Genomic DNA, 72,089 nt, shown 5'->3' on the forward strand with positions numbered 1-72,089 from the left:
CGATGAACTGGTCGTGCCAAAGAGATACTGGTATGAAATTGACTTGTCTTGTTCGTGTAAATATGTTTAACCTAGCGTCCATGATTCAGCTCGTTATGATTAAACATGTTTGCAATGACAATTAGAGATTATAGTTTCTCATGCCATGCATAAGTAGCTGGGAGTTAATAATGATTTAGCTTGGATATCAACATAGTGTTAAAATAATTGTGATGTAGTACGATGATATGATATCCTGAATGTTCAAGTGGCTTGACTTGGTACATGTTCATGCATGTAGTTGAATCAAAACCAACATAGCCTCCATAATGTTTATGTTCATGGTGTTCATATCCTACTCATGCTAGTGTCCAATGTTATTTACACATAATGCATGGTTATGATCGTTGTTGCTCTCTAGCTGGCCGCTTCTCAATCTTAATTGCTAGCCTTCGCCTGTACTAAGTGGGGATTCTGCTTGTACATCAAAAACCTTCAACCCAAAGTTATTCCAGATGAGTCCACCATACCTACCTATATACTGTATTACCCTGCCATCCTAAGTAAATTTGCATGTGCCACCTCTAAAAACTTCTAAAAATGTATCCGTTTTGTGTGTCTGGATCGTTCATGGAATGACAGGAGGTGGTCGGTATCTTCCATGCTAAGCAGGTTATTCTCAGGTCGAGTGTTTATTCACTCGCCATCGCACGAGAAAATAGGCGGTAATACGGATGCCCAGTCCCAAACTGCAAAATACAAAGAGAGTTCATCTCTTAAATAATCAAACAAAAACTCCCAATGAAGTCAAAACCTTTACTTTTACCGCTTAGGAACCGCCACTAGCGTGCTTAGCATGGAAGATGTTGATAACTGATGGTCATGAAGTGAATAAGAATGGTGCATGTCTCAAAATATCATTTATCTCTGTTTTAAAAACTAAGCTCTGGCACCTCCGCAAATCACTGCTTCCCTCTGCGAAGGGACTTTCTATTTACTTTTATGTTGTGTCACCACCTTCTAAAACAAGCGCCAGAAACTGAGTAGAGCACATCAGTCATGATTTATGCATTGTGTGTAGCTAATATTGGGTGCATCATGACTGGATCTTTTCTACCATGAATTACAATGTTTAGTCGCTGCTTGAACTTTGGAGGTGCTCTGCATTTACGTTTTGCGGTCTCAAAAAGGGCTAGCAAGATACCATTATTTTCATATTATATCATGGTTATTTTGACAATGTGTTGCCATTTGAGATATCTTATTATTGCTCGCTAGCTGATTATGTCATTGATATGAACCATTATAAGCTTTAAGTGTTATTTTTGACATGGTTAGCTATAGTGTTGGCTGAAAACCTGGGTGTTGTTTAAGCTTATTTATGCAAACAAGAGCAAAAGAGTTCATAAAAGTTTTTCTTCTTCACTTACAATTTATCAACTGAATTGCTTGAGGACAAGCAAAGGTTTAAGCTTGCGGGAGTTGATACGTCTCCAACATATCTACTTTTCCTAATGCTTTTCCTCTTGATTTGGACTCTCATTTGCATGATTTGAATGAAACTAACCCCGGACTGACGCTATTTTCAGCAGAACTACCATGGTGTTGTTTTTGTGCAGAAATAAAAGTTCTCAGAATGGAACGGAACTTTTGCGAGGATTTTTTATCTCAATAATATGAATTTCTGGAGCCAAGACCTGTCGGAGAGGGGCACCTAGGTGGGCACAATCCACCATGGCGCGCCCCCTCTCCTGGCGCGCCCAGGTGGGTTGTCCCCACCTGGTGGCCCCGCTGACCCTTAAACCAACGCTATAAAATCCTATTTTTGGAGAAAAAATGAGAGAGAAAGAATTATTGCGATCCACGAGACGGAACCGCCGCCAAGCCATGTTCTTCCTCGGGAGGGCATATCTAGAGTCCGTTTGGGGCTCCGGAGAGGGGGATCTTTGTTCTTCATCATCACCAACCCTTCTCCATCGTCAATTCCATGATGCTCCCCACTGGGAGTGAGTAATTCCTTCGTAGGCTCACTAGTCGGTGAGGAGTTGGATGAGATTCATCATGTAATCGATTTAGTTTTGTTAGGGCTTGATCCCTAGTATCCACTATGTTCTTAGATTGATGTTGCTATGACTTTGCCATGCTTAATGCTTGTCACTTTGGGCCCGGGTGCCATGATTTCAGATCTAAACCGTTTATGTTATCATCATTATATCCATGTTCTAGATCTGATCTTGCAAGTTATAGTCACCTACTATGTGTTATGATCCGGTAACCCCGGAGTGACAATAACCGGGACTTCTTTCGGTGATTACCATAATTTGAGGAGTTCATGTATTCACTATGTGTTAATGCTTTGTTCCGGTTCTCTATTGAAAGGAGGCCTTAATATTCCTTAGTTTCAAATATGTACCCCGCTGCCACGGGAGGGCAGGACAAAAGATGTCATGCAAGTTCTTTTAATAAAGCACGTATGACTATTTACGGAATACATGCCTACATTATATCAATGAACTGGAGCTAGTGCCGAATAGCCCTACGTTATAACTGTCATATGATGAATATCATCCGACAAGTCACCGATCCAATGCCTACAAATTTATCTTATATTGTTTCTGCTAAGTTACTACCGCTATCATCACTGTTACGCTTGCTACAAAATTACTGCTATCACTGTTATTGTTACTATTGCTGTTGTAACTACTATCAAACTACTTTGTTGCCGATCACTTTGCTGCAGATAATTAATCTCCAGGTGTGGTTGAATTGAAAAATCAGCTCCAAATACCTTCAAATATTCTTTGGCTCCCCTTGTGTCGAATCTATAAATTTGGGTTGAATGCTCTACCCTCGAAAACTGTTGCGATCCCCTATACTTGTGGGTTATCAGAATCTTACTTTAACACTTCTAGTGATGACGACTCTAAGTGTGAGGCTAAGCCCAATTATAAGAAACTTGCTAAAATTGCAACTGAACAACACATTGCTATGGAAAAGATGCAAAAATTGCGAGATAAAAGCGATGATCTGTTAGATGAGGAAATGGATCGTAGTCATGTGGCCCTCTCAGCGGATCACGAGAAGTTGTCCTATGAATTTCTTCAAAGGAAGTAAGAACTCAGGAAGCTGATTATGCCATTGATATGAGTCATTATAATCTTTAAGAGTTATTGTCGACATGGTTAGTTATAATGTTGGCTGAAAACCTGGGTGCTGTTTAAGCTTAATTACGTAAACAAGACCATAAGAGTTTGTAAAAGTTTTTCTTTTTCACTTTCAGTTTATCAATTGAATTACTTGAGGACAAGCAAATGTTTAAGCTTGGGGGAGTTGATACGTCTCCAACGTATCTACTTTTTCTCATGCTTTTTCTCTTGTTTTGGACTCTATTTTGCATGATTTGAATGAAACTAACCCCGGAGTGACGCTATTTTCAGCAGAACTACCATGGTGTTGTTTTTGTGCAGAAATAAAAGTTCTCAGAATGGAACATAACTTTTTGAGGATTTTTTATATCAATAGTATGAATTACTAGAGCCAAGACCCACCAGAGAGGCGCCCCTGGGTGGGCACAACCCACCAGGGCGCGCCCCCTCTCCTGGCGCGCCCAGGTGGGTTGTACCCACCTGGTGGCCCCGCTGACGACCCTCCTGATACTATAAGTTCACATATTTCCAGAAAAAAATCAGGAAGAAAGAATTATTGCGATCCACGAGAGGAGCCACCGCCAAGCCCCGTTCTTCCTCGGGAGGGCAGATCTAGAGTCCATTTGGGGCTCCAGAGAGGGGGATCTTCATTCTTCGTCATCACCAACCCTTCTCCATCGCCAATTCCATGATGCTCCCCACCGGGAGTGAGTAATTCCTTTGTAGGCTCGCTGGTCGGTGAGGAGTTGGATGAGATTCATCATGTAGTCGAGTTAGTATTGTTAGGGCCTGATCCCTAGTATCCACCATGTTCTTAGATTGATGTTGCTATGACGTTGCCATGCTTAATGCTTGTCACTTTGGCCCCGGGTGCCATGATTTCAGATCTGAACCGTTTATGTTATCATCATTATATTCATGTTCTAAATCCGATCTTGCAAGTTATAGTCACCTACTACGGCTATGATCCGGCAATCCCGGAGTGACAACAACCGGGCCCACTCCCGGTGATGACCGTAGTTTGACGAGTTCATGTATTCACTATGTGTTAATGATTTGTTCCTGTTCTCTATTAAAAGGATGCCTTAATATCCCTTAGTTTCCAATATGGACCCCGCTGCCACGGGAGGGTAGGACAAAAGATGTCATGCAAGTTCTTTTAATAAAGCATGTATGACTATTTACGGAATACATGCCTACATTATATCGATGAACTGGAGCTATTGCCATATCGTCCTAGGTTATAACTATCTCATGATGAATATCATCCAACAATTCACCGATCCAATGCCTACGAATTTATCCTTATTGATCTTTGTCGGAGTAAATGACCACGGGTAGCCTAGCCGGCTTCCCCTGGTTCTTCAGAAAAATTATAGGCCGATTGAGCCTCCAAGCGTCCAAGACGTGGGGTCGCCTTCCCCCTGCTGGCTACCTCTCAGGCCGGCTGCGCAAAGGCGGCCCTGCCCTAAAATCCTTGAGAAACAAAACCACGAGAAGGCCGACTCCAAGAAGCCGGCCATGGGAAGGCCGACTCCAAGGACCCGGCCCCTCAGCAGGCGGCCAAGATCGTGCTCTCAGAGTCTGCGCCCACCTAACGGTGACGAGATGGGGCGTGGCTATAGTGAAGCCTGCCACCCCGAATCCCGGGGCGCGCACGGCCACAGTACCTCATGCAGGGTGGCCATCACCCGTCCGGCGCGGCACTGTTGCCATGTTGATCAAGACGTCACCCACGGCGAGCAGTTAGTACGACCTATGGGTGGCGGGCCCCCTCAGTCAGGGAGACACCCGAAGGCGGCCAGGCTTCCTGCAGTCGGCCTGGGGTACGGCCGGCTCCCAATAGCCGGCCAGCTCTCTCCCTCGAAGGAGGTGCCTCATTAAGGAGATAAGACGAGGTAAGGCTACAGTGATGAGCCGCCCAGCAGCGGCATTGTAGCCACGCTTACCACAACAAGCCCTCGTCACCAGAGGCGAGGCAATAGTAACCAGCCTCCGACAAGACCCCAGAGCGGTGGGACCGGCTTGTCGACTAGAAGGCCGACAGTCGGCGGGGCCCACCAGTCGGCAGGCCCATCGGTCGGCGTAGAAGCTGGTCAGCCTAGACATAGATGGCTGGGGCCCACGCCCAGTCGGATTACCATTGTACCCCCGGGGGTAGGCCTATATAAACCCCCCGGGGCACCCATGCAGGGGGATCCCTCTTTGATAGTTTCAGACACCTCATCGATAGGAGAGACGGGCTAGCCTTGCCCTTCCTCATCCTTTCACCAAATAGCTCAAGGAGCCTCTTGTAGCTACTTGTCAATCTAGTGACCATGCGGAGACCCTGCAGAGCAGTAGTAGGGGTGTTATCTCCACGGAGAGCCCTGAAGCTGGGTAAGATCCGCCGGCGTGCATGTCTTCGCCTTATCCCGTTTCCAGGCACCGGCGATGTTTTATTGGCCCCCACAATGATAAGCCACCCGTTGGCATATGTCGCACCAACCACCCGACATTTGGCGCCCACCGTGGGGCCAGGTGCACCGTCGTCCGAAGACCTGCTCTGGACGGGAACCCTCTTCCTCCCTAGCGTGCGTAGCCAGCCCGGCTCGCCCGATGGCGCTTGCCCCGACGCGCTGCAAGGCGTCGCTGACGCATGCACGGCGAGCTGCCTCACCGATCTTCTTGGCGAGACTCGCATCTCTGACGAGCCCGCATCCGACGCGGGCACCGGCTGCCTCGAAAGCCACCTCGTCAGCCTCCTCGACCAACTCCATGTCTCTGGCGAGCTGGCTGCGGACTTGGAGTTGGTTGGCTCCACCGGCCCGATGCTTGTCGATTCCGACATGGCATCGCTTGACGCTTTCCCCTCCAACGTGGTAATCATCAATGACCCTCTTCCTCGAGCCGACAGCAGCGGCAGCGCCATCACCGAGGTACTGGTCATCAGCCATGGCACCGCCTCTGGCGAAAACGCCCATGACGCCCTACAGGCGGCACTGCACGACTTATCCGCCCCCTTCCCGGCTGACACCGACGCCCAGACATTGGAGGCGCGCCGCCTCGCCCTCGTTGCGAAGGGCCAGAAGCTAGCCTCCATGAGACGCCTTACCGAGGCTCACCAGCGCGAAGTCGACCGCGCCGCCTTCGGCACGCCGCCTCCCAACGGGCCGAGCCGCGTCGGTATCATCAAGAAACGTGGTGCAGCTATCGCTGGCGCGCTGGGAGCAGATCGCCCAGTCTATGCCATGCCTCTCGAGAACCTACGCGCCGCCTAGGCGTCCCTAGACGAGCTGGACGGACTAAGGGACGACGAGCTCCCCTACATGACCAGACGCATCCAGCAGCTTATCGACGCGTCCATAGAGTGGCATGAAGCCAGTGTCCGTGCCGAAAGTCCTCCCCCGAGCCGAGAGCATGGTGTGACGTCCCGAACGCCGACGGCGGGCAACAGCCACGCAAGGAAAGAAAAGGAGCCGGCTGCCAGCCGCAGCCGGACTTGAATCTCCATCGAGCATGATGCAGAAAGCCATCCCCGAGCTGTGGAATGGCGGGGCGATCCGCCTCCTCCTCCGCCTCATGGGGAGAGATATCCTACTCCACCGCCTGTCACGCATCCGACTCTCAGCGGCCGATTGGGTCGCCGCGAAGGAGTCGGCGAGAATGACACCCGCCATCGGATCGACCGCCTAGCATGATCCCTGGCTCTGGAAGAAGAAGATGATGTCGGCCCGCCCTGCTTCGGGCCCCGCATCCGCGACAAACCCTTCCCTAAAGGGTTCTCGCTCCCAAGAGACACGCCCAAGTACAACGGCTCCGTGAAGCCGGAAGACTGGTTGATCGACTACTCCACTGCGGTTAGCATCGCGAACGGCAATAGGCACGTTGCCGTGAAGTATGTTCCCTCATGCTCCAAGGCACGACGCGCACCTGGCTCAACAGCCTCAAGCCTTACAGCATCAACAGCTGGCTGGACTTCATAGAAGCCTTCATCCGCAACTTCAACAACACCTACAAGCGAGCTCCTAAGCCCCAACAGCTCTCCTTGTGTGTGCAAGGGCCCGGTGAATCAACTCGCGACTACCTCACGCGTTGGGCCGAGGTCCGCAACTCCTGCGAAGGGTTGCACGAGGTTCAAGCTATAGAGTACTTCACCGCCGGGTGCCGAGAAGGCACCCTCCTCAAGCACCGACTCCTCTGCGACGAGCTGACTACCCTCGACGAGCTACTAATCATAGCTGATAAATACGCCACGGCCAATTCCTCAATGAAGACCGAGCTTCGAGTAGACGCCTCCAGGAAGGTACTCGCTCCGAGTCCCAAGACACCGGTAGGAGACTCCAGCCGACGCCCGTACCAGAACGACCACAAGCGCAAGGCTCCCCCGCCGCCTTCCACCAGTCGGCAGGTGGCCACAGTCGAAGACGAACAACCCGAAGGGCGGCCCACACCCAAGAAGCAGAAGGGTAGCAGGCCGGCTTGGCAGCCGGCTTTCTCCTACGAGCAAGCACTTGATGCCCCTGCAAGTTTCACAGTGGTGCGAAGCCTTCAAACCACACAACCCGAAAATGCCACTGGCTCACGCGGATCTCGAAGGGCGAGGGTATAGCGCCGCCTCCGCCTGCTGGTCAGCCGCCTCCGGCCCCTCTGCGGCCTTCTGCTCGACCAGCAGTTGGGGCTGTTCAAGACGAGTTCCCCGACGAGCATGCCGCCTACGTCGTCTTTACGAGCCTACCGGAAGATCGGCGTAGCCGGTGCCGACAACACCAAGAAGTCAATGCAGTTGCCTCCAACAACCCCGAGTTCATGCACTGGTCAGAAAGGCCTATCAGCTGGAGCCGGACTGATCACTCAGAGGTGATGCCATCTCCCGGCTCTTACGCATTGGTTTTGGATGCCACCCTCACAACAGAAAGGCGAGCCACCCGTTTCTCCCGCGTGCTGACACCATGGAGAAGCTGAGCATCAAGACGAAGTAGCTCATGCCTAGTCGGACTGTGTTCCATGGCATCGTGCCCGGCCTGTCCTGCTCCCCAATCGGCAAGATCAAGATAGATGTCCTCTTCAGGGACAAGGATCATTTCCGCCGAGAGGCGGTGTGGTTTGAGGTAGTGGATCTGGAGAGCCCTTACCACGCGTTGCTTGGCCGACCCGCCCTGGCCAAGTTCATGGCTGTACCCCACTATGCCTACCTCAAGATGAAGATACCGAGTTCCAAGGGCATCATCACCATAGCCGGAGACTACAAGAAAGCCTCCGAGTGTGCGGCAGCCAGCAGCCGGCTGGCCGAGTCCCTCGTGATTGCTGAAGAGAAGAAGATACTGGACCGAGTCGTGGCCATGGCCGGCAAACAGCCGGCCCTGTCCCCCAACCCCAAGGAGTGTGATGCCCAAGGTTCTTTCCAGCCGGCCAAAGAAACAAAGAAGGTACCTCTGGACCCGGAGCACCCAGAAAGGTTTGCCACCATCGGGGCAAACCTGGACAGCAAATAGGAAGGCGAGCTCGCCGATTTCCTCCGTGAGAATCGGGACATCTTCGCATGGTACCCCAAGGACATGTCGGGTGTTCCGAAGGAATTCGCCGAGCACACGCTACATGTCCGAGAAGGTGCAAAACCAGTCAAACAGCCCCTCCGCCGACTATTAGAAGAGAAGAGAAGGATTGTAGGAGAAGAGATAGCCCGGGTTCTGGCAGCCGGCTTCATTATGGAAGTTTTCTTTCCAGAGTGGCTTGCCAACCCGGTCGTCGTGCTGAAGAAAAATAACAAATGGCGCATGTGTATAGACTACACCAGCCTCAACAAGGCCTGCCCCAAAGATCCCTTCGCCTTGCCAAGGATTGATCAAGTGATAGAATCCATAGCCGGATGCGAGCTGTTGAGCTTCTTGGATGCTTACTCAGGCTACCACCAGATAAAGTTGGACCCAGCTGACCGCCTGAAGACCGCCTTCATCACACCATTCGGAGCCTTCTGCTGCCTGACTATGACATTCGGCTTGAGAGACGCTGGTGCCACTTTTCAGCATTGCATGCAGAAATGCCTCCTCAAGTAGCTCGGCAGAAATGCCCACGTCTATGTAGACGATATTGTGGTGAAGACGGAGAAGCGCGGCACCTTGCTGGAAGACCTCAGAGAGACATTTGAAAACTTGCGCTGATTTCAAATCAAGCTCAACCCCGAGAAACGCGTGTTTGGAGTACCAGCCGGCCAGCTTCTAGGCTTTCTGGTCTTTGAACGCGGCATCGAGTGCAACCCGATGAAGATCAAAGCTATAGAGAGAATGGTGATTCCCACCAAGCTACGAGACATCCAGAAGTTCACCGGATGCTTGGCTTCCCTGAACCGCTTCATCAGCCGGCTCGGGGAGAAAGCTCTCCCCCTCTACCGACTCATGAAGAAGTCCACTCATTTCGAGTGGAATGCCCAGGCGGACCAAGCCTTCCATGAGCTAAAGAAGATGCTGACCACGCCGCCTGTCTTGGCGGCACCGACTGAAAAAGAACCCATGCTCCTTTACATTGCTGCTACTAGCCGGGTGGTCAGCACAGTCATCGTCAGTCATCGTGGTCCAGCACCCAGAAGAAGGCCGAGCTCAGCTGGTCCAGAGGTCGGTGTATTATTTAAGCGAAGTGTTATCCACCTCGAAGAAGAACTACCCACACTACCAGAAGATGTGCTACGGTGTGTACTTCGCTGCCAAGAAGCTCAAGCCCTACTTTCAAGAGCACCCCATCACGGTCGTATGTACTGCCCCGCTCGCCGAGATCATAGGCAGCCGGGATGCATCTGGCCGAGTGGCAAAATGGGCCATTGAGTTGGCTCCTTACATGATCTTCTACCAGCCCCGCACCGCCATTAAATCCCAAGCACTGGCCGACTTCCTCGCCGACTGGGCCGAAACACAGTACCTGCCACCGGCCCCCGACTCCACTCATTGGCAGATGCACTTCGATGGGTTCAAGATGCACACCAGCTTGGGAGCCGGTATCATCCTCACCTCTCCCAAGGGCGACAAGCTCAAGTACACATTGCAAATTCATTTTGCCGCCTCCAACAATGTGGCCGAGTACGAGGCGCTCATACACAGGCTCCGGCTAGCCAAGGAGCTCGGCATCTGCCGGATCCTGTGCTATGGCGACTCGGATTTGGTGGTCCAGCAGTCATCTGGTGACTGGGACGCCAAGGAGGCGAACGCGGCGAGCTACCGCTTCCTCGTTCAGCAAATCAGTGGATATTTTGAAGGATGCGAGTTCCTTCATGTACCACGTGCCGACAACATGCAAGCAGATGCCCTGGCACGAGTAGGCTCCACCCGGCAAGCTATACCAGCCGGCGTTTCTCTCCATCGCCTCCTCAAGCCATCTATCAAGCCGTCTCCAGAATCTGATTCCATCTTCGTGCCGCCTGACCCCGACGCAGTCGGATCCGACTTGGGGAACCAAGCAGGCGGCTCGGGGACTTCGACAGGCGGCCCGAGAACTGCATCGACACAACAGGCGGTGGCCGACTCCAACTCTTCACCACCCAGCCCACCCGCCCTGGTCACAGTAGCAGTTCTGACAATATAAGAAGTCAGAGCTCCATCATGGGTCCAGCCCATCCTCAACTTCTTAGTAAACAGAGAGTTGCCAACCGACGAAATCTCGGCAAGACAAGTTCAACGCCGAGCCGGAGCATACACAATAGTAAATCGAGAGCTTGTTAGGCGCAGTGTCACTGGAGTCTTCTAGCGCTGCGTCGAGCCAGAGAAGGGCATAGCAATCCTCAAGGACATCCACCAAGGCGAATGCGGCCACCACGCGGCCTCACGATCACTCGTCGCTAAAGCTTTCCGCCATGGATTCTTCTGGCCGACTGCTTTGGATGACGCCAAGGAGCTAGTCAAACACTGCAAAGGGTGCCAAGTTTTCAGTTCCAAGCAACATCTGCCGGCTTCTGCACTCAAGACGATCCCCCTCACCTGGCCTTTTGCCGTCTGGGGGCTAGACATGGTGGGCCCATTCAAGATGGCATGCAGCGGCATGACACATCTGCTCGTCGCTGTGGAAAAATTTAGCAAGTGGATTGAAGCAAAGCCGATCAAGAAGCTGAATGGGCCGACTGCCGTGACGTTCAACGCAGATATCACAACCCGGTACGGCATACCGCATAGCATCATCACCGACAATGGTACAAATTTTGCAAAGGGAGCACTGGCACGTTTCTGCGCAACACACGGCATCCGACTGGACCTAGCGTCCGTTGCCCACCCGCAGTAAAACGGCCAGGTCGAGCGAGCAAACGGCCTCATCCTCTCCGGCATCAAGCCCCGACTGGTCGTGCCACTGGAGCGTTCGGCCGGCTATTGGCTCGACGAGCTGCCGGCCGTCCTCTGGAGCTCGCGCACTACCCCAAACAAGTCAATCGGCTTCACACCTTTTTCCTTGTATATGGCGCCAAGGCTGTCATCCCAACTGACATCGAGTTTGACTCGCCTCGGGTCACCATGTACACGGAGGCAGAGGCCAAGGAAGCACGTGGAGATGGCGTCGACCTGCTGGAAGAGGGCCGACTGTTAGCCCTCAGCCGGTCCGCCGTCTATCAGCAGGGTCTGCGCTGCTACCACAGCCGGAAGGTCAAGCCAAGATCCTTCCAAGAGGGCGATCTTGTGCTCCGGCTGATCTAGCAAACAACTGGCCAGCACAAGCTCTCGGCCCCTTGGGAGGGCCCCTTCGTCATCAGCAGAGCTTTAGGCAACGACTCCTACTACCTAATCGACGCGCAGAAGCCGAAGGCACGCAAGAGAGATGATTCCGGCAAGGAGTCAGAACGACCATGGAACGCCAATCTCCTCCGAAGATTTTACAGTTAAAAAGCAGTATGTATCATGCTAACTTCTGTACTAAGTACGAGACAAAGGGTCCCCTGAGGAGCACTCGGGGACTACCCTCTTTTATCTATGAATGATGGGTATCATGCCTATGAATATGTTACTACATTTGTTTTTTCGTCCGGCACCGGACCTGACCAGTCGGCCCGGGGACTCGCCGCCTTAAGTTATATATAAAGTTCTGCCTGCAGTCAGACAAGTAGTGTGCCGACACCCAAGCCCCCTCTTGCCAAAAGTCGCAACTCGAAGAATTGACTATCCGACTGGCAAGAGTCAAGGGCAGGAAAGGATGCCCACACAAAAAACGGCTAAGGACCAACGAACTTATATAACGCGAGCCGACCTCTCGCCCCGCCAGCCGGCTACCAGAGTAGCCGGCTGGCTGGCTTCCCGTTCACCTTGCTGCAATCTAAGAAAGCTCGAGTACTTGCCTTCCCAAAACAACCAAGTCCTTCTCCGGCCACAGGCTGCAGAGCAGCTGTCCGGCTGGGAAGGTGGCGGCCAAGGAAAGGCGGCAAAGGAAAAAGCTAAAAGGATGAAAAGCAAACATGAACGGAAGCCAAACACATGCATAATATTTACACAAAAGACCTTTGAAAGGCCAGCATTCAACATAGTTTGAATACACCCCCAGTGGGTGGAACTGCGCAAATTTAAAGATTGTTCAAAAGAGTAACAAGTAGGAAAGCAAGGACGGCGGATCAAGCCAAGGGAACAACGGGCGAGTTGGGCAGGTTGGTGGAGTCAGCAGTACCGGCTGGAGGAGTGACCGGCTGGCGAGTCTCGGCATCGTTGCTGGAGGCACGATCAGGCTGAGGCAGGCTGGTCGCTTCGCCGTCTGGCGCAACGTCTTCACCATCCTCTCCCTCTTCCCCTTCGCCCTCATCGCTGGAAGCAATATCCTCCGCCGAGTCCTCACCTTCTGCCGGGTTCAGCCCGAACCACTCCTCCGGCTGAGCGCGCCGGCGTCATCCACCTCAGGGGCAAAGGCGCTAGTGTCGGTGTGCTCGGCGATCGTCGAGGCGCGCTGGATGATAGCCGGCCGCACCGCCTCTAGCTCCTCATCAGCCTCTTGCCGCCAGGTGCTCACCTGGTCCAAGTTCAGCCTAGGATACCTAGCTCGGACGAACTCCAATGCCCGCCCAGCGCCGGACCGGGCCGCTAACGCCTTCCGAGCCTCGAAGCGGCCGACTGCGACCTCCAGCCAGTCGGCAGTCCGATTTGGGGTGCATGGGATCACCTCGCCGGGCCAGAGGGCGGCCAGCACTTGCGCCTCGGCGTGCTGAAGACGGCGGAGCATGCGGTGGGCCGGCTGCAGGCGGGCTTGAAGCGCCAGAAGTTGCTCCTCAAGCGACCGGCTGGCTCCCGGTGCGATCTCGGCCCCACCTGCCATCACGTGTCGCGGTAGGCCTCGATGGCTTGGGTGGCGGCAGTAGAGTAACCGGGAAAGTAATCTGCACAAAGAAGAAAGTAGTAACACAAAGTCAAAAGACGAACCAGATAGTCGGAAGCAGGCAAAGAAACAATGAAGAAGGCGGCCCACCGTCGATTAAGTCTTCTACCCAGCTGTAGCCTTGACTCAGCGCCTGCCTTGCCTTAGCCCAGTTTGCCGCCTCGGTCTCGTATTCGGCTTTGAGGGCGGCCTCGCTGTCCAGCGCCGCCTTCAGGGCCGCCTTGTGGCTCTCCTCCTAGTCAGCCAGCTTCTTGGCCAGGCAGTCACGCTCTTGAGCCAGGGCGGCGCACTCGGCCTCCTTGGCGCGAAGGGCGGTCTGGGCTCCTCTTAGTTGGCTCCTCAAGTCAGCATTGGCCCTGCAGATATGAAGAAAGAAGTCGTCAGGAAAAGATCCGACCCGACTTCTTAACAGTCGGCCCGAATCTCGGGGACTACACCCAGTGGGTGCGCTGACGCGCCCCCACTTGAGACAAAAGATGAAGCACTTACTCCGGCTCTCGGTCAGATCGGTGGTTTTCTGATTCAACTCCTGGTCCTGGGAGTTGAAGGCAGCCGCACGGATGTTATGATAGTCCTGCAGATAAGATAAGTGATACAAGTAAGAACAAGACGGCAATCAGAGTCTACCAAGAAGTTCCAAGCCGCCTGCTCAGCAGCCGACTCGGAACTCGGGGACTACACCCAGTGGGTGCGCTGACGCGCCCCCACGGAAGAAATCAGGAGCAATCAACGAAAAGCGGAAGGACTCACCCGGATCACCGTTCGCGTCGTGAGAAATTCTTGAGTGTACTGCTTCAGCGCGGTAGCTTGGGCCTGAAGCCGGTTCCGGACGTCCTGCGCCGCCATGTTCAGCACGGCCGTTTCGCCGCCCGGCGTCCACCTGGACGAGCTATCGCTAGCTGCTTCCAGGTCCTGGGCCGACGGGCCGGCGCCAGCAGCGCTTTGCGGATCTGGCGCTGAAGTCGCCTTCTCCGCGCGCCGACGAGACGGCGACATGACCACAAGGTCCGCCCCGACAGTCGGCTCACCTCCGGCCGGCTGCACGGGCGGCGCGTCGGGCCGGCTACCTTGGCCCTTTCCAGTCGGTGGCATCGGTTCCATCTCCTTCCCCTTCACCGGCTGGCCGCGGCTGGTCTCCTCCGTCGGGGGCACTGGAATGTCGGGAGCCGCGGCGCGAAGGGGGACGACGAGCATCGGAGGCTGGTCCCGCTGGGCCTCCACCTCCTCCTCTGTGGCTGCGGCCTCCGCCTGGGCCTTGGCAGCCGCGTCGGCCCGCGCCTCCACCGACTTCTCCCTCGCCTCCCGAGCCGCCCTCCGCTCCTCCGCCTCCCACTCCTCCCGCGCTTCCCACGCGTTTTGCTCCGTCGCCTCTAGGATATCGGCGCGGGGATCCACACGGCAAGAGCTCGAGGACCCTCCCGCGGGTCCGACTACGGAGGCGGCAGGGGCCCGTTCAAGAGAAAGTGGGGCCCTGTTTGATAAGTCAAGAAGAAGGCTCAGAAGAATATCAACCGAAGAAGAAAAAGAAAGGCGTAAGAAAAATAACACTTAGGCTGAAACCGACTGCGGCGGCTTCACCACCTTGCGGAAGCGGGCTGCCTTCGCGTCCGCCTCATCCTGCTTGGTCGTCGCCGTGGTACTCTTGGGCTTCTTTGGCCGACTGCCAAAGTGGGTCGACGTGGCCCGGCATTTCTGCGCGCCACCACGGGCAGCCGGCGCGGCGGATGGGCCCGTGCCTTGATGATCGGGCGCCGGCTGATGGCGCGGAACAACTTCGGCCTCATCATCATCTGGCCAATCCTCGAAGGAGGCCTGGAGCCTAGTGCCGCCTGCCTCGCCGCCTTCCCCTGCGACGTCGTCTTCCATGGCGGCCGCCCCCAGGTCCGGATCGTCTACGTCGTCCATCGTGCGGTCGGGGAGGAACTGGTGTTCCACCCCCGCAGCCCCGGTTGCTGGTGGAAGCATGGGGTTCTGCCGGAAATAATCCGACTGGTCAAGAGTCGGCCATCATGAACCCGGCAACAAGGAAAGAAGAAAAGAAGAGAAACTTACCACGGGCGGAGGATTGGCGTGAGAGTACGGCTCCTTGCCGTACTGCCACTCCTCGGTGAGCTTGTAGTTGGAAATATAGTTCACCATGTAAGACACCTCGGCGTGAGGCATATCCTTGGTGCTTAGCCGGCACGGGTCGAAGCAGCCACTCATCTGGCAGATCATGTGAGGTCGGCCCTGGAGCGGGAGCACCCGGCGCTCCACGAAGACGGCCACCAGGTCGGCCCCAGTCAGACCCTCCGATTGGATCATCACCCGGAGCCGTGCAACGGAGGCGGCCCCACCCTGAGACAGAGACCTGGCCCGGAAGGACCATGAGGGCTGCCTCCTAGCCGGCGGGCCAGCTACATAAGCCGGCAGATTGACGAAGTCGCCTTGCGGAGCGATGTTCTTCACGTAGAAGTAGGATTTCTGCCAGAGCTTCACCGACTGGATCAGCGGGATGGGCGGAAACGGGTTGTTGCCGCTCGTCCTCCGCATGACGATGAAGGCGCCGCATGGGGCGGGCACGCCCGGGACGACAGTGCCAAGCTTGCACTGGAAGAATTCTCCCCACAGTTCGAGGTGGGGAGGACACCAAGAAAACCCTTGCACAGGGCGACGAAGGCCGACAGCAGCATCACCGCATTTGGAGTGAGGTGATGCAGCATCACCGCGCATAAAATTCGAGGAAGGAAGGGAGGAACCCGCTCGCCCTCAGGTCGAAGCCGCGCAGGCAGTGCGAGCGGAAGATCTCCCTCTCCGGAGCAAGGCGGACCCACACAAAGTCCGCGCCTGGCAGCCGCCGCGTCTGGCGGAGGAAGTCGACGTGGTCGTTGTGGACGTTGGAGCCGTCCCAGGAGCTCGACGACGCCATGGGGACGGTGCGGCGATGAGAAAGGTGCGGCGAAAGAAAGGCGTGCGACCCTGCTATGACGAAGCAACAGCAAGCCAAGAAGATTGGCGGGAAGGCCGAGCGACAGCGGGTAGCTGTGGCGACAGAGAGGAGGAAGAAGAAGGAAGGGGCGGAGCGAGGGTGAGCATGCGAGCGTCTGGCGCTCCCCTCCTCTCCCCCTACTTATAGCCTCGTGCGGTGAAGCCGAGGAGGCAGGGCGTGGGGGACATGGGATTAACTGCGCCCACTCCCCCACGACCCATGATTATTGCGCCTTCACGGCGTGCGGAAACCGCTGCTGGGGTGTGCGCGGTCCATCCAGGCCGCAGAAGATCCGCGCGTGGGCCGAGGCCCTGTAGTGGCAGGCCCCGGACTGCAGCGGCGTCCCGTCACGCGCATGGGCTGGCAGGCCCCTCTAGCCGTAGGGTGCCATGTGGCGCAGGCGACGCGCAGTCAGCTTGCAGCCTAACTCACACGCCGACTGGTTCCTGCCTTCAAGCTTCGAAACCTCCAGAAGACGGCATGCCTAGTCAAAGCCGGCTCCCAGTTTCCGGCTCCTCAAGATACGAAGCTGACTGAGCTCCTTGTCTTTTTTCTGCCTCGGAGCCCAACCAGCTTCGAGGACTACTGTCGGAGTAAATGACCACGGGTAGCCTAGCCGGCTTCCCCTGGTTCTTCAGAAAAATTATAGGCCGATTGAGCCTCCAAGCGTCCAAGACGTGGGGCCGCCTTCCCCCAGCTGGCTACCTCTCAGGCCGGCTGCGCAAAGGCGGCCCTGCCCTAAAATCCTTGAGAAACAAAACCACGAGAAGGCCGACTCCATGAAGCCGACCATGGGAAGGCCGACTCCAAGGAGCCGGCCCCTGAGCAGGCGGCCAAGATCATGCCCTCAGAGTCTGCGCCCACCTAACGGCGACGAGATGGGGCGTGTCTACAGTGAAGCTTGCCACCCCCGAATCCCGGGGCACGCACGACCACAGTACGTCATGCATGGCGGCCATCACCCGTCCGGCGCGACACTGTTGCCATGTTGATCAAGACGTCACCCACGGCGAGCAGTCAGTACGACCCGTGGGTGGCAGGCCCCCTCAGTTAGGGAGACACCCAAAGGCGGTCAGGCCTCCTGCAGTCGGCCTGGGGTATGGCCGGCTCCCAATAGCCGGCCAGCTCTCTCCCTCGAAGGAGGTGCCTCATTAAGGAGATCAGACGAGGTAAGGCTACAGTGATGAGCCGCCCAGCGGCAACACTATAGCCACGCTTACCATGGCAAGCCCTCGTCACCAGAGGCGAGGCAACAGTAACCAGCCTCCGATAAGACCCCCGAGAGGTGGGACCGGCCTGTCGACCAGAAGGCTGGCAATCGGCGGGGCCCACCAGTCAGCGGGCCCATCGGTCGGCGGAGAAGCTGGTCAGCCTAGACACAGACGGCTGGGGCCCGCGCCCAGTCGCATTACCATTGTACTCCCGAGGGGTAGGCCTATATAACCCCCCCGGGGCACCCATGCAGGGGGATCCCCCTTCTGATAGTTCCAGACACCTCATCGATAGGAGAGACGGGCTAGCCTTGCCCTTCCTTATCCTTTCACCAAACAGCTCAAGGAGCCTCTTGTAGCTACTTGTCAATGTAGTGACCATGCGGTGACCCTGCAGTGCAGCAGTAGGGGTGTTATCTCCACGGAGAGCAATGAAGCTGGGTAAGATCCGCCGGCATGCATGTCTTCGCCTTATCCCGTTTGCAGACACCGGTGATGTTTTATTGGCTCCCACAATGATAAGCCACCCGTTGGCATATGTCGCACCAACCACCCGACAATCTTGTTGTGTTACTATTGCTATCATCATTGTTACACTTGCTACAAATTACTGCTATCACTATTACTGTTACTGTTGCTGCTGTCACTACTATCAAAACTATCATATTACTGTGCTACTGATCACTTTGCTGCAGATAATTAATCTTCAGGTGTGGTTGAATTGACAACTCAACTGCTAATTGCGACTCTCGGGTAATTAAGCTACAGTAACCCTCTGCTAATGATGCCACGTCACCTCGGTTACTATTGATAATCTCGTGTTAGTTCAAAACAATTCAAATTTGAGTTAAAGGCAAACCACAAAAGTTTTCAAATATTAAAACAGAAGTGTTCAAGATGCGGCAAATAAATCATAGGTAATTGTGGTGGAGAAATCATCTTTTTATAAAATATTTAGATGGACTAAATTAATTAACACATCGGTACAACAAATAACTAAATGCCCTTTTTAGTAATAAACAAATACAACATACTTATTTAACAGAGCCAAATTATTTATGACAGAGATATAGTTAATAGTATTAATTTAGTTTTAACTTCTGTTTTTCATAACACTTGAATAAACATAAAACAAAAAAGAGAAGATAAATAAAAACAAAAACAAAAACAAAATAAAAGGGAAGATCCCCACTGGACCAACTGGCCTAGCTGGCCAGCCGGCCCAACTGGCCACCCACCGGCCCACCCATGTTGCCCCGCTGGCCTATTAGGCCACCCCACTCCCCGAACCCTAACCCCTACCGATCCCCACTCCCCTCACTCACTCCCTCCCGCACGCTTCTCTCCCCTTCCCCATATGGATCGGGGCAGAGGGCCCCGACCACCTTCGCCACGCCACCACCGCCCCGCGCCTTCGGCCACCCCTCGCCGGCGCCCGCCTCTCCATCTCCTCCCGCATGGCGCCCGCCCCCACCTCGACCGGACCTAGATCGGGATCGATCCCGCTGTGCCCCGACGACCGCGCCCCGCCGCCCGGTTCTACTCAATGCCATCTTCCACGTGGCCGCCGTCGTCCTCGTCTCCTCCTCGCCAGACGCCGGACGCGACCTCGACTCCTCCCCAAGCCCACTGCCAGTTCCCTACGACCTCCCCGTGAGCTCCCCTCTCCTCGTGTGCCTCCGGCCTCCACTTGCTCGCCCCCGCGCGCGCCACACGCCCCATGCCACTCGCAGCACCCCTGACCACCTGCGCGTGCACCCGCCGCCTCCTTCCTTGCTGCTACTATTGCGCTAGCCACCGCTGCTCGCTGTCGGCCGCTGTCCGCATCCCGTCTGCGCTGCTACCGCCCCACACCGCCTCCGCCTCAGCCCCATGGCCATTGTGGCCTGCCCCGTGCGACCCGCTGCTGCCCGGATCGCCTGCCGCGACCGCTTGGCCTGCTGCTGCCCCGCTGGCGTCCGCCGCTCCCGACGTCCGCCTCCAACCGCCGGCGTGCCGCCCATCCGTGTTGTCGCGATTGCTGCTGCCATTCTACCATGCGCCGCTGTTCCCGCCTGCACGTCACCGCCCGCGCGCCCGTTGTTGTGCCTCGCCTGCGCCACCAAACCACGCCGCCTGCGCACCGCCTCGTCCCTGCTCGTCGGCGCCCTACTGCAGCCGCGACCACGCCTCTGTGCGTGTGGTCGCATGCCCATCCCCGAGTGGCTCGGTTCAGCCACTGACCGCTGGGGCCCGCCCCGGGATAAGAACGAAAATAAATGTGAAAAAAAGAATAATGATAATAATCAATTTTTAACTAAAATTAATTAATGTAGCTTAAATAGCTAATTAACCTGCAATTAGCTTGATGTGTCCATGACAGTAGGACCCCACCTCTAATTGCACTGATTTAGACAATTTGTTAAAATACATGTGACACTAACAGATGGGCCCCGTAAACTAATTATCCCATTAAAAAACAATCTGGTAAAATGTCAGCCAATGGCAGGTGGACCCCCTGTCTAGTTTGACCAAGTCAAACTTCTGACTGGACTAGCCTAGTCATTGACAGGAGGGTCCCACTAGACCCCTTTGTCCAGTCAACGGTCCCAGTTGACTGTTGACTGGGCAGTCAACTCGACCCCACCTGTCAGCCCCTTTAGTACATTGTTGTGTACAAGCTATGGGTACACTTAGCATTTTCACCTTAAATTTTGAAATAGTAAATAAATCCAGAAAATTTTAGAAATCGTTTAAAACTTTGAAAAATCATGTAAAATAAACCGTAGCTCGGATGAAAATACTTTGTGCATGAAAGTTGCACAGAACGACAAGAAAAATCCGAATACGCAATCCATTCGTCCACCACACATCCCTAGAATACCGAACACGCAACTTTCCCCCTCCGGTTCGTCTGTCCGAAAACGCGAAACACCAGGGATATTTTCTCGGATGTTTCCCCCCTTCACCGGTACCACCTCATACCATGTTAGGGCACCCCTAGCACCGATACTTGTCATGTCATGCATCTCTATGCATCTGTTTGCTTAAATATTTATTGTTTTCTTCCCCCTCTTCTCTCGCTAGACACCGAGACTGGCGCCGCTACTACCCAGTATGACTACGGTGTTGACGACCCCTCTCTCTTGCCAGAGCAACCAGGCAAGCCCCTCCTTTGATCACCAGATATCACCTACTCTCCTCTATACTGCTTGCATTAGAGTAGTGTAGCATGTTACTACTTTCCGTTAATCCTATCCTGATGCATAGCCTGTCCTTGCTACTACTATTGTTACCTTTACCTGCAATCCTAATGCTTAGTATAGGATGCTAGATTTATCATTAGTGGCCCTACATTCTTGTCCGTCTCCCTTGCTATACTATCGGGCCGTGATCACTCGGGAGTTGATCACGGGTATATACTATACACTTTATACATGATGCATGTGGTGACTTAAGTCGGGTCAGCTCGTGGAGTACCCGTGAGTGATTCACGGATTGGGGGCTGAAAGGACCTTTGTCCCAATGGCCCTCTGTGTGGATCTTTGTGGCGAAGCGACAGGGCAGGTTGAGACCACCTAGGAGAGAGGTGGGCCTGGCCCTGGTCGGCGCTCGCGGTTATTTCAAGATAACACGTTTAACAAGATCTTGGTATTTGATCTGAGTCTGGCCACTGGCCTATACACACTAACTATCTACGCGAGGACAGTTATGGGCACTCGACGTCGTGGTATCAGCTGAAGCCTTCGTGACGTCAGCGACTGAGCGGCGCACGCCGGGTTGGACCGTGTGACGCAACTTCCTTTGGAATGGAGGTTGCTAGGTCTGCTCACTGGTCGCGTTCGCAACATGCAGGTGTGCAAAGGGCGAGGGGCCTAGACCCCTGTGCCATAGGATTTAGACCGGCGTGCTGACCTCTCTGTTGTGCCTAGGTAGGGCTGCGACATGTTGATCTTCCGAGGCCGGGCATGACCCTGGAAAGTGTGTCCGGCCAAATGGGATTGAGCGTGTTGGGAAATGTGGTGCACCCCTGCAGGGAAGTTGATCTATTCGAATAGTTGTGTCCCTCGGTAAAAGGACGACCCAGAGTTGTACCTTGATCTTATGACCACTAGAACCAGATACTTAATAAAACACACCGTTCCAAGTGCCAGATACAATCGGTGATCGCTCTCTCACAGGGCGACGAGGGGAGGATCATCAGTTAGGATTATGCTACACGATGCTACTTGGTGAACTTACCATCTACTCTCTTCTCCTGCTGCAAGATGGAGGTTACCAGAAGCGTAGTCTTCGATAGGACTAGCTATCCCCCTCTTATTCCGGCATTCTGCAGTTCAGTCCACATATGATACCCTTACTCCATTTGATACCAATGCATACATATGTAGTGTAGCTCCTTGCTTGCGAGTACTTTGGATGAGTACTCACGGTTGCTTTGCTCCCTCTTTTCCCCCTTTCTGTACCCGATTGCTGCGACCAGACGTTGGAGCCCAGGAGCCAGATGCCACCGTCGATGACGACTACTACTACTCAGGAGGTGCCTACTACTACGTGTAGCCCGCTGACAACGGCCAGGTGTAGTTTAGGAGGATCCCAGGCAGGAGGCATGCGCCTCTTTCGATCTGTATCCCAGTTTGTGCTAGCCTTCTTAAGGCAAACTTGTTTAACTTATGTCTGTACTTAGATATTGTTGTTTCCGCTGACTTGTCTATGATCGAGCTCTTGTATTCGAGCCTTCGAGGCCCTTGGCTTGTAATATGATGCTTGTATGACTTATTTTATTTGTAGAGTTGTGTTGTGATATCTTCCCGTGAGTCCCTGATCTTGATCGTACACGTTTGCGTGTATGATTAGTGTACGGTCAAATCGGGGGCGTCACAAGTTGGTATCAGAGCCGACTGCCTGTAGGAATCCCCTTTCCACACTCCTTGGCCAAAGTTGAGTCTAGTCATTACAAATATTTTACTAACATGGCTGTGTGGCTTACAGGCCCACGTCGCCATTTGGGTTGTACTAGGATCTTTTACTCCTCGATCCTTACTCTGGGACTCTGATCTCTATTCTATTCGGGTTAAATGAATTTACTAACTCTAATATTAGGATCACGTGATCACTTTCACCCGGAGAGCACCTTATTACCGATGATCGTCTACTACACTAGAAGATTTTGAAGATACTCTTCGATCATTCCCGAGACCCTTGTGCCCTCTGCCTTTTCAGTTCCCTACTACCGATATATCCATATGGATAACGGCATACACTTGTTTTTCATACCATTACTCCGAATTTCTCTTGTTGTTACAAGATGCATCGAATTGCTCTCCGACTTTTAAGAATCCCTTGTACCACTGCCTTGTAGCTCCTTGCCGTAGAAATACCCCTACGGATAATTCCTCGCACTTATCGAGTATCCACTCATTCCTAGTTGTTCTTGTGTTCCGCAAAAGACTTTGAAATAATATTTGATCTTTCGAAAATCCTCAACAGCCTGTTGTTCCTGCAATTCTTGCATACTTGCATTCCGGTTAATTTCATTGGTCTAGCAATTTAATTTCAAAACCTTTGTGATTGTCATTCTGATCCTTTTGATTCAACATGTGTGTGAATGCACACAATCATTCGTTGTTCCCTGTAATTTATCCTTCCGATTCAGACGTCATTCCGGACATGAGCTGGATCTCGACCACTCAAATTGCCATTGATTGTACCCCTAAGGCTATTCAACTTATCCATCCCTAATCAGATCATTGCTTCTAATCCCTTGTCTTGGAATTCATAATTCATTTGCATTTGAGTTTGAGTTAGTCAGTTGTTTCTATAATCCGATGCACATGCATTCCTTCTTAGTTTGATAGAGTACCGGTACTCACATTGGCTCCTTTGTAGACCACTAGACCTCTTGTTGGATTATTATCCGACAGTGTCCTTCATATTCAAGTAACCTTGTGAGCCTTTCCACGGATATATAAAGCCTTTGGTAAATTGTATCCTCTGCTTTCTCAGCGATGCTCTGTTTTCGAGCTGGTGGTATTTACTATTGAAGCTTGTGGTATATGTTTCCACAATACCCTGACGGGTTGAACCTATGCCTTCCTTATTATGTGTGAACTCGAAGGTTTTCACGAGTCATACTCTTCTGGTATTTTGCTAGATAAAATTTCTACACTACAGCTTCATCAAAAGCGAGAAGTAAAATGAAAGTTTATGCATGGAAGAAGTGGGAGTTGACCTTGAGCCTTTGCGTTCATGCCCATGGACCCAATGTGAAACTTATCATCGAAGCTTCTTGTAAATGATAATAATCCCCTTGTTATAAGTTTGTCCTGTATCTATGTTTGGTCATTTGCAATCATGGTTCCGACCATATTTTCTCATTAATACCATTTATCGAACAAGTTGAAGTACTTGTCTTGTGTAGACCATTGCACCTGTCCAACCTTTACTTTGATCTACCGTCGAGTATTACACTATGATATCTTGATAATGTCATGGAACTGCATAACTTCCTATGGGTTCTTCATCAACTGTTATTTCTCGCTGATTCCAATTTTTCTGGGTTCTGGGTTGTCGTCAACCGAGAACACCGATATGTGAACTGATTCCGCATTCCAGTTCGATAACCCTAATTAATTTGCGTTGCTTATAAGTTTAATAATCCTCCACGTCATTCATAGCCTGATCGGCCATACCATTATTGGGCTCATTTTTAACTATGCTACCTGGTCCTTATCCCCGGAGTACCACTTCCGATGATGAGCTAAGCTTACGTCAATTTTCCTTGTCATATCATTTCGCCTTGAACAACAAGCTTGATTTCGAGTTTGTGTCGTACTCGTGGTTCCAATAATTTTTCGCTTCATCATTCCGTTGATTTGATGTCATCGCCGATCGGTTACATCTTCTTGAAACCTCTCGACAACTATGTTGTGATCATCATCAACATTCTGAGTTCTTCTAGGATATCAGTTGAATTCATGTTGAGAAATACCATCCTTGCCCCTCGATGATTCGTGGTATTATCAACCACTTTATCGCCTTCCGTTCAACACAAACTTGTTCGTGTTTTGTGTTATACCTTGAGATCATGCTACCTAAGCCCATATTTCGGGTCCACCTTTTAATCAATGATTAGATGTGTATGTTTCCTTCGAGCATACCTCATTATATCATTTGATTTGACAATTTTTATCACCTTGTTTGAATATTGGTGGGAATCCATCTTTTGGAAATCTCGATTTGTTGTCGCTGATTTCATCAGCCACCTTCCCCCTCTCCTAGATTTATTGATGAACTCTTGTTTCGGAACTCGCTTCCATAGTTCCTTTCCCGAGGATCTTACAATGTCATCTCGTCAATTTGTATTACACCTTTTTCTTTTCAAGCATCCCGAGTCTGGGGTATCCTGACACCAATCCGACCTGAATCTCAGTCAGATACGATGGTTGGAACATATTCCCAAGAGTTATAACATTGGTCTTTATAAGACCCGGTAAAGTGATGTCATGTCTAGCACACCTGGTCGGAGGGACCATGGTTATAGTTTCCTTTTTAGCAAGGTTATCCACTCTTTGATGTGGAAATTGTAATACTTATTCTATGAGTGGTTCCTGATGGATCCTTTCGGTTTCCAAAGTTTGACCTTTGCTTAAAGACCATGTCAATGCTATCTCGAAGCATGTATGTGGTACTCCGATTTTCAATAAGAACATCTAAAGCACAATGCTAAAATTTCTTCATTAGTTACCCAAACACTGTTGTATGGGTAATGTCATGATATTTCTCTCCCCTTTCCTAAAGCGTTTTCTATGTTATATCCTGTCATGGATATCATGCTCTGCTTGTCCTTGCGAAGGATACCCCCCCCCCGAAATAGGTGTTTAAACACATTTTCCTTTCCATTGTTCTGTTTAACCGGATGATCACATTTTCCTTTCCATTGGTTTGATTGACCTTTCTTGTGATCTATATAATCTAAGCGGTAGTAATTCACTACTTATGTAAACACCAGGTATACAACTTTGTCAGTGAGACCTTGTTTGTACTGTTCATGACATTTCGGTAACCGCCAATGGACGAGAACCTTGCCTATTGGTCTGCCTCGTTCGACGAGCAGGAAAATGGTTCTCTTTGTCCCTCACCCTTGGTCCGGACGTTGTTGCCAACATAACTGATAGACTACCCTCTGACTCGCCTTGCTATCATGGTCGTGCAAGATGTCACCGCTCCTTCTACTTTAAAACCACATGGCGGGCCCATAACCCACAGTTCCACAGGATCAAAATCTGACTCTCTTGTACACCTTGTTGCCAAAGTTATTCCTTGAGCTTGACTTCGTATGTGATTCACGGGCCACCTGCCTAGTGATATAATCTGGTATCAGACGCAATACTTATTCCCATTGTTCTGAACCCCTTTCACACTTTGTTTCAGGCAACAAACGATTGCCTATGTGCTTGAAACTTCTATTTAGCATCTCCTCACTTTGCTCTCGATACTTTCTTCAGTTTTAATTCAGGAGTTACTTTTCGCCACCATCCCGGATATTATCTACCAGATAAGCAACCTTGTAGATGTCCGTCCTTCCGAAGCTACCCCTTTTTCCTTTTCGTATGTACGATGAAGATCTCAAAGAAATGATGCCTACTTCATCATGATGACCTGAAGTAGACAAATGAAGACATCTACGTAGTGGATCGACCGCTTCGAGAAGAGTAACAAAGACCGAGAAGAATCATTAGAATTTCGTAACCTATTCTTCCCCCTTACTCCCCTCTTAAATCTCGGGACGAGATTTCTTGTAGTGGAGGAGAATTGTGACGCCCGGGTAATTAAGCTACAGTAACCCTCTGCTAATGATGCCACGTCACCTCGGTTACTGTTGATAATCTCGCGTTAGTTCAAAACAATTCAAATTTGAGTTAAAGGCAAACCACAAAAGTTTTCAAATATTAAAACAGAAGTGTTCGAGATGCGACAAATAAATCATAGGTAATTGTGGTGTAGAAATCATCTTTTTATAAAATATTTAGATGGACTAAATTAATTAACACATCGGTACAACAAATAATTAAATTCCCTCTTTAGTAATAAACAAATACAACATACTTATTTAAAAGAGCCAAATTATTTATGACAGAGATATAGTTAATAGCATTAATTTAGTTTTAACTTCTGTTTTTCATAACACTTGAATAAACATAAAACAGAATAAGAGAATATAAATAAAAACAAAAACAAAAACCAAAAGAAAAGGGAAGATCCCCACTGGACCAACTAGCCTAGCTGGCCAGCCGGCCCAACTGGCCACCCACCGGCCCACCCATGTTACCCCGCTGGCCTATTAGGCCACCCCACTCCCCGAACCCTAACCCCTACCGATCCCCACTCCCCCCACTCGCTCCCTCCCGCACGCCTCTCTCCCCTTCCCCGTCTGGATCGGGGCAGAGGGCCCCGACCCCCTTCGCCACGCCTCCGGCCTCCACTTGCTCGCCCCCGCGCGCGCCACACGCCCCCTGCCGCTCGCAGCACCTCCGACCACCTGCGCGTGCACCCGCCGCCTCCTTCCTTGCTGCTACTGCTGCGCTAGCCACCGCTGCTCGCTGTCGTCCGCTGTCCGCATCCCGCCTGCGCTGCTACCGCCCACACCACCTCCGCCTCACCTCCATGGCCATTGTGCCCTGCCCCGCACGACCCGCTGCTGCCCGGCTCGCCTGCCGCGACCGCTTGGCCTGCTGCTGCCCCGCTGGCGTCCGCCGCTCCCGACGTCTGCCTCCAACCGCCAGCGCGCCGCCCATCCGTGCTACCGTGGTTGCTGCTGCCATTCTGCCACACGCCGCTGTTCCCGCCTGCACGTCACCGCCCGCGCACCCATCACCGTGCCTCGCCTGCGCCACCAAACCACGCCGCCTGCGCCCCGCCTCGTCCCTGCTCGTCGGCGCCCTACTGCGGCCGCGGCCACGCCTCTGTGCGTGTGGTCGCATGCCCATCCCCGAGTGGCTCGGTTGAGCCACTGACTGCTGGGGCCCGCCCCGGGATAAGAACGAAAATAAATGTGAAAAAAAAGAATAATGATAATAATCAATTTTTAATTAAAATTAATTAATGTAGCTTAAATAGCTAATTAACCTGCAATTAGCTTGATGTGTCCATGACAGTAGGACCCCACCTCTAATTGCACTGATTTAGACAATTTGTTAAAATACATGTGACACTAACAGATGGGCCCCGTCAACTAATTATCCCATTAAAAAAACAATCTGTTAAAATGTCAGCCAATGGCAGGTGGACCCCCTGTCTAGTTTGACCAAGTCAAACTGCTGACTGGACTAGCCTAGTCATTGATAGGAGGGTCCCACTAGACCCCTTTGTCCAGTCAACGGTCCCAGTTGACTACTGACTGGGCAGTCAACTGGACCCCACCTATCAGCCCCTTTAGTACATTGTTGTGTACAAGCTGTGGGTACACTTAGCATTTTCACCTTTAATTTTGAAGTAGTAAATAAATCCAGAAAATTTTAGAAATCGTTTAAAACTTTGAAAAATCATATAAAATAAACCGTAGCTCGGATGAAAATACTTTGTACATGAAAGTTGCACAGAACGACGAGACGTCCCGAATACGCAACCCATTCGTCCGCCACACATCCCTAGAATACCGGACACGCAACTTTCCCCCTCCGGTTCGTTTGTGCGAAAACGCGAAATACCGGGGATATTTTCCCGGATGTTTTCCCCCTTCACCGGTACCACCTCATACCATGTTAGGGCACCCCTAGCACCGATACTTGTCATGTCATGCATCTCTATGCATCTATTTGCTTAAATATTTATTGTTTTCTTCCCCCTCTTCTCTCGCTAGACACCGAGACTGACGCCGCTACTACCCAGTACGACTACAGTGTTGACGACCCCTCTTTCTTGCTAGAGCAACCAGGCAAGCCCCCCTTTGATCACCAGATATCGCCTACTCTCCTCTATACTGCATGCATTAGAGTAGTGTAGCATGTTACTGCTTTTCGTTAATCCTATCCTGATGCATAGCATGTCCTTGCTACTACTGTTGTTACCTTTACCTGCAATCCTAATGCTTAGTATAGGATGCTAGATTTATCATCAGTGGCCCTACATTCTTGTCCATCTGCCTTGCTATACTACCGGCCCGTGATCACTCGGGAGTTGATCACGGGTATATACTATATACTTTATACATGATTCATGTGGTGACTAAAGTCGGGTCGGCTCGTGGAGCACCCGCGAGTGATTTACGGATTGGGGCTGAAAGGACCTTTGTCCCAACGACCCTCTGTGTGGATCTTTGTGGCGAAGCGATAGGGCAGGTTGAGACCACCTAGGAGAGAGGTGGGCCTGGCCCTGGTCGACGTTCGCGGTTATTTCAAGATAACACGTTTAACGAGATCTTGGTATTTGATCTGAGTCTGGCCACTGGCGTATACACACTAACCATCTACGCGGGGACAGTTATGGGCACTCGACGTCGTTGTATCAGCCGAAACCTTCGTGACATCAGCAACTGAGCGGCGCGCGCCGGGTTGGACCGCGTAACGCAACTTCCTTTGTAATGGAGGTTGCTAGGTCTGCTCACCGGCTGCGTTCGCAACATGCAGGTGTGCAAAGGGCGATGGGCCCAGACCCCTGCGCCATAGGATTTAGACCGGCATGCTGACCTCTCTGTTGTGCCTAGGTAGGGCTGCGACGTGTTGATCTTTCGAGGCCGGGCATGACCCAGGAAAGTGAGTCCAGCCAAATGGGATCGAGCGTGTTGGGAAATGTGGTGCACCCCTGCAGGGAAGTTGATCTATTCGAATAGCCGTGTCCCTCGGTAAAAGGACGACCCGGAGTTGTACCTTGACCTTATGACAACTAGAACCGGATACTTAATAAAACACACCCTTCCAAGTGCCAGATACAACCGGTGATCGCTCTCTCATAGGGCGACGAGGGGAGGATCATCGGTTAGGATTATGCTACACGATTCTACTTGGTGAACTTACCATCTACTCTCTTCTCCTGCTGCAAGATGGAGGTTACCATAAGCATAGTCTTCGATAGGACTAGCTATCCCCCTCTTATTCTGGCATTCTGAAGTTCAGTCCACATATGATACCCTTACTCCATTTGATACCAATGCATACATATGTAGTGTAGCTCGTTGCTTGTGAGTACTTTGGATGAGTACTCACGGTTGCTTTGCTCCCTCTTTTCCCCCTTTCTGTACTCGTTTGCTGCGACCAGACGTTGGAGCCCAGGAGCCAGACGCCACCATCGATGACGACTACTACTACTTGGGAGGTGCCTACTACTACGTGTAGCCCGCTGACGACGGCCTGGTGTAGTTTAGGAGGATCCCAGGCAAGAGGCCTACGCCTCTTTCGATCTGTATCCCAGTTTATGCTAGCCTTCTTAAGGCAAACTTGTTTAACTTATGTCCGTACTCAGATATTGTTGTTTCCGCTGACTCGTCTATGATTGAGCTCTTGTATTCGAGCCTTTGAGGCCCCTGGCTTGTAATATGATGCTTGTATGACTTATTTTATTTGTAGAGTTGTATTGTGATATCTTCACGTGAGTCCCTGATCTTGATCGTACATGTTTGCGTCTATGATTAGCGTGCGGTCAAATCGGGGGCGTCACACTAATACCTTCAAATATTCTTTGGCTCCCCTTTTGTAGAATCTATAAATTTGGGTTGAATACTCTACCCATGAAAATTGTTGCGATCCCTATACTTGTGGGTTATCACAGATGAAGGAACGTGTCCAGCGGCGTACCTCTGACCGGGTGCTCGAGCGAGGTTGGATCTAGCGGCAGCACTCCCAAGGACTCCAGATGTTGTGTAGGAAAAATTAGGTACAGGCTCCCGTGGTGTGGTGCCACAAACGGCCTGAGGTGGAGCTCGTCGCCGTCACGAGAGAAGATAGGAAAAGGAGAGGGCGGCCGAGGACCGAGGCACGAGGAGCTGCGAGCCAAGGGAAAGGACAGCGGTGGCGGCGGAATGTGTGTCATGGGCGAGAGAGGAGAGATCGGTAGTGGGATTCGAATGAGAGAGGCGAGAGGTCGAGGTCGAGGTCGTTGTAAAGAAACAAGAGGGCTTTGATTTTGTGTTGGGATTGCGGCCCATGCATATTAAGCCCAGGAGCAACCCACATGCGAGAGGAGGGGAGGGGGATTGGACGGCCACCAATTTTGTTTCGGGAGCATCTGTCCATCCAGTGTAGCGCTCTCAGTGGGATTGAAGTTGCATCCAATGGCTAGAAATGCTGAGAATTGTAGATCCGACGGTCAGAACGCCGATGGCTGATACGTCTCCATCGTATCTACTTTTCCAAACACTTTCGCCCTTATTTGGACTCTAACTTGCATGATTTGAATGGAACTAACCCAGACTGACGCTGTTTTCAGCAGAATTGCCATGGTGTTATTTTTGTGCAGAAATAAAAGTTCTCGAAATGACCTAAAAATCAACGGAGATTATTTTTGGAATATATAAAAAATACTGGAAGAAGAATCCACTTCAGGGGGCCCACACCCTGTCCACGAGGGTGGGGGCGCGCCCCCTGCCTCGTGGGCCCCCTGATGCTCCACCGACGTCCATCTTGACTCCATATATTCACTTTCGGAGAGAAAAATCAGGGAGAAGGATTCATCGCGTTTTACAATACGGAGCCGCCGCCAAGCCCTAAACTCTCTCGGGAGGGCTGATCTGGAGTCCGTTCGGGGCTCCGGAGAGGGGAATCTGTCGCCATTGTCATCATCAACCTTCCTCCATCACCAATTTCATGATGCTCACTTCCGTGCATGAGTAATTCCATCGTAGTCTTGCTGGACGGTGATGGGTTGGATGAGATTTATCATGTAATCAAGTTAGTTTTGTTAGGGTTTGATCCCTAGTATCCACTATGTTCTGAGATTGATGTTGCTATGACTTTGCTATGCTTAATGCTTGTCACTAGGGCCCGAGTGCCATGATTTCAGATCTGAACCTATTAAGTTTTCATGAATATATGTGAGTTCTTGATCCTACCTTGCAAGTCTATAGTCACCTATTATGTGTTATGATCCATTAACCCCGAAGTGAAAATAATCAGGATACTTACCGGTGATGACCGTAGTTTGAAGAGTTCATGTATTCACTATGTGTTAATGCTTTGGTCCGGTACACTATTAAAAGGAGGCGTTAATATCCCTTAGTTTCCAATAGGACCCCGCTGCCACGGGAGGGTAGGACAAAAGATGTCATGCAAGTTCTTTTCCATAAGCACGTATGACTATATTCGGAATACATGCCTACATTACATTGATGAACTGGAGCTAGTTCTGTGTCACCCTATGATATAACTGTTGCATGATTGACCGCATCCGACATAATTATCCATCACCGATCCAATTCCTACGAGCTTTTCATATATTGTTCTGCACTTATTTACTTTTCCGTTGCTACTGTTACAATCACTATAAAACCCAAAAATATTATTTTTGCTACCGTTACCACCATTATCATATTACTTTGCTACTAAACACTTTGATGCAGATATTAATTTTCCAGGTGTGGTTGAATTGACTACTCAGCTACTAATACTTGAGAATATTCTTTGGCTCCCCTTGTGTCGAATCAATAAATTTGGGTTGAATACTCTACCCTCGAAAACTGTTGTGATCCCCTATACTTATGGGTTATCAATGGCCTGAGAGGGCTCGAGTAGTGTTCAGTTTTAATGTATTGAAATTACCAGAGAAATGAGAAATGAGTTAAAAGAGCACCAAAAGAGTTTTGGGTGGTTTCAAAAGTGTTTCGGATGGTTCTACATGGATTATGGGAATTTTGAAAAGGTATAACATGATTTTGAAAAGTCTGGATCTATATATGGTAAGTTTTTAGGGGCCTTTGAATGGGTTCCAGAGACATCCGTAAAATCTGGGATTTTACTTATCGAATAAAGTTGTGAAGGACCATCATGAGATGACCACCCCTAGTGGTCCCACAAGGCCCACATGGGGTGCCACCTCGCTATGGCAAGCCTAGGCCAAATTGGAATAGGGAGGGAGTCCTTCCCTCCTTCCATCAAGTGGAAGAGGAGAAAGACTCCCCCTCTTGGGACGCCCCCTCCTCCTTCCTATATATGTGTGGAGGGATCCCTCTAGACACACACAAATCAAAGGAGCCTATCTCCTGCATAGCTCCCCACTCTCCTGGTCTAGTTGACCTAAGTGTTTAGACTCCTAATTAGACGGTCTCTAATCTCGGTCTAATTGGTCTAATAGAATTAGACTCCTAATTAGACGAGAAGCGCCGCTAGGCTTTTTGTCTCTCTAGTTTTCTCGTAGTTCTTCTTCTTAGACGCGGAAGGTCTGTTGGAGTACTACTTCGGAAGCATGGATATATCGGGGGGGGGGGGGGGTCATCTACTTTGACTCTCATCTCGGAGAACTTTTGTTCGGCTGGGAGGTGTAATTAACCTAGCTGCAGAAAATGTCTCTCTGCACCGCTCTTCATTGCGTCTGCTACTATGCTTGTCGGTGAGTTTTGTCGTTACCACCATCTTCATAGTGTTCCTGGTGTGATTGTGTATCATAAAATTTTGTTGTGCAACACATACTTGACAAACTGGGAAAGTTCACCTTAGTTTGCCCATTATTTTTGAACTTTGGGCATATTTCGACAACCTAGGCCAAAATTGGACCATAGACATTCTTCTGGAAATTCATATAATTATAGATAAATGCAGAGCTCAATCATTCACCCCTTTGGACTACATTATTTATCAAAAGTAAACACAATACATCTGGTTCATCACATTGCCCAAATAATATTACATGACCACAACAAGAAATTCATATATTTCTTACTTATTTTTGGTCCTCCTATTTCTCGGGATTGTAAAAGAATATGATAGAGGCAAAGGTGTCCCGTCTTTCGATGAGATTGTGGCTATCGTTTTGGAGGAAGTCGACTTTGATGATCCGACTACGAACGTGCGAGGACGTCGCGCCTTAGCAATCGCTAAACCAACTCCGAGAGGTTATTGACCACGCTGGAGCACGATCAACCTGACCACGAAGGTCCGTTTCCTGCAGGCAAACGAAGAATAAGCAAGAAACTGAGATTGCAATCTGGATACTGCGAATATAAGAGGAAAGCTTTATTGATCAAGGTGGGGTTCTGTGACGCCTTTGTCTGGTTGTTGAACACAAACGAAGTACGCGAAGTTGCAGCTATGGCGAACTTTAATCTAAACAAAACCTAAAGTCTAAACGACGCCCTAAGGGCTGTATATATGGAGGAAGAGGGGGGATTTAGTGGCCCTTGGAGGAGGGGTCCGAAACCAACCCTAACTCTTGTTGCCCCACACATACGGACTCTGAAAACAGCCTATACTTAAGTATTTCGAAAATACATGGGCCTGGCCCAATAATAAGGTGACGCAGTACCTAGAATATCCTCTGGACAAAATTTATGAAGTGGCATCTTGTATATTTCTTCCAAGGCTTCATGCACTCCTAATGGTGGCTTCAAAGTCCTAAAATCATCACGTGTAACTCCGTTCTTGATCCCCTTACGCATGCCATCATCTCCATGCTTGGTCTTGCTCCAGTGTTCATCCCTCTTATCCAAGCTAGGCCCTTCATTTGTAAGCAAAACAAATGTATCCAATTTAGGCAGCATCATATTCTCATGAACATTAGAATCATTACCAAGAAACGAAAGTACCTGGTAATTTAATTGGCGTGCGCGAGCTCTAGTAATTGGTCCAGTATGTATAGCAGCAGGGCTGTGGGTGTAACAATGGTATTGATGTCCTCATCATCCTCCCCTTCTTGAAATGAAGTCGTCCTCGACGAAAGCTCATCTTCCTCACCCAAATAAGGCTTCAAATCTGCAATGTTAAAAGTGGGACTAACCCCAAAATCTGCAGGCAGCTCAAGTTTATATGCATTATCATTTATTTTCTCTAACACCTTAAAAGGACCATGAGCATGTGGCATTAGCTTTGATTTGCGCAAATTAGGAAATCTATTCTTACACAAATGTAACTAAACAAGATCTCCATGTGCAAACACAACATGTTTTCTACCCTTATCTCCAGCAAGTTTATATTTAGCATTCATACGCTCAATGTTGTCCTTAGTTAACTCATGCATTTTTAAAATCAATTCATCACGTTCTTTAGCATCAAAATTAACCTTCTCCGAAGATGGAAGGGGCAACAAATCAATAGGTGCACGAGGTAGGAAACCATACACAATTTCAAAAGGGCACATCTTAGTAGTAGTATGCAATGAACGATTATAAGCAAATTCAATATGAGGCAAGCATTCTTCCCACATTTTCTTATTATTCTACAAAACAGCCCTAAGCATAGTAGACAATGTTCTATTGACTACTTCAGTTTGTCCATCAGTTTGGGGTGACAAGTAGTACTAAAAAGCAATTTAGTCCCCAACTTAGCCCATAAACATCTCCAACAGTGGCTAAGAAATTTAGTATCACGATCTGAAACAATAGTATCTGTCACAACATGCAAGCGAATAATTTCATGAAAGAACAAATCAGCAACATTAACAGCATCATCACTTTTATGACATGGTATAAAGTATGCCATTTTCGAGAATCTATCCACGTCAACAAATATGCTATCCCTGATCCCTCCCCTTCTTTGTTCGAGGTAAACCTAAAACAAAGTCCATAGATATATCATCCCAAGGAACACTAGATACAGGCAAAGGCATATATAAACCATGAGGATTGAGTCATGACTTAGCTTTTTGACATGTAGTGCAGCGAGCAACAAAACACTCAACATCCCGTCTCATCTTTGGCCAAAAGAAATGTGTAGCAAGTATATCCTTCGTCTTCTTGACGCCAAAGTGTCCCAATAATCCTCCTCCATGCGCCTCCTGCAACAACAAAAGACGAATGGAGCTAGTTGGAATGCATAGCTTGTTAGCACGAAACACAAATTCATTGTTAAGAACGAACTTGTTCCAAGTTCTCCCTTCCTTACAATTCTGCAATACATCTTTAAATTCAGCATCATGCACATATTGATCTTTGATGGTCTCCAAACCAAATATTTTAAAGTCAAGTTGTGAAAGCATAGTATAACGACGAGACAATGCATCAGCAATAACATTTTCTTTACCCTTCTTGTGTTTAATGACATAAGGGAAAGTCTCAATGAATTCAACCCATTTAGCATGTCTACGGTTCAGTTTTGCTTGACTTTTAATGTGTTTCAAAGATTCATGATCAGAATGTATAACAAATTCCTTGGGCCATAAATAGTGTTGCCATGTTTCTAAGGTCCGAACAAGAGCATATAATTCTTTATCATAAGTAGAATAGTTCAGACTAGGACCACTCAATTTTTCAGAAAAGTATGCAACATGTTTGCCATCTTGTAATAACACACCTCCTAATCCAATTCCACTAGCATCACATTCAAGCTCAAAAGTCTTATTAAAATCAGGAAGTTGGAGTAAAGGAGCATGTGTCAACTTATCTTTCAATACCGTGAAGGCTTCTTCCTGTGCGGTACCCCAAACAAAAGGCACATCCTTCTTTGTAAGCTCGTTGAGGGGTGCAGCAATGGTGCTGAAATCTCTCACAAAACACCTATAGAAACCAGCGAGGCCAAGGAAACTCCTCACTTGTGTGACCGTTTTGGGCTACGGCCAACTCTCAATAGCTTCAATCTTGGCTTTATCAACTTCAATTCTCTGTGGAGTAACAACATAGCCAAGAAAAGATTCTCAGTCGGTGCAAAAGGTGCACTTTCCAAGGTCACTAAAAAACGTGCATCGCGTAGAGCAATAAAAACAACACGTAAATGTTCCAAATGTTCCTCCAAAGATTTGCTATAAATCAATATGTCATCAAAGTAAACTACCACAAATCGTCCAATGAAAGCACGTAAAACTTCATTCATTAATCTCATGAAAGTACTACGTGCATTAGTTAACCCAAATGGCATGACTAACCACTCATATAATCCAAACTAAGTTTTAAATGATGTTTTCCATTCATCTCACAATTTCATACGAATTTGATGGTATCTACTACGTAAATCAACTTTGGAGAATATTGTAGAGCCACTCAATTCATCAAGCATATCATCTAGCCTAGGAATAGGATGACGATAACGAATAGTAATATTATTAATGCCTCTACAATCAACGCACATACGCGACGTACCGTCCTTTTTCGGCACTAAAATGATAGGAACAACACAAGGACTAAGGGATTCGCGTATATAACCTTTGTCGAGCAGCTCTTGTACTTGACGCATAATCTCCTTCGTCTCCTCTGGATTGGTACGGTATGGTGCACGGTTGGGTAATGATGTACCGGGAATTAAGTCAATTTGATGCTCAATCCCTCGAATAGCTAGGTGGTAATCCCGGTGGCACGTCTTGTGGAAAGACGTCAGTGAACTCCTGCAACATGTTAGTGACAGCAAGAGGTAAAGAGGAAGGCACGTCCTCGAATGAAAATAATGCCTCTTTGCACACAAAAGCATAGCAAACAGATTTGCTAAAATCTAGATTATCAATATCAGATTTGGTGGCAAGTAAACATGCACTTTTCAATTTAATTTCAGAAGCAACACTAGATGGTTTATTATTAGGCTTCATGTGTTGCTCAAATTCTTTTGCCACAATCTGATTTTCACCCTTATTTTGCTCCTGTTTTGCTTTATTAGCTCTATTAATATCATCTTTCAAAATGGAATCAGGAGTCATAGGAAGCAAAGTAATATTTTTTTCCTTATGAACAAGAGTATACTGATTGTTTCTACCATGGTGTACATAATTTTTATCAAATTGCCATGGTATACCAAGTAATAAGGAACATGCTTGCATAGGTACCACATCACAATCAACATAATCAGCATATGTAGAGATACTAAAATGCACACGAACGGTACGTGTTACCTTAACCTTGCCATTGTTGTTGAACCATTGGATGTAGTAAGAATGTGGATGCGGTCTTGTGGTGAGAGAGAGCTTCTCCACCATCTCCATGCTAGCCAAGTTGTTGCAGCTCCCTCCATCTATGATGACACGAACAAAACGTTCCTTCACAACTCTCTTTGTATGGAACAAATTATGCCTCTGATTTTGCTCAACTTGTGTAACCTGCACACTCAAAACACGTTGAGGAACTAAACATTCATACCTGTCAGCATCTTCGACAACCATGTATTGCGTCTCATGATCAGAATCATCTCCACCGTGTTCTTCATGTGTAATAAGAGCCAAAGTCTCCTCATCATGGTCACTAGCGGACTCATACCCACCATCCTCAGTACCAATCATCACACGCTGAGATTTGCATTCTCTCGCAAAATGTCCTCTTCCCTTACAACGACGACAAATAATATCACTTGTGTGCCATGTTGATGCCATGGAAGAAGAAGAGCTCTGCGCAGGCTCGGCAGGTGTGCTCTTGGCAGATAGTGGTGGTTGTGCCTGCTTTCTTGTATCACGGCTGGAGGTGGCACCTGATGGAGGTGCTGGTGCAGTGGAAGTAGAGGATGCACGTGTGGTCCATGATGAAGATCGACCTGCGGAAAATTTAGTTCGCGCCGATGCCTGTCGATCCTGCACTTCACGTTCAGCTTTACAACCAAGATGGAATAAACGAGTGATATTAGTATACTCCTTATACTCTAGAATGGTCTGAATCTATCTATTTAATCCAGCCATAAAACGTGCAAGCATAGCTTCATTCTCCTCAACAATACCACATCTAATCATGCCAATTTATAATTCCTGATAATATTCTTCTACATAATTTTTTTCTTGTCTTAAACGTTGTAATTTTTGAAGCAATTCACGTTGATAATATGGTGGTGAAGGAAATATGCCCTAGAGGCAATAATAAAGTTATTATTTATTTCCTTATATCATGATAAATGTTTATTATTCATGCTAGAATTGTATTAACCGGAAACATAATACTTGTGTGAATACATAGACAAACAGAGTGTCACTAGTATGCCTCTACTTGACTAGCTCGTTGATCAAAGACGATTATGTTTCCTAGCCATTGACACATTCTGTTAGCTTGGCACTCGATCGTTTAGTATGTTGCTATTGCTTTCTTCATGACTTATACATGTTCCTATGACTATGAGATTATGCAACTCCCGTTTACCGGAGGAACACTTTGTGTGCTACAGTAACACCCTCGATGCGACTATATCTCCCACGTGTCGAGGCACGACTTAGAGGCATAATCACATTGAAGGCATATGTCGCAAGTTAGGCAATCTTCACAACATCCCATGTAATATAGATAATAAAAGGGGAGATAACATAGTTGGCTTACACTCGCCACGTCAATCAAGTACATAAATAACATTACATCATCCAAACACTCATGGCCCGACTACGGCGCCAAAATAAAAGATAACCCAACATGCGACACGGTCCCAATCACCCCCAACTGGGCACCACTACTGATCATCAGGAAAGGAAACATAGTAACGTTGAGAGTCCTCGTTGAACTCCCACTTGAGCTCAAGCGCGTCTCCTGGAGCGGAATCATCGGGCCCTGCATCTGGTGTAATAGTAATCTGTGAGCCACAGGGACTCAGCAATCTCGCACCCTCGCGATCAAGACTATTTAAGCTTATAGGTAAGGCAAGGTAAATATATGTGGAGCTGCAGCAAGCGACTAGCAAAATATGGTGGCTAACTTATTCGCAAAAGAGAGCGAGAAGAGGAGGCAAAGCGCGAGCGAGAAACTAGAGAACAACCTGCGCAAGCATTACTCCAACACCGTGTCCACTTCCCGGACTCCGCCGAGAAGAGGCCATCACGGTAACACACTCAGTTGATTCATTTTAATTAAGTTAAGGTTCAAGTTATCTACAACCGGACATTAACAAATTCCCATCTGCCCATAACCGCGGGCACGGCTTTCGAAAGTTCAAAACCCTGCAGGGGAGTCCCAACTTAGCCCATGACAAGCTCTCACGGTCAACGAAGGAATAGACCTCCTCCCAAGACGTTCCGATCAGACTCGGTATCTCGGTTCTTCAAGACACTTCGACAGGTTAAAACAAGACCAGCAACACCACCCGAATGTGCCGACAAATCCCGATAGGAGCTGCACATATCTCGTTCTCAGGGCACACTCAGATGAGCCAAACGTCGGGTAGGCCAGCCCAGAGTTGCCCCTGGTAGCCCCGGACATGCTCGGTGGACCAACACTCAGAGGAGCACTGGCCCGGGGGGGTTAAAATAAGATGACCCTCGGGCTCCGGAAACCCAAGGGAAAAGAGGCTAGGTGGCAAATGGTAAAACCAAGGTTGGGCATTGCTGGAAAAGCTTTAATCAAGGCGAACTATCAAGGGGTTCCCATTATAACCCAACCGCGTAAGGAACGCAAAATCCGGGAACATAACACCGATATGACGGAAACTAGGGCGGCAAGAGTGGAACAAAACACTAGGCGAGAGGCCGAGCCTTCCACCCTTTACCAAGTATATAGATGCATTAAGATAACATAGCAATATAATGATATCCCAACAAGTAAATAAATGTTCCAACAAGGAACGGCCTCCAATCTTCACCTGCAACTAGCAACGCTATAAGAGGGGCTGAGCAAAGCGGTAACATAGCCAATCAACGGTTTGCTAGGACATGGTGGGTTAGAGGTTTGACATGGCAATTTGGGAGGCTTGAAAGCAAGTGGTAGGCATCGTAGCATTGGCATAGCAAAAGAGCGAGCAATCTAGCATAGCAAAGATAGTAGTGATTTCGAGGGTATGATCATCTTGCCTGCACAGTTGTCAGAGTTGACTGGATCCTCGAAAGCAAACTCAACGGGCTCCTCGTTAGCGAACTCGTCTCCCGGCTCTACCCAAACAAGACAAACAAGCAACAAGGACACAATCAACCACGTGCAAGATCAAACAATATGATGCAAGATGATATGCTATGCGGGATGCGATGCGGGATGCATATGCAAGATGTGACAGGAATGCATGAACCTGGCCTCAACTTGGAAATCCAAGTGTGCCACTGGAAAGATGAGATGAAATCGCTTGAAAACGATATAAAGAACGCCGGAATCGGAGTTACGGTTTGGAAATGGCAAGCGATTCAAATATCTCACCGGTCTGCGATTTACAGCAAGTAGCCATCTAAATGCAATGAGATGAACAAGCTACAGCACCCAAACATGACAACAAAATACATGGCAGGGATGCATTCAAGATGCTTAACAAAAGTCTAGCACTGAGCTACGGCCAATTCATCCATTAACAGGTTCAAACAAGCATGGCAAAAATGCATATGGCAAACAGATCTCAGACTTAGTGAAATTAACACTTGTCTGGAATTTCAGATCAGGTAGCTCTCTTCGGAGCAACAAAACTATATGCTACAGGAACTGAACATGGCAAAGTAAAGCATGGCATGGAGCTACTCAAAGAGCTTAACAAAAGTCCCTTAGTGACTTTGAGCCAAAACGGATCAGAAAATACAATTGCAAGCATGTGAACATAGCAAAAACATAATCAGTTTTCAGACTTAGTGAAAACTGGCACATGCTGAAACATAACTCAAGTAGGCATGTTTACGAGCTCGATGCACTCACTACGGTGCAAGTCATGATAAGATAAGCATACACACATCAAGAATACACAAAATGCAAGCTAGACATGGCAAGAAAAATAGCATAACATGCACGGATCAACTACAACATCATCGGCAAAATTGCAAACAAGTTGACAATCTGCCCAGATTCACAAAGTAGCAAAAGTAGAGCTCGATTGACTCAAGCTAGGGTGCTCCATAATTGCAAACAAAGACATGGATGGATATAGCACTACAAGATTAACAAAACATCCTTACTGATCATCCTCAAAAGAGGCCCGGATCGCTAGGAAACAACATGAACATATGGCCATATGAGATAAACAGCTCAAGGACTTAGTGGAAATGCTAAGTCCCTGAAATCAGAATTACCAAGTGCACCACTTTGCAAGCTTGTGCTAGTCACCACACACACCACAAAAATACATGGGTTGCACCTCCGGAAAGATGACAAAACCCTTAACAAAACATATGTAGAACTCATGGGCATATCATGCACACAATAATCATGGCAAAAATGACAAAAAACTTAATGGAGCAGCAGATCTGACAAATATCTCAAGTAGCCCTCTTCTAACAGCATTTCGGGCATCAAGATGAACTCAAATGAAAATGATGCAATGGAATTAAATGATGTACTCTCTGAGATGAACATTTTGATATGCTATATGCCAAAAACGGAGTTACGGATGCGAAGATACGATGCTATGAACATGAGCATATGGACTAGAAAATTCTGGGGACTTAGAAAAAAAGAACCACCGGATCTAGGGTTTCGGTGGCACGCAATCCGAGGTCGACCGGATCCCTCGCCGGAGTCGTTGGCCGGGGCGGCGGCCGGAGCGGGAGGAAGAGGCGGCCGAGGGGAGGAAGAGGCCGGGGCGGCGGAGAGGAGGCGAGGCCGAGGCGAGGGGCGGCGGAGCCGCGGCGGCCGGCAACAAGGCGAGGTGGCGGCGGCTCGCGGCGGAGGCGGCGGGGCCGGCGAACGGGGCGAGGAGGCAGGCGGCTTTGGGTGGCGGCGCGGGGGAGATGGGCCGCGGGGGCCGGCTCCGGGCTCCCCGGGCCGCGCGGCGGCGGGCGGCGGTACAGGGACACGTGGGGCGACGGGAGAGGCTAGGAGCGGCGGCGGGATTTGTCCAACGTCGCCCAGAGTGTCCGGCGGCGCGGAGGGAAAAAATTAGGGTTTCGGGGGAGAGGACGATCCGGATTCGAAGGGGTTCTTTAAATAGGCATAGAGAGAGCTAGGAGAGTCCAAATGAGGTGCGGTTTTCGGCCACGCGATCGTGATCAAACGATCTAGATGATGGAGAAGGCTTAGGTGGGTTTTGGGCCAAATTGGAGGGATGTTGGGCTGCAACACACACGAGGCCTTTTTGGTCCCTCAGTTAACCGTTGGAGTATCAAACGAAGTCCAAATGGTACGAAACTTGACAGGCGGTCTACCGGTAGTAAACCAAGGCCGCTTGGCAAGTCTCGGTCCAATCCGGAAATGTTTAATCCCCACATACGAAAGAAAGGTAGAAACGACCACCGGAGGAGAACGAAGCGCCGGAATGCAAAACGGACAACGGGGGAAATGCTCGAATGCATGAGACGAACACGTATGCAAATGCAATGCACATGATGACATGATATGAGATGCATGACAATGACAACAACACACAGAGGCAAAAACCCGAACCCGAGAAAATAAAATAACTTAACGCCGGAAACGGCAAGAGTTGGAGTACAAATTGGGAAAGTTACATCCGGGGTGTTACAACACTCCACCACAACGAAAGGATCTCGTCCCGAGATCTAGGACTGAAAGAACACCGGGTACTCAGAATGGAGGTGATCCTCACGTTCCCAGGTAGCTTCACGGTCGGAATGGTGTGACCACTTGACTTTGAGAAATTTGATTGACTTATTGCGACTCTTGCATTCAGTCTCTTCCAGAATAGCAACTGGGTGCTCATGATAAGAGAGATCTTCTTGGAGCTCAATGTCCTCGAAGTTGACGGTGTGGTCAGGAGTCTTGAAGCACTTTCGAAGCTGAGAGACATGGAACACGTCATGAACATTTGCAAAGTTTGAAGGAAGCTCGAGTTGATAGGTGAGGTCGCCTCTCTTGCTGACAATCTTGAAAGGTCCCATGTATCTAGGGGCAAGCTTCCCTTTGATACCGAAGCGACGAGTACCTTTCATAGGAGAGACGCGGAGGTAAACATGATCTCCGATCTCGAAAGCCAAATCACGGTGCTTACTATCATAGTAGCTCTTCTGACGGGATTGGGCTGCTTTGAGGTTATCACGAATGACTTTGCACATTTCCTCTGCCTCTGTGATTAAGTCATTACCCAAAAGCTGACGTTCACCGGTTTCAGACCAGTTGAGAGGGGTACGGCACTTCCTGCCATACAGAATTTCAAATGGGGCCTTGCCCGAACTTGCTTGAAAACTGTTGTTGTAGGAGAATTCAGCATAAGGAAGACAATCCTCCCACTTCATGCCGAAGGAGATCACACAAGCCCTGAGCATATCTTCAAGAATCTGGTTGACACACTCGACTTGACCGCTAGTTTGAGGATGGAAAGCTGTGCTGAAGCGGATGTTCATGCCCATGGCCTTCTGAAAAGAATCCCAAAACTTGGAGGTAAAAAACCTGCCATGGTCTGAAGAGATCACTTTTGGAACACCGTGCAGAGAGACAATCCGAGAGGTATAGAGTTCCGCCAATTGAGCTGCAGTGATCGACTCTTTGATAGGCAGAAAGTGAGCCACTTTAGTGAGTTTGTCGATGACAACGAATATAGCATCATTGCCACGCTTGGACTTTGGAAAACCAGTCACGAAGTCCATTTCAATGTGGTCAAACTTCCATTCTGGAATGGCAAGAGGTTGGAGGAGACCTGATGGCCTTTGGTGTTCTGCCTTCACTCTTCTGCAGACATCACATTCATTCACGAATTGAGCAATCTCGCGCTTCATTCGAGCCCACCAATAAGCTTGTTTGAGGTCCTGATACATCTTCGTGCTCCCAGGGTGGATGGAGAGGATAGAATTGTGAGCCTCATTCAAGATCACTTTACGAAGTTCACCTTTGGGTACAACAATACGATCCTCGAAAAAGAGAGTATCCTTGTCATCAAGGCGGTAGCACTTGTACTTGGGTTGACTCTTGGCAATCTCAATATTCACCTTTTTCACCATAGCATCAAGAAGCTGGGCTTGGTGAATCTGGTCTTCCAAGGTGGGAGAGACTTGAAGGTTGGCGAGGAAACCTTGAGGAACAACTTGCAGATTAAGTTTGCGGAAAGCTTCACAAAGCTCGGGTTGATAAAGCTTGAGAATCACACTGTTGCAATAAGCCTTCCTGCTCAATGCGTCAGCAATCACATTGGCCTTGCCTGGAGTATACTCAATACTCGGATTATATTCTTGAATCATTTTGACCCATCGAGTTTGCCTGAGGTTGAGATTAGGCTGAGTGAAGATGTACTTGAGACTCTTGTGATCAGTGAAAATGTCCACTTTTCTTCCCAATAGAAGATGTCCCCAAGTCAAAAGAGCATGCACAACTGCCGCCAACTCGAGATCATGAGTGGGGTAGTTCTTCTCATTAGGCTTCAACTGGCGAGAGGTATAAGCAACAACTTTCTTCTCTTGCATCAAACTGCGCCAAGACCTTGGAGAGAGGCATCACAAAAGACCTCATACGGCTTGGATTCATCAGCGGAGTCAGAACTGGAGCAGTGATCAATTTCTCTTTCAAAGTGTTGAAAGCAATGTCACACTCCGGAGACCAAACGTACTTGACGTGCTTCTGGAGAAGATTTGAGAGAGGCTTCGCGATCTTAGAAAAGTTTTCAACGAATCTTCGACAATAGCTTGCGAGACCGAGGAAGCTACGGAGTTGCTTCACGTTCTGAGGAGGTTCCCAATTCACAATTGCAGACACCTTCTCAGGATTCACGGCAATGCCCTTGGCAGAGATGATATGACCAAGATAAAGAACCTCATCGAGCCAAAATTCACACTTGGAGAACTTGGCGTAGAACTGATGTTCCCTGAGCTTATCGAGTACCAAACGCAAGTGCTTGGCATGATCTTCCTTGTTCTTCGAGAAAACCAGAATGTCGTCGAGATAGACCAAAACGAAGTCATTGGTGTAGGCGTTGAAGATGAAGTTCATCATGCGAGAGAATGTCGGAGGAGCGTTGACGAGGACCAAAAGACATGACAGTGTATTCGTATGAACCATAGCTTGTCCTGAAAGCCGTCTTGGGAATATCTTGCTCATGGATTCAAATCTGATGATAACCCATACGGAGATCAAGCTTGGAGAATACTTGGGCACCTTTGAGTTGTTCGAACAGCTCATTGATGTTGGGAAGTGGGTATTTGTTCTTGATGGTCTTCTTGTTCAATGGACGGTAATCAACACAAAGTCGGTCCGTTCCATCCTTCTTCTTCACAAAAAGAACACCACAACCCCACGGAGAAGAACTAGGCCGGATGAGACCCATTTTCTCTTGAATATCGAGTTGCTTCTTCAGCTCCTTCAACTCTTTAGGTCCGATCTTGTAAGGACGCTTGCACACAGGTTCCGTGTCGGGCTCAAGATCAATAACGAATTCAACTGGCCGGTGCGGAGGCATTCCTGGAAGCTCTTCTGGAAAGACCTCTTGATATTCGCAAATGACTGGAATCTGTGAGATAGCATCCAGTTCACCCTTCTCATTGAGAGAAAACAGACGGATGGTATCATCATGAGCGGCAAAGACAATTACATCCTCAGACGAATGAGTCAATAGAATCTGCCTAGCTGCACAATCAAGCTGAGCCTTGTGCTTAGAAAGCCAATCCATTCCGAGAATAAGATCAATATCCGAGTTACCAAGAACCACCGAAGAAGAGAGAAACTTGTAGTCGCCCAACGTGATAGTAACATCTGGGGCAATAGCGCTAGCATTCATGAATTTACCCAGAGAAACAACAGATAACTGTCTAGGCAAATCTTGTAAAGGCAACTCATTCTTAGAAACAAATGGCCTCGAGATGAAACAATGCGATGCACCCGTGTCAAAAAGAACTTTTGCAGGAATATCGTTAACTGGAAGGTTACCCATGATGACATCTGATGAATCCTCTGCCTGAGCTGCGTTCATCAAGTTGACCTTGGCGGACTTGGGGTTATGCTTGACCACAGCTGTACTTGCCGATCTGACAGGAGGAGGAGGGGGAAGACGCCTCTGGTTGAGACACTTGTTGGCATAGTGACCCTTCTGTTGGCACTTGTTGCACATGACTTCTAAAAGCGGACGGTGATACGGAGCACTCGATCTTGGAGCTTGAGACGAAGTCTTGTTCTGAAAGACAGGGTTGGGTGGGTGGGAAGATCCACTGCCACCTTTGCTCTTCTGCTGATACGGCTGACGGAACGGAGGAGGAGGAAGCCAATACTTCTGCTGCTTGGCCACTTGAGTAGAGAAAGAAGGAGTAACATCTCTGACTCGCTTCTTGGAAGCATCACACCTCAATTGAGCAGCCTCTTTCTTCAATGCCATGTTGTAGAACTCATCGTATCTCAAGGGCTCAAAGAGAACAAGAGCTAGCTGAATTTCTTCTCTGAGACCACCCCTGAACAGGTATATCATGCTCTTCTCATCAGGGACGTCTTGCTTGGCAAAGCGGGCGAGCTTCTGAAACAACTTGTTGTAGTCATAGACAGACAAAGAGCCTTGCTTCAGGTTGCGGAATTCCTCACGCTTGCTTTCAACCACACTCTAAGGAATATGATGAGCTCGGAAATCTTGACGGAATTCATCCCAAGTGATAACACGTCCACCTTTGGAATCCTTGTACTGCTGGAACCATTCTGCAGCTTGATCTTTGAGTTGGAAGGAAGAGAACTTGACAAAGTCCTCAGGCCTGACGTTACTGCACTCGAAATGCTTGAACAGATCCACAAGCCAATCGTCAGCATCGGTTGCCTTAACACAATTGTTGAAAGTCTTTGGCCCATTAGCAAGGAACTGGTTGAGTGTAGCAAATTGATTCTGATTGTTGCCTTGGTTCCCTTGGTTGCCTTGATTGCGCTCTTGGAGAATTTGCATAATCAACTGTGTGTTTGCATTGGTTGCGGCCATCACAGCTTGCCATGCCTCCGGAGGAGGTGGAGGTGGTGGCGGATTAGGATTCGGAGTCGTGCGCGTTGGGGGAGCCATCCTGAAGAGGTTGACATCCATTAGCACCTTGATAGACAAATATTGAAGCTGAATCCAACGGAATGAAAATTGCAACATATAGTCTTCACATTCGAACAAAGTGAACGAATGCATTCCTCTTGAAATGGTCACATATCCATAAATTGAGAAGCCACATAGAATTAAGGTAGAGAAATAAATCCACAAGGTACAGATCAAGAACGAATAATCGGTAAGAAATCCCAATCTCAAACCAATATCCGTGGAAGAAGAACTAGAGCTACAAGAATTCCCACCTATGAAACTCCCGAACCTTTCCGGTTATGCAATCAGGTGTTGGGGATACAGGGGATGCATAATATCTCACCCAAACTAGCAAATCCTACATCCAGTTGTATCCATCCTTCAACACATAACCAAGAAAAACTTTGGAAACCATCTACCTCAACCTTCGAAAAGCATCCGTTATACAAGTTATGGCGATACTCCCGAACTCCCGCCCCAGTACTGGGTGGCGTCGAGGTTATCTCACCAACGAACTGCATAAAAGATTTTTTCGATGTCGGCGTACTAAACTCAGGTATTCTAGAATTGCAACAATAAAATTATGACGACAACACCTCAGAGCTCAACTCCCCGGGACACTTCCACAAAACCCCTGACAGGAGGCACCAAGAAAATGTTCTCATCATAACACCATTGGAACGATTCCAAGATACCCACGTGATCCTAAAATTTAGGAGAGTCAAAACAATACGTCAGGATGCCTTACCAGAGCGATGAGGAGACTGGGAAGTAAAAATAATTCCTAAACTCTCCGATATATAATTCCTAAATGACTCAAAACATTTTTCTAGACACAACTCGGCCGCTAAAAACGATCAAGCAAGGGGGCTCCTAAGGTCGGGGAAGGCTCTGATACCAACTTGTAACACCCTCGATGCGACTATATCTCCCACGTGTCGAGGCACGACTTAGAGGCATAATCGCATTGAAGGCATATGTCGCAAGTTAGGCAATGTTCACAACATCCCATGTAATATATATGTAATAAAAGGGGAGATAACATAGTTGGCTTACACTCGCCACGTCAATCAAGTACATAAATAACATTACATCATCCAAACACTCATGGCCCGACTACGGCGCCAAAATAAAAGAGAACCCAACATGCGACACGATCCCAATCACCCCCAACTGGGCACCACTACTGATCATCAGGAAAGAAAACATAGTAATGTTGAGAGTCTTCGTCGAACTCCCACTTGAGCTCAAACGCATCTCCTGGAGCGGAATCATCGAACCCTGCATCTCGTGTAATAGTAATCTGTGAGCCACAGGGACTCAGCAATCTCGCACCCTCGCGATCAAGACTATTTAAGCTTATAGGTAAGGCAAGGTAATTATATGTGGAGCTGCAGCAAGCGACTAGCAAAATATGGTGGCTAACTTATTCGCAAAAGAGCGAGCGAGAAGAGGATGCAAAGCGCGAGCGAGAAACTAGAGAACAACCTGCGCAAGCATTACTCCAACACCGTGTCCACTTCCCGGACTCCGCCAAGAAGAGGCCATCACGGTAACACACTCAGTTGATTCATTTTAATTAAGTTAAGGTTCAAGTTATCTACAACCGGACATTAACAAATTCCCATCTGCCCATAACCGCGGGCACGGCTTTTGAAAGTTCAAAACCCTGCAGGGGAGTCCCAACTTAGCCCATGACAAGCTCTCACGGTCAACAAAGGAATAGACCTCCTCCCAAGATGTTCCGATCAGACTCGGTATCTCGGTTCTTCAAGACACTTCGACAGGTTAAAACAAGACCAGCAACACCGCCCGAATGTGCCGACAAATCCCGATAGGAGCTGCACATATCTCGTTCTCAGGGCACACTCAGATGAGCCAGACGTCGGGTAGGCCAGCCCAGAGTTGCCCCTGGTAGCCCCGAACATCGCTCGGTGGGACCAACACTCAGAGGAGCACTGGCCCGGGGGGCTAAAATAAGATGACCCTCGGGCTCCGGAAACCCAAGGGAAAATAGGCTAGGTGGCAAATGGTAAAACCAAGGTTGGGCATTGCTGGAAAAGCTTTAATCAAGGCGAACTATCAAGGGGTTCCCATTATAACCCAACCATGTAAGGAACGCAAAATCCGGGAACATAACACCGATATGACGGAAAACTAGGGCAGCAAGAGTGGAACAAAACACTAGGCGAGAGGCCAAGCCTTCCACCCTTTACCAAGTAAATAGATGCATTAAGATAACATGGCAATATAATGATATCCCAACAAGTAAATAAATGTTCCAACAAGGAACGGCCTCCAATCTTCACCTGCTACTAGCAACACTATAAAAGGGGCTGAGCAAAGTGGTAACATAGCCAATCAACGGTTTGCTAGGACATGGTGGGTTAGAGGTTTGACATGGCAATTTGGGAGGCTTGAAAGCAAGTGGTAGGCATCATAGCAATGGCATAGCAAAAGAGCGAGAAATCTAGCATAGCAAAGATAGTAGTGATTTCGAGGGTATGATCATCTTGCCTGCAAAGTTGTCAGAGTTAACTGGATCCTCGACAGCAAACTCAACGGGCTCCTCGTTAGCGAACTCATCTCCTGGCTCTACCCAAACAAGACAAACAAGCAACAAGGACACAATCAACCACGTGCAAGGATCAAACAATATGATGCAAAGATGATATGCTATGCGGGATGCGATGCGGGATGCATATGCAAGATGTGACAGGAAATCCAAGAACCTGGCCTCTACTTGGAAATCCAATTGTGCCACTAGAAAGATGAGATCAAATCGCTTGAAAACGATATAAAGAACGCCGGAATCGGAGTTACGGTTTGGAAATGGCAAGCGATTCAAATATGTCACAGGTCTGCGATTTACAGCAAGTAGCCATCTAAATGCAATGAGATAAACAAGCTAAAGCACCCAAACATGACAACAAAATACATGGCAGGGATGCATTCAATATGCTTAACAAAAGTCTAGCACTGAGCTACAGCCAATTCATCCATTAACAGGTTCAAACAAGCATGGCAAAAATGCATATGGCAAACAGATCTCAGACTTAGTGAAAGTAACACTTGTCTGGAATTTCAGATCAGGTAGCTCTCTTCGGAGCAACAAAACTATATGCTACAGGAACTGAACATGGCAAAGTAAAGCATGGCATGGAGCTACTCAAAGAGCTGAACAAAAGTCCCTTAGTGACCTTGAGCCAAAACGGATCAGAAAATACAATTGCAAGCATGTGAACATAGCAAAAACATAATCAGTTTTCAGACTTAGTGAAAACTGGCACATGCTGAAACATAACTCAAGTAGCCATGTTTACGAGCTCGATGCACTCACTACGGTGCAAGTCATGATAATCTAAGAATACACCCATCAAGAATACACAAAATGCAAGCTAGACATGGCAAGAACAATAGCATAGCATGCACGGATCAACTACAACATCATCGGCAAAATTGCAAACAAGTTGACAATCTGCCCAGATTCATAAAGTAGCAAAAGTAGAGCTCGATTGACTCAAGCTAGGGTGATCCATAATTGCAAAAAAAGACATGGATGGATAGATCACTACAAGATTAACAAAACATCCTTACTGATCATCCTCAAAAGAGGCACGGATCGCTAGGAAACAACATGAACATATGGCCATATGAGATAAACAGCTCAAGGACTTAGTGGAATTGCTAAGTCCCTGAAATCAGAATTACCAAGTGCACCACTTTGCAAGCTTGTGCTAGTCACCACACACACCACAAAAATACATGGGTTGCACCTCGGAAAGATGACAAAACCCTTAACAAAACATATGTAGAACTCATGGGCATATCATGCACACAATAATCATGGCAAAAATGACAAAAAACTAAATGGAGCAGCAGATCTGACAAATATCTCAAGTAGCCCTCTTCTAACAGCATTTCGGGCATCAAGATGAACTCAAATGAAAATGATGCAATGGAATTAAATGATGTACTCTCTGAGATAAACATTTTTATATGCTATATGCCAAAAACGGAGTTACGGATGCGGAGATACGATGCTATGAACATGAGCATATGGACTAGAAAATTCTGGGGACTTAGAAAAAAAAGAACCACCAGATCTTGGGTTTCGGTGGCACGCAATCTGAGGTCGACCGGATCCCTCGTCGGAGTCGTTGGCCGGGGCGGCGGCCGGAGCGGGAGGAAGAGGCGGCCGAGGGGAGGAAGAGGTCGGGGTGGCGGAGAGGAGGCGAGGCCGAGGCGAGGGGCGGCGGAGCCACGGCGGCCGGCGACGAGGCGAGGTGGCGGCGCACGGTGGCGGCGGCTCGCGGTGGAGGCGGCGGGGCCGGCGAACGGGGCGAGGAGGCAGGCGGCTTTGGGCGGCGGCGCGGGGGAGATGGGCCGCGGGGGCCGGCTCCGGGCTCCCCGGGCCGCGCGGCGGCGGGCGGCGGTACTGGGACACGTGGGGCGACGGGAGAGGCTGGGAGCGGCGGCGAGATTTGTCCGGCGTCGCCTGGACGTGTCCGGCGGCGCGGAGGGAAAAAATTGGGGTTTCGGGGGAGAGGAAGATCCGGATTCGAAGGGGTTCTTTAAATAGGCATAGAGGGAGCTAGGAGAGTCCAAATGAGGTGCGATTTTTGGCCACGCGATCGTGATCGAACGGTCTAGATGATGGAGAAGGCTTAGGTGGGTTTTGGGCCAAATTGGAGGGATGTTGGGCTGCAACACACACGAGGCCTTTTCGGTCCCTCGGTTAACCGTTGGAGTATCAAACGAAGTCCAAATGGTACGAAACTTGACAGGCGGTCTACCGGTAGTAAACCAAGGCCGCTTGGCAAGTCTCGGTCCAATCCGGAAATGTTTAATCAACACACACGAAAGAAAGGTAGAAACGACCACCGGAGGAGAACGAAGCGCCGGAATGCAAAACGGACAACGGGGAAAATGCTCGAATGCATGAGACAAACACATATGCAAATGCAATGCACATGATGACATGATATGAGATGCATGACAACGACAACAACACACGGAGGAAAAAACCCGAACCCGAGAAAATAAAATAACTTAACGCCAGAAACGGCAAGAGTTGGAGTACAAATTGGGAAAGTTACATCTGGGGTGTTACAGCTACCAAACATCAAAACGTAACTGGGTGATTATAAAGGTGCTCTACAGGTGTCTCCGAAGGTACTTGTTGGGTTGGCGTATTTTGAGATTAGGATTTGTCACTCCGATTGTCGGAGAGGTATCTCTGGGCCCACTCGGTAGTGCACATCACGTAAGCCTTGCAACTAATGAGTTAGTTGCGGGATGATGTATTACAGAAGGAGTAAAGAGACTTGCTGGTAACGAGATTGAACTAGGTATTGAGATACCGATGATGGAATCTCGGGCAAGTAACATACCGATGACAAAGGGAACAACGTATGTTGTTATGCGGTCTGACCGATAATGATATTCGTAGAATATGTGGGAGCCAATATGAGCATCCAGGTTCCGCTATTGGTTATTGACTGAAGACGTGTCTCGGTCATGTCTACATAGTTCTCGAACCCGTAGGGTCCGCACGCTTAAAGTTTCGATGACAATTATATTATGAGTTTATGATTTTTGATGTACCGAAGGTTGTTCAGAGTCCCGGATGTGATCACGGACATGACGAGGTGTCTTGAAATGGTCGAGACATGAAGATTGATATATTGGAAGCCTATATTTGGATATCAGAAGTGTTCCGGGTGAAATCGAGATTTTACAAGAGTACCGAGGGGTTACCGGAACCCCCCCCCCCCGGGGGGGGGGGGGGCTTAATGGGCCATAGTGGGCCTTTGTGGAGAAGAGGAGAGGCGGCCAGCGCAGGGCCGCGCGCCCCTCCCCCCTAGTCCTAATAGGACAAGGAGAGGGGGTGGCGCCCCCTTTCCTTCCTCTCTCCCTCCTTTTCCCCCTCCACTCCTAATCCAACAAGGAAAAGGGAGGGAGGCCTACTCCCGGTGGGAGTAGGACTCCTCCTGGCGCACCCCTCCTGGCCGGTCGCACCTCCCCCCTTGGTCCTTTATATACGGGGGCAAGGGGGCACCCTAGAGACACAACAATTAATCGTTTGATCTTCTGGCCGTGTGCGGTGCCCCCCTCCATCATACTCCACCTCGATAATACTGTAGCGGTGCTTAGGTGAAGCCCTGCGTCGGTAGAACATCATCATCGTCACCACGCCGTCGTGCTGATGAAACTCTCCCTCAACACTCGGCTGGATCGGAGTTCGAGGGACGTCATCGGGCTGAACGTGTGCTGAACTCGGAGGTGCCGTATGTTTGGTACTTGATCGGTTGGATCGTGAAGACGTAAGACTACATCAACCACATTGTGCTGACGCTTCCGCTGTCGGTCTATGAGGGTACTTGGACAACACTCTCCCCTCTCTTTGCTATGCATCACCATGATCTTGCGTGTGCGTAGGAATTTTTTGAAATTACTACGTTCCCCAACAGTGGCATCAGAGCCAGGTTTTATGCGTAGATGTCATACGCACGAGTAGAACACAAGTGAGTTGTGGGAGATATAAGTCATACTGCTTACCAGCATGTAATACTTTGGTTCGGCGGTATTGTTGGATGAAGCGGCCCGGACCGACATTACGCGTACGCTTACGCGAGACTGGTTCTACCGACGTGCTTTGCACACAGGTGGCTGGCGGGTGTCAATTTCTCCAACTTTAGTTGAACCGAGTGTGGCTACGCCTGATCCTTGCGAAGGTTAAAACAGCACCAACTTGACAAACTATCGTTGTGGTTTTGATGCGTAGGTAAGAACGGTTCTTGGTAAGCCCAGTAGTAGCCATGTAAAACTTGCAACAACAAAGTAGAGGACATCTAACTTGTTTTTGCAGGGCATGTTGTGATGTGATATGGTCAAGACATGATGGTAAATTTTATTGTATGAGATGGTCATGTTTTGTAACCGAGTTATCGGCAACTGGCAGGAGCCATATGGTTGTCGCTTTATTATATGCAATGCAATCGCCCTGTAATGCTTTACTTTATTACTAAGCGGTAGCGATAGTCATAGAAGCATAAGATTGGTGATACGACAATGATGCTACGATGGAGATCAAGGTATCGCGCCGATGACGATGGTGATCATGACGGTGCTTCAGATATGGAGATCACAAGCACAAGATGATGATGGCCATATCATACCACTTATATTGATTGCATGTGATGTTTATCTTTTATGCATCTTATCTTTCTTTGATTGATGGTAGCATTATAAGATGATCTCTCACTAAATTTCAAGATAAAAGTATTCTCCCTGAGTATACACCATTGCCAAAGTTTGTCATGCCCAGACACCACGTGATGATCGGGTGTGATAAGCCCTACGTCCATCTACAACGGGTGCAAGCCAGTTTTGCACACGCAGAATACTCAGGTTAAACTTGACGAGCCTAGCATATGCAGATATGGCCTCGGAACACTGAGACCGAAAGGTCGAGCGTGAATCATATAGTAGATATGATCAACATAGTGATGTTCACCATTGAAAGCTACTCCATTTCACGTGATGATCGGTTATGGTTTAGTTGATTTGGATCATGTGATAGCTTAGAGGATAAGAGGGATGTCTATCTAAGTGGGAGTTCTTAAGTAATATGATTAATTGAACTTAAATTTATCATAAACTTAGTACGTGATAGTATCTTGCTTGTCTATGTTGATTGTAGATAGATGGCCCATGTTGTTGTTCCGTTGAATTTTAATGTGTTCCTTGAGAAAGCAAAGTTGAAAGATGATGGTAGCAATTACACGGACTGGGTCCGTAACTTGAGGATTATCATCATTGTTGCACAGAAGAATTGCGCCCTGGAAGCACCGCTACGTGTACCACCTGCGCCAGCAACTGCATACATTGTGAATGTCTGATAGTCACGTGTTGATGACTACTCAATAGTTCAGTGTGCCATGCTTTACGGCTTAGAACCAGGACTTCAACGACGTTTTGAATGTCATGGAGCATATGAGATGTTCCAGGAATTGAAGTTAATATTTCAAAAGAATGCCCGGATTGAGAGATATGAAGTCTCCAATAAGTTCTACAGCTGCAAGATGGAGGAGAATAGTTCTGTCAGTGAGCATATACTCAAGATGTCTGGGTACTGCAATCACTTGATTCAACTGGGAGTTAATCTTCCGGACGATAGCGTCATTGACAGAATTCTTCAATCACTGCCACCAAGCTACAAGAGCTTCGTGATGAACTATAACATGCAAGGAATGGATAAGACGATTCCTGAGCTCTTCGCAATGCTAAAGGCTGCGGAGGTAGAAATCAAGAAGGAGCATCAAGTGTTGATGGTCAATAAGACCACCAGTTTCAAGAAAAAGGGCAAAGGGAAGAAAAAGGGGAACTTCAAGAAGAATAGCAAGCAAGTTGATGCTCAAGAGAAGAAACCCAAGTCTGGACCTAAGCCTGAGAGTGAGTGCTTATACTGCAAGTAGACTGGTCACTGGAAGCGGAACTGCCCCAAGTATTTGGCGGATAAGAAGGATGGCAAGGTGAACAAAGGTATATGTGATATACATGTTATTGATGTGTACCTTACTAGAGCTCGCGGTAGCACCTGGGTATTTGATACTGGTTCTGTTGCTATTATTTGCAACTCGAAACAGGGACTATGGATTAAGCGAACACTGGCCGAGGACGAGGTGACGATACGCGTGGAAAACGATTCCAAAGTCGATGTGATCGCCGTCGGCACGCTACCTCTACATCTACCTTCGGGATTAGTATTAGACCTATATAATTGTTATTCGGTGCCAGCTTGAGCATGAACATTATATCTGGTTCTTGTTTGATGCGAGACGGTTATTCATTTAAATCAGAGAATAATGGTTGTTCTATTTATATGAGTAATATCTTTTATGGTCATGCACCCTTGAAGAGTGGTCTATTTTTTATGAATCTCGATAGTAGTGATACACATATTCATAACGTTGAAGCCAAAAGATGCAGAGTTGATAATGATAGTGCAACTTATTTGTGGCACTGCCGTTTAGGTCATATCGGTGTAAAGCGCATGAAGAAACTCCATACTGATGGACTTTTGGAACCACTTGATTATGAATCACTTGGTACTTGCAAACTGTGCCTCATGGGCAAAATGACTAAAATGCCATTCTTCGGTACTATGGAGAGAGCAACAGATTTGTTAGAAATCATACATACAGATGTATGTGGTCCGATGAATGCTGATGCTCGCGGCGGGTATCGTTATTTTCTCACCTTCACATATGATTTAAGCAGATGTGGGTATATCTACTTAATGAAACATAAGTCTGAAACATTTGAAAAGTTCAAAGAATTTCAGAGTGAAATTGAAAATCATCGTAACAAGAAAATAAAGTATCTATGATCTGATCGTGGAGGAGAATATTTGAGTTACGAGTTTGGTCTACATTTGAAACAATGCGGAATAGTTTCGCAACTCACGCCACCCGGAACACCACAGCGTAATGGTGTGTCCGAACGTCGTAATCGTACTTTACTAGATATGTTGGGATCTATGATGTCTCTTACTGATTTACCGCTATCGGTTTGGGGTTGTGCTTTAGAGACGGCTGCATTCACATTAAATAGGGCACCATCGAAATTCGTTGAGACGACGCCTTATGAACTGCGATTTGGCAAGAAACCAAAGTTGTTATTTCTTAAAGTTTGGGGTTGCGATGCTTATGTGAAAAAGCTTTAACCTGATAAGCTCGAATCCAAATCAGAGAAATGTGTCTTCATAGGATACCCAAAGGAGACTATTGGGTACACCTTCTATCACAGATTCGAAGGCAAGACATTCATTGCTAAGAATGGATCCTTTCTAGAGAAGGAGTTTCTCTCGAAAGAAGTGAGTGGGAGGAAAGTAGAACCTGATGAGGTAACTGTACCTGCTCCCTTATTGGAAAGTAGTTCATCACAGAAACCGGTTCCTGTGACGCCTACACCAATTAGTGAGGAAGTTAATGATGATGATCATGAAACTTCAGATCAAGTTGTTACTGAACCTCGTAGGTCAACCAGAGTAAGATCCGCACCAGAGTGGTACGGTAATCCTGTTCTAGAGGTTATGTTACTAGACCATGACGAACCTATCAACTATGAAGAAGCGATGGTGAGCCCAGATTACGCAAAATGGCTTGAGGCCATGAAATCTGAGATGGGATCCATGTATGAGAACAAAGTGTGGACTTTGGTTGACTTGCCCGATGATCGGCAAGCCATTGAGAATAAATGGATCTTCAAGAAGAAGACTGACGCCGACGGTAATGTTACTGTCTATAAAGCTCGACTTGTTGCAAAAGGTTTTCGACAAGTTCAAGGGATTGACTTCAATGAGACTTTCTCACCCGTAGCGATGCTTATGTCTGTCCTAATCATGTTAGTAATTGCCGCATTTTGAAATTTGGCAAATGGATGTCAAAAATGCATTCCTGAATGGATTTCTGGAAGAAGAGTTGTATATGATGCAACCAGAAGGTTTTGTCGATCCAAATGGACCTAACAAAGTATGCAAGCTCCAGCGATCCATTTATGGACTGGTGCAAGCCTCTCGGAGTTGGAATAAACTCTTTGATAGTGTGGTCAAAGCATTTGGTTTTGTACAGACTTTTGGAGAAGCATGTATTTACAAGAAAGTGAGTGGGAGCTCTGTAGCATTTCTGATATTATATGTGGATGACATATTGTTGATTGGAAATGATGTAGAATTTCTGGATAGCATAAAGGGATACTTGAATAAAAGTTTTTCAATGAAAGACCTCGGTGAAGCTGCTTATATATTCGGCACCAAGATCTATAGAGATAGATCAAGACGCTTAATTGGACTTTCACAAAGCACATACCTTGACAAAGTTTTGAAGAAGTTCAAAATGGATCAAGCAAAGAAAGGGTTCTTGCCTGTGTTACAAGGTGTGAAGTTGAGTAAGACTCAATGCCCGACTACTGCAGAAGATAGAGAGAATATGAAAGATGTTCCCTATGCTTCAGCCATAGGCTCTATCATCTATGCAATGTTGTGTACCAGACCTGATGTGTGCCTCACTACTAGGAAAAGGCCTACTAATCGCGCACCTAATTTGGCCATTAATGGCGCATTAGTGGTGCGCCATTAGTGCCACGCCATTAGTATATTTTACTAATGGCGCACCACAGGTGCGCCATTAGTATCTGGTATACTAATGGCGCACCTCAGATGCGACATTAGTATATACAACAGTGCGCCATTAGTATGCCTCCCAGGGGGCCATGTATACCCAGGTGCTTTGGCATACTAATGGCGCACAACAACAAGATGCGCCATTAGTAACTTCGGCATACTAATGGTGCACTGTTTAATGATGCGCCATTAGTATCCTTTGGCATACTAATGGCGCACTGTGATGTGATGCGCCATTAGTATGAATATTAGGTTTTTTATTTTTTATTTTCTGTTTTTTGCACAGGTTACAAAATGTATAATTGGACAAAATATAGACAGCACACATCAACAACAGATTCATCGAATACAATAGAAGATTAGTCTCTGAATACAATTCATCATATTAGTCTCCGAATACAATTCATCATATTAGTCTCCGAATTGAAAAGACCGAAGAAAGATAGAACATTATATTACAAGTCTCGAGACCGCGAGTAGCGAGTTTGTCTTCACATTACAAGTCGATATCGATCATCTAAACTACCATCACATAGAAGAGAGCTGCGGTCATCACGATGAAACTCGTCTTCATCCGGTTCCTCCAGCGCTCCCTCCCCTCTCCCGCTAGATAGCGGGCGTATCTAGATTCGGCCTCGGCCCTAGTGGTGTACCCTTTGTAACTGTTACCGCTGAATCGGTGAACCTGTCTCCGACACTCCTCCCAGTCGTCGTAGACTCCGGGAACCTTACCCTTGTACACGACATACGACGGCATCGCTATGCAGTAGCCAAACGAAACGTTAGTACCAATTCACAGACAATACATAAGCAATATATAAGTATGCAACAGAACGATCGGAAGAGAAAAGCAAGACATTAATAGCATCGATTACATCTAAGTTGAACGACTCTCGAAACCAAAGAGACATACTACAAGTTCATTAAAGTTTAATTACAACATGAGCCAATCGATGTTTCAGAACTAGACACAGCATCACTGCTTTCGACTCGACTCAAGGGACCGGAGCGTGGATGAAGCCGCCGTCTATCGTGGGAGTCATGAAATAACGGTCGTTGTCAGCCTGCATTTGTAGCATTGTGTCGATGTCACTGTTGGACGGTTGATTTCTGAGGTAGAACTGCCCCGAGGTACGAAGGACATCTTGATGGATGATTTCCGCAAACTCCGACTGGATGCGAAAGAATTCTTGTCTGATGTCCGCGTCCTGGATTGCCGACACGCTCGCGGCCCAATCTTTGAGTTTACTCGGTAGCAGAAGTTGATGATGGTCCCGTACGATCGCCCGCATGTGATGGATGGCGTAGTAGGCACCCTTCTGACCGCCAGGCGGCTGCTTGACGCAGCAGAACATCGTATTGTGGGAGAACACGTGCTTGCCGTACTTACGAATAGGCCTGGTGAAGGTGCCTCCAGATTTGACGTAGCCGGGGAGAACATCATCAAGAACCTTCTTGACATTTGTGTAGTCTACGTTCGACTGACGGTCCGGGTCGAAATACGTGGCCATGGAATATTTGGGGCTTAGGAGGATGAGCGTGCAATGTGTGTCACTGCAGAAAACACGGAATGTTAAAAGAAAAACGATCGAAATCTAAGAATTCATATGTTACGGGGCGGTTGAGGGGAGGACTTACTCGGGAAAGTAAGGCACGAGGAAGTTATCCTTATCTTGGTTTGCCAGAATGACGCCTTCGAGGTAAGAAGTCGCGACTTGCCGGTCCCCAGCGCTGCCCAAGATCTTGGCACGCATGTAGAAGGGGTCGACTATCACGATGTCCGGGGTCTTGTCGCGAATGATCCGCATCTCCATACTCAGCGAAAATAGCCGAACGAAGGTGTAGTGCAGCGGATGAAGGTTCAACATAGCGTGGATGTCATCAAACCGCAGGACGATCGTACCCCCGATGGAGTTATCCACAAAGCCCTTGCCCTCTGGCACCTTGGCCGCGAAAACCGGGTATGCCACATCCTTCTCTCCGAGACGCCGCTTCTCCAAAGAAAGAACACTGTCATGCAGACTCCGCATAGCACCGGTTGCAGCATCGAGCATATTTCTCGGTAGCATCGGCCTACCCGCCACATGCACCCTCCTCGAGATATCCTCAGGTGAAGGTGGCCCGTCCTGAGCACGGATCGTACTCGGTGCCGGCTGGCCCGCACCCTTGTTAGTCTTTCTTTTGCGTGCCTTCTTCTTCTCCTGTAATGGGACCGAGTTCTGCTCACAGACCGCCTTCTTGAGTGTGTTGGGGCTGATAATATTTCGCACCTCGCCTATCTGAGGCTCGGTGAAGTCGGCAGCTGGAGGCGTCTCCTGAGAGCTGAACGGCAGACGACGCCTGTTGCAACTTGGCTTCTCCGCGGTACCAGCTAGATCGCGCACGTCTTTTGTTGGGTTGGGTTCTTGAGAAGGAGGCCCCATGAAGTCGCCACCGTACCCATGATCGGCAAAGTACTGATCGACGTTGGCAAATGTATCATCGTCGTCGTCGTTCTGATCCTGTGCCATATGCATGTTTGGATCCAGTGGCATAGGGATGTCCGGCACCGTTGCGGCGGTCTTGCCATGGGGCCGACTTGGCGCCGGCACGACTGGCGGTGTTGTCTTTGGGGTGGTGTCCCCCGCCCCCAAACGAATCTGGCTCTTCGGCCAAAGCAGGGGCCAGCTCAGGCAGGCGCTGAGGGTCATCACGTCATCATCGTCGGCCCCGACGGGTCGAATCGGAGGTAACAACTCGTCGCAGCCTGGCAGCACCCGAACCAGTTGAACCCTAAACAAGTTGGGTGGCATCTGGGTACCGTGGAACAAGGGGTTGCCCGGTTGAACGATTTTGCCCTTGGCGACATCGACCAACTCGTTGTTCACGAAGTGCAGGAGAGTGCACGGAACGTCGGCGGCGCCCTGCGAAAACATGTAGGGCGTCAGGGATGCCCAGTCAAAGGCAAGGAGATGAAGTCCTCGGCCGAGAGAGGCTTAATTAGTTACCGTGATGATGGCGTCGAGCTCGGCTAATGTCGAGGCACCGCCAACGGCGGGCGTGCAGTTGACGGAGGGGCCGCTTGCTGCAGAGGTGCCGGCCGGCGTACACCCGGGTGCATTAAGCTCCCGTGCCGGCGTCGGAGACACCAATGCCGCCTCCCCGGAGACACCAATGGCCCCGCCATCGCGTTCTGCGAGTTGCTGGCCGTGAAGCTAGGAATCGGGGGCGGCCCCTGTTGGCCGCCCGCAATCCACGCACTAATCCCCTGGATCAAGGTAGGCACAATGGCGGTGATCGTCGCTCCGAGTTGTTGTTGCACTTGCTCTTGGACAATCTCCGGAATCCGCGCCACCTGTGCCCTGAGTTCTTGAACCTCGCGCGCCTGGCTTTCCGAGCTGGTCTTTTTCTCCTTTCGCCCACCAGTGTTATAGTATGACGACCATTTTGTCGACAAGCCTTTGCCGGCCACACGACCAGCTGACGTCGGCTTACTGAGCTTATCCTTGTTCTTCATTACATTCAACGCCCTATTTAGAGTGGTGTCCCAAGGGTTGCTCTTAGTCGACCCCGCGCTACTGCTTTCAGTCGCCTGCGGAAGGAATGTGAACCATTTAGAAATTTGGCTTCATTAATTAGAATGCAACCATATGGAGCTAATTACGCGGGGGTGTATTCCTTACCAGAACAAGCTCAAGCGCCCTGGTCTTCGGATCCGTGGTAAGCTCCTTTGTTTTCGGGTCCTTCTTGTACCGGGCCCTGACAAAGTTCCTGGTCTGCTTGTCACCGTATTTATCGAAGAGGGGCGGTAGGCCTTGCTCGGCACGGTCCGCCTCCTCCTTGTCCCATATAGGCTCCGCCACTCTGTAACCGCCGGGACCGAGTGTGTGTTCCCCTAAGTTCAGCTCCCGCATTTCTTTCCCCCACTTACTTGATTCGGAGTTTGCGGTGCTCGAGCAATTGATCTTGAAGTCGTTGTAGTCATCTTCGGTGATCGAAGGATTTTTCTCCTTGATCTTCTCATAACTCTCACCTTTCTCGATCATTCTCTTCACATTGCTTTTCCAAGTAGACAGGGCCTTGCTCATCTTCGTGAGGGCAGCATTGTTCACTTTATTCCCTTTGAGGCTTGTGTTTTCAAATTCAGCGGGGAACTTGTATCGTTCGTGCAGCTTCGTGAAGAGGAGGTTGCGCAAATTCCCTCGGTCAGGATGCCTCAGGTTCTCGGTGTTGATCGAGACGGTGCTCCGGAGAATGCACCCGAGCTAAAGCGAGTACCCCTTGACTATTCGTTCGGGCGCCGTTGGATTCCCGTCGGAGTCCACTTCAGTAACTTCCTCCTTGAGGGTGCGGAGCACGGTCGGGCGCCGGTCCTTCCGTTGCCTCTTCGGTTGGCTGCCATCTGTGCGTGCGCCGCCATCATCAGTGGTGGCATCCTCGGCGGCACCATCAGTGGTGGCATCAGTGGGGTCATCCTCGGCGGTACCATCAGTGGTCTCAGGATCGGTGGGGAAGGCGGCGTCCTCATACAAGTGAGGTTGTTCCTCCATCTCCTGGGACAGCTTCCAGAATGCCTTGCCGCCCGAACCCCCGGCCTCATCGTTGTTGGCCATGTTTCTCTCTAAATAGGAACAAAGTTTGGTCAAAAAGTTGGTTATTGTCAAGGAACAAGATCATGGTCTCATCATTTAGGGTTTTTCGACACCGAGGCATCCTAAAAGCTAAGCTTTTATCATTGAGGGTTTTTCGACGCCGAGGCACCCTAAAAGCTAAGCTTTCATCATTTCGGTTTTTATCGACACCGAGGCACCCTAAAAGCCATGCATTAGTCACAAGTACGCCGGGGCACTTGATCCTACTTAATTAACTACTAAGATACCCCGGCCCATGCATTAGTCACAAGTACCCCATATGTCCTATTTTTAGCAAAGTCATGCTAAAATTCACGGAAAATTTCAGCATGACCTTTGCTGAAAATAGGACATATGGAGTACCCGAATTTGCCGGAACGGAAGTTAATCGACATTCCGGCAAACTCAAGGGCCTCTCGGGGTACCTGCAAAATCATTATCCAATGAAGGAATTGTGCCGCACACTGCTGCCTCACACTGCTGCCAAAATCATTATCGACATGCTGAACTTGTATTTCACTCTGCATAGCTGAACAGTCTAACAACCAGAAATATATAACAAGAACTGCACTGCAACCAGAAAATTTAATCATGGAGATTACACTGAAAATATGGGCTAAATTACACTGTAATTCTAGGGTATATTACACTGACAAATACACTCAAAATATGGGATAAATTGCACTATAATTCTGGGGTATATTACACTGAGAATTCATCAAAAGTTGCTGAGCTTACACTAAAATACATCTGCACTGCAGGGCTTGTACACACAAATTCAGTGAGATGATCTAACACTGACAAAATAAAGGAAACACCTACTGAACCAATACAGGGCTAAAAACACATGGGGATTACACTTAAAACATCCAGTGAAAGGCACTAGAAAACCATATAGACACAGGAATAAAGCAAAGCTGACTCATTAAATCTGATACACTGAGAAAACCCTAAACTAGGGAAACTAATCACCTACATCTAACCTACCAGGAGGTAACTGAACAAATTCAAGAACTACAACAGCAACACGAACCAATACAGAGATATGAAAGCACAAGTTACTAGCATTTGCCTAAAAACTACATAACTAGGATATGAAAGCACAAGTTACTAGCATTTTCCTAAAAACTACATAACTAGTGGACCAACTCTCTGTCTGTAACAAGAACTATAACTAGGAAGCTAGCACCAGATGCACTTGGGGATATACTAGTTATGCACTTCACATCCGGATGGCAATTACCTAGTATTTTAAGCTAAAATTACCTAGTAAGTGCTCAATCAATAAGGTACAAGGTAAACTGAATTGACTTTCCAAATTGACAAGCGCAGACAGAGCATAAGCAAAGAGGTCAACTGCTAATATCTATTCAATGCAAATAGTAGACATCTGAGTTCTGGTGCTCATATTGGAACATCCAGAACACCAAAGGCATCTTCAAAGTGAAAATTCTTACCCCTACACAACTATTCGACATAATCAGAATTCAAAAGTAACATTCTTCGATATAGATCATGGGTGCTCGGGGGAAAGTAGCACAAACAGACAATGCAAACAACCAATCAACTAGTGAAGCCAATCAAGAACCTAGAGATATAGCTAGCAAACTGAGAAGCACGTGCAGAGCAAAAGCGAAAAGGTTACATGTTCACTGCGAAATAATAGATGCGTGAGTTCCAGTGCCCATATATGAAAAATCTTGAGCAGCAAAGGGCATCATCATCAAAGTGCAACTCTTAAGCCCTACATAATTATGCAGCCTTGATCACACATGACATTACTGGATTTAGATCTATTGTAGTAAATATAAGTACTTGGATGCTCAGATTAAAGTAAAGTGCACGAGCAGGCAATGCAAACACACAATCAATTGGTGAAAACCATCGACAACCTTGGGATAAATACGATGCATCAAACCTAGATAATCAGTGGACCAATTCTAAGTATGTATCAAGAACTATAGCTAGGAAGTTAGCAACAGTTGAACTTGGGGATATACTAATCATGAACAATCTCTCCTGGTCGGTCCAACTCAGAAATCATACCATTGTCTAAAACTGCTTAATAGATTCAGATCATCTAATTGTGAATCATGTGATTTGGGGTTTCAATTTCAGATCATCTTTTACTTATCAACAAGATTGCAACAGTTGCAGACACCTCACACTAACAGTTTCAGACTTGAATAGATTCAGATAACTAAGAAGAACATATCCGGAGGAGGGAGGGAGGATGGGGGTGCATTACCCTAATGTGCTAAGCGACGTAAGCGCGTGCGCGCGAGGGGGAGAGGGGGAGAGGAGGAGGGGGAGCTCACGGTGGCCGTAGGGATAGGGCAGTGGGGCGCAGGGAGGATGTCAGGGACGACGACGACGCAGGGGAGGAGGCGACGAGGTCCGGGCGGTGGTGGTGCTCCGGCGACGGTGGTGTGGACGGGGCGGCGTCCGGGCCGCCGGCGACGAGGGTGGCGGGGCGATGGCGTCCAACGAGGTGGGGCGACGGGGAGAGCGGCGCCAACGTCGGGGCCTCGGGCGGCGGTGGTTGGAGACGTCGCGGCAGGGTCGAGGCGGCGTCGGGGCGGCATCGAGGCGGCGGGGCAGCGTCGAGGCGGCGGGGCAGCAACGTCGGGAGAGGAGAGGGGAAGGGGATCGAGGGCGAGGGCGAGGGAGAGAGAGGGGATAGGTTTGGGCCGGGGTGGAAATATGGATGGAGGCGGCACAATACTAATGGCGCACCACCCCTCGGTGCGCCATAAGTACATCCATACTAATGGCGCACCTCACCCTGGTGCGCCATTAGTACATCCATACTAATGGCGCACCTCACCCTGGTGCGCCATAAGTACATCCATACTAATGGCGCACCTCACCCCGGTGCGCCATTAGTATTTGTGTTTAAATATGTTCAAACTTGTTTTATAAGACAGTAATATTTTTTTATAAGACAGTAATAATTTTTTTTATAAGATGGCTACTGCAACAGTAATATATTTTTTATAAGACAGTAATAATTTTTAAAAAATATCATCAAACAGTAATGCCGGTGGAGCGGGGGAGGGTGCGCAGGGTGCGGGGGGTCGGCGGCGGCGGTTGAGTAGGGGAGGGGTGCGGGGGGTCGGCGGCGGCGGTTGAGTAGGGGAATCGAGGGTGCGGGGGGTCGGCGGCGGCGGCCGGTGGACCGGGGGGTGCTCGGCGGCGAGGGGGACCGGATCTGGCGAGGTGGGGTAGCGATCGAGATGGAGGGGGATCGAGATCGAGTGTCCATGAAATTTAAAAATATTCATGATAGTTCAAAAAGTGCCCATGAAATACAATCGAGAAATGAAGGCTACGATTTAAATACAATAGATCTTAGCTAGCTATCTATTCACAATCTTCTTGCCCTTCTTTTTCGCAAATGGAGTTCTTCTGTGGAACGGACGTCCTTTAGGTAGGGTGGTCCTGCTTCTTCTTGTGGTGTATGCTGCTACTTCATCGTCGTCGTCATGTTCGATCCTCGGGTCGCCGTACTTGTCGAAGTCTTGCTCATTGTCTACTCCATCCATTCCGATGATCTTCCTTTTGCCTCTCCTCACGACAACACGACTGGGCTTTGACGGGTCAGTAATGAAGAAGCATTGGTCCACTTGGGAAGCCAGTACCCATGGCTCATTTTTCGCGATGACGTTTGCGCCCGCGGTCTTGGATTTGGCTTTGGGTATAACCATGGTGGTGCAATACCGGTCTTCTTTTAGGACGCTCTTCGCCCATCTGACACGGAACATCGGGACCTTCTCTCCAGCGTAGCTCAGCTCCCAGATCTCCGCGATCCTTCCGTAGTATCTGTCCTTGTCGTTACCGGTGTAGGATTCCATTGTTACCCCAGAGTTCTGATAACCATCGCTCTTCATGTCCTTGGCCTCGGTGTAGATTGTGTAGCCGTTGATATCGTACGCCTCATAGGTCATCAGGTTGTGCTCGGCGCCCTGTGACAAGGCGAATATGAGTTGTTCTTCCGCGGAAGAATCCTCATGTAAAGGGTACGACAGAAGCTTCTGCTTGAACCAACACGTGAAACATGAGTTGTGCTCTTTGAGTATATCTCCGTCCGTCCTCTGTTGGCCTCGGTCATTGTACGTCTTCTTAATAAAGATTTTGTGCTCTACCACCCAAGGATCGACCACGTCTATGTGTTGTAGCGCGACTAGGTTTGCTCTTTCAAAGTCGGCGAGTCGACCCTCGAAGTCGACATGCATTTCACGGCGACCCTCACGGTGACCCCATCCAGCGAGCCTGCCGAGGTGCCTGTTGACGGGCAGACCAACGGGGTTCTCGATGCCTAGATAATTCGTGCAGTAGGAGATGCACTCTTCGGTCAGAAAGCCCCTGGCTATGCTTCCCTCTGGACGTGACATGTTGCGAACGTATCCTTTGATGGCACCATTCATCCTTTCGAACGGCATCATGCTGTGCAGGAACGTCGGCCCGAGTTGGATGATATCGTCCACGATATGGACTAGCAGATGCACCATAACATCGAAGAATGCAGGCGGGAAGTACATCTCAAGCTCGCATAGTATCACCACGATCTCTTCCTGTAGCCTTCTGAGTTGCCTCATGCCAACAGACTTCCGAGAGATGACGTCGAAAAAGTTGCATAGGCCAAATAGCGTTTCATGGACGTGCACGTCCATGATCCCACGGATTGCAACTGGAAGTATCTGCGTCATCAACACGTGACAGTCGTGAGACTTCATCCCGCTAAACTTCTGCTTCGCTGGGTCTAGGTATCTGCTTATCTTCCCCGCGTAACCGTAAGGAAGTTTTACTACTACGAGGCAGGTGAAAAACTGCTCGATCTCCTCCTGACTTAGAGTGAAGCACGCGGGAGGGTAGTCATTTCCGGTCTTCTTGGCCTTTTTGCCTTTGCGACGACTTTCCGTGTCCTGCTTCGCCTCATCATCATCATCATCATCATCATATATAGCGTGAAGCTCCTGCCTGATGCCCATTGATTTCAAGTCTGCCCTTGCTTTCGGCCCATCTTTGGTCCTCTCTGGCATGTTGAGCAGGGTACCAAGCAGACTCTCTCACACGTTCTTCGTGACATGCATTACATCAAGGCTGTGAGGCACACGGTGGATCTTCCAGTACGGCAAGTCCCAGAAAACAGACCTCGTTTTCCATACCTTCACCAGCGGCTCTGGCGCCTTTCGCTTCTTTCCCGGCTCTGGCGCCTTTTGCTTCTTTCCCGGCAGTGGGCAATCTTTCCAATTTTTCAACAGCTCGTCTATTTCCTCGCTGCTCCTCGTACGCGGGCGTCCTCGGGGTTCGGTTTCACCATCGAATAGATCCTTGCGTTTTCTCCACGGGTCATCGTCGCGAAGCCACCTTCGATGTCCCATGAACACGGTTTTCGAAGACCCGGGATCTCTATCTAGCTGGCGATACGTTGTGTCATCCATGCACCTGACGCATCCAGAAAATCCTTGGACCACCTGCCCCGCGACATATCCGTAACCGAGATAGTCGTGCACCGTCGTGAGCAGCGCGGCTCTCATAGCGAAATATTCTTTCTCTGTGGCGTCCCACGTATTGGCTGGCGTTTTCCACAGCGTGTCAAGCTCCTCTTTCAGCAGCCCCAGATACAGATTGATGTTGTTCCCTGGTTGTTTCGGTCCTTCAATTAGCATACTCATGTGAATGTACTTCCTCTTCATGCACAACCAGGGGGGAAGGTTGTACATCCACACAAACACAGGCCAGGTGCTATGTGTGCTTCTCTGGCTGCCAAACAGATTGACTCCATCGGTGCTCGCGCCCAGCACGATGTTCCTTGGATCGTTCCCAAATTCTAGGTCTTCGAAGTTCAACGCTTGCCACTGGCTCGCATCCTTAGGGTGACTCAGCATCTTGTCTTTTTTATCTATCTCCGGATCATTTGCGTCATCTTCTCGCTTCTTCTCCTCCCTATCCGCGTGCCAACGCAGGAGCTTTGCTACCTTAGGGTCCGCGAAATACCGCTGCAGACGAGGAGTGATCGGAAAGTACCACACCACTTTTCGAGGAGCTTTCTTCCTCTTCTTGTATCGAGTGACGCCGCACACCGGACATATGGTAGACTCCGCGTGCTCGTCCCAATAAATGATGCAATTGTTCATGCACACATGGTATTTCACGTGCGGTAAATCCAGAGGACACACGATTTTCTTTGCCTCCTCCAAACTGGTCGGGCACTTCTTCTCCTTGGGAAGACGTTCTTGCCAGAATGACATGTTCTCGTCGAAGCATGCGTCGGTCATTTTGTGTTTTACCTTCATCTCCAGAGCCATGAGCGTTACTTTCAGGCGGGTATCCTCGGGCCTGCATCCTTCATGCAATGGAGTAACCGCGTCTAACTCAAGTTGATCCATCTTGGCTTTCTCTCGGGCGGCAGCTCTTGCGTTATCCGTCTGCTTGAGAAGCAGCTCTTGAATATGAGGGTCTTGCACCCAGGCCATCGATGGTCCAGCGTCGTCTGCTCCGCCGGCATCATCATCTTCATGATCATGCCCGTCGTATGCTTCGGCATCTTTCTCATCATCATGTCCTGCATCTTCTACATGATGACTGTGTACAGCATCACCGTCGTGATCATCTCCTGGGGATTCTTCGTCTTCTCGCCCGCCCGAGCCGCGGTGGTTGTCTTGCTGCCCTTCCTCATTTCTTGCCCGGCCCCCATGGACGACTTCGTAGTCATCTTCATCACCTTGCCACCGATAGCCATCCATGAAACCACGCAAGAGCAGGTGGTCCCGCACCTGCCCGGATTCCGGGTCCGCAATAAGGCTCTTCAGCTTGCATCTTCGACACGGACATCTTATCTCCGTCTCGTTCTTTTGAAGCATCTCGGCCTTCGCGGACCTCAAAAACCTATTCACGATGCCTTCGGTCATCGTGCAGACCATAGTCGCCTGCGGGGTAGAGCAAAACGATATTTTAGAACCAAGAAAAAATTTGGCATGACTTTCCCTAAAAATAGGACCAAAAAGAATGCTTAATGCCAAAATTCTCGCCGAAATGGAAATGAATCAACATTCGGGCAAAATATTGGCAACTATCGCATTTCAAATACCGGTACTCCTCCAAACACAAACACATATGCAACACCACAAACATATGCAACACCACGAACATAGATAGATCTAGCTAGGCCATAAAAAGTGCATGTGCACATTGTTGTAGGGAGAACAACATAAATATAGCTTCCCCCTTACTTACCTATCAAAACAAGTTAATTTAACCACTTAAATTGAATGAATCTATGGTGGAAATGAGGTGAAAAAGAGGAGGCACCCGAGACAAGGAGGAGGTGGAGAGAATGAAGTGGGGAGAAAGTGAGTGTGGGTAGGAGAGGCTGTCCAAAATATCTTGTTGCTGCCCACTTACTAATGGCGCACCAACTCTAAATGCGCCATTAGTAATCCAGGTTACTAATGGCGCACCTTCTGGTGGTGCGCCATTAGTAGTTTTGCAAAAAAACATATGTTTGGACAGGCGCCATTAGTAGTTTTACAAAAAAAGGAATAAAAAATATAATAAAAAAACAACATTAGTGGCGCACTTTCCGACAGGTGCGCCATTACTAGTTACAACTAGTAATGGCGCACTGTGTCTGGATGCGCCATTACTATGTTTGGACAGGCGCACTAGTTCAAAAAAAATTTGATACTAATGGCGCACCCTGGGCCAGGTGCGCCATTAGTAGTTTCAGCTCTAATGGCGTATCGGAAGGTGGTGCGCCATTAGTATATACTAATGGCGCACCGCTTGTCTGGTGCGCCATTAGTGTCAATCCCATCTATAGCCCTTTTTCTAGTAGTGCCTTGCTATAAATCTAGCAGGGAGGTACCAAAGTAATCCAGGAGTGGATCACTGGACAGCGGTCAAGAACATCCTGAAATACCTGAAAAGTACTAAGGATATGTTTCTCGTTTATGGAGGTGACAAAGAGCTAGTCGTAAATGGTTACATCGATATAAGCTTTGACACTGATCCGGACGATTCTAAATCGCAAACCGGATACGTGTTTACATTGAACGGTGGAGCTGTCAGTTGGTGCAGTTCTAAACAAACCGTTGTGGCAGGATCTACGTGTGAAGCGGAGTACATAGCTGCTTCAGAAGCAGCAAATGAAGGAGTCTGGATGAAGGAGTTCATATCCGATCTAGGTGTCATACCTAGTGCATCGGGTCCAATGAAAATCTTTTGTGACAATACTGGTGCAATTGCCTTGGCAAAGGAATCCAGATTTCACAAGAGAACCAAGCACATCAAGAGACGCTTCAATTCCATCCGGGATCTAGTCCAGGTGGGAAACATAGAAATTTGCAAGACACATACGGATCTAAATGTTGCAGACCCGTTGACTAAGCCTCTTCCACGAGCAAAACATGATCATCACCAAGGCTCCATGGGTGTCAGAATCATTACTGTGTACTCTAGATTATTGACTCTAGTGCAAGTGGGAGACTGAAGGAAATATGCCCTAGAGGCAATAATAAAGTTATTATTTATTTCCTTATATCATGATCAATGTTTATTATTCATGCTAGAATTGTACTAACCGAAAACATAATACTTGTGTGAATACATAGACAAACAGAGTGTCACTAGTATACCTCTACTTGACTAGCTCGTTGATCAAAGATGGTTATGTTTCCTAGCCATTGACATGAGTTGTCATTTGATTAACGGGATCACATCATTAGGAGAATGATGTGATTGACTTGACCCATTCCGTTAGCTTAGCACTCGATCGTTTAGTATGTTGCTATTGCTTTCTTCATGACGTATACATGTTCCTATGACTATGAAATTATGCAACTCCCATTTACCGGAGGAA

This window comes from Triticum aestivum, chromosome 5A (assembly GCF_018294505.1).
Source record: "Triticum aestivum cultivar Chinese Spring chromosome 5A, IWGSC CS RefSeq v2.1, whole genome shotgun sequence".
NCBI classification, from domain to species: Eukaryota; Viridiplantae; Streptophyta; class Magnoliopsida; order Poales; family Poaceae; genus Triticum; species Triticum aestivum.